At 32.9% G+C, this 72,089-nt stretch overlaps 1 protein-coding gene across 2 annotated transcripts; it reads right to left on the reverse strand.

Moving 5' to 3' along the window:
* Positions 1-4,873: 4,873 nt before the first annotated feature.
* LOC143228041 (uncharacterized) lies at positions 4,874-49,629 on the reverse strand. Of its 2 annotated transcripts, XR_013015155.1 has the most exons (4): positions 49,471-49,629; positions 45,170-45,286; positions 43,576-43,861; positions 4,874-5,880 (listed from the first exon to the last, which is right to left on the reverse strand). XR_013015155.1 is itself a non-coding variant. In XM_076459386.1 (3 exons), exons 1-3 carry the CDS (start codon positions 49,534-49,536, stop codon positions 43,727-43,729), a joined length of 318 nt encoding a protein of 105 aa, XP_076315501.1. In that variant the 5' UTR covers positions 49,537-49,629; the 3' UTR covers positions 43,528-43,726. The 2 variants fall into 2 exon arrangements, 1 of the variants encoding a protein (XP_076315501.1); XM_076459386.1 differs by lacking the exon at positions 4,874-5,880 and having other exon boundaries at positions 43,528-43,861.
* Between the last annotated feature and the right edge of the window lie 22,460 nt (positions 49,630-72,089).

Genomic DNA, 72,089 nt, shown 5'->3' on the forward strand with positions numbered 1-72,089 from the left:
TGCTTGGAAACAGGTGAATCTCGATCAGATGTTGCCAGAGCTGTGTATGTCCACCCAAGCACCATCACAAGGCTATGGAATCGTCACCAACAACATGGATCAACTCGTGACCGTCCACGATCTGGCAGACCTCGTGTGACCACGCCCGCACAAGATCGCAACATCCGGTTACGTCACCTTCGGGATAGGACCACCACTGCGACGTCTACTGCCTTAACCATACCAGGGCTGCGTAGGATTTCCGATCAGACCGTAGCAACCGTCTACGAGATTCTTTGGCCCCATGTGCAACCCATCATGGTGAACGTCAACGACGTTTTTCAACATGACAACGCCCGTCCTCACACAGCCCGACTCACCACTGTCTTCTTGAGACACCACAACATGAACATTCTTCCCTGGCCAACCAGATCACCAGATTTAAACCCCATCGAACATCTTTGGGACGAGTTGGACCGACGTCTGCGACGGCGACTAACCTCAACCGCAGACTCTATCTCGGCTTGCAGCAGCTTTGCAGGCTGAGTGGACAGCCATTCCACAGGATGTGATTCGTCATCTCATCGCTTCCATGGGCAGGAGATGCCAAGCAGTTATTGATGCTTACGGGGGGCATACTCGTTATTGAAGTTGAGTGACGTTAAACTTCACCTAGTGAGCGTGGACTTCGCCTTTGCAGACTTTGGATGTTCAGCAGTGAATGTGCAAAGTTTCACACGTGTCATAGAGAACTACCCGGAATAAACTTGTTAACAATGTGTCTCATATTTCGCCTTTTGCGTTTCTTTTTGTGAAGAGTATACTTACTTTATAAATTACATATTGATTGTCAACTACGTATTTTATCTATTAAATAATGATTTTAAACTACTTACTTTATTTATTACTGATACAATTTTAAATTACTTAATTTATTACAGAAGGAATTTTAAACTATTTACTTTGTAATAAATAAAGTCATTTTAAAATACTTTATTTATTTATTACAGAGATTTTAAACTACTTACTTTATTACAGAATGGATATTAAACTACTTATTTATTACAGAAATAATTTTAAACTAATTACTTTATTTGTTACACAATGATTTTAACTACTTTATTTATTACAAAATTAATAATTTTAAACTTCTCATTTTATTTATTATATAATGTTTTCAAACTATTTACTGTAGTTATTATGGAAAAAAATTTAAAGTATTTACTTTATTTATTACATAGAGAATTTTAAACCACATACTTTATTTATTACTTAATGATTTTAAACAACTTACTTTATATACTACATAATGATTGTAAATTACTTATTTTACTTATTGCATGATGATTTTAAACTACTTACGTTATTTATTACAGAAATAATTTTAAACCAGTTACTTTATTTTTACAATGGGATTTTAAACTACTTACTTTATTACAGAAGGGATATTCAACTACTTATTTTATTCATTGCAGAAATATTTTAGGCTAATTAATTTATTTGTTACAGGAATAATTTAAATTACTTACATTATTTATTACAGAAAAGATTTTGAACTATTTACTTTATTTATTAGGTAATGATTTCAAGGCACTTACTTAATTTATTACATAATAATTTTAAACTACTTACTTTATATATTACATAATGATTTTAAAATACATATTTTATTTATTGTATAATGATTTTGAACTATTTACATTATTTATTACCGAGGGATTTCAAACTACTTAGTTTATTTATTACAGAAATAATTTTAAACTACTTACTTTATTTATTGCAAAGGGATATTAAACTACGATTTTATTTATAACAGAAGGGATTTTAAACTATTTACTTAATTGATTACAAAGGGATTTTCAACTACTAACTTTATTTAATGAAGAGGTATTTTAAACTACTTACTTTATTTATTAGATAATGATTTTAAACTACTTACTATATTTATTACAGAAGTGATTTTAAATTATTTACTTTATTTATTAAACAGGGATTTTAAACTACTTACTTTATTTATTACAAAGGGTTTTCAAAACTTACTTTTGTAAGTTATTTATTACAGAGGTATTTGAAACTATGTACTTTAATATAAAATGGATATTAAACTACTTACTTTATTTATTACAGATATTTTTAAAGTAGTTACTTGATTTCTTACATAATGATTTTAAACTACTTACTTTATTTATTATAGAAGGGATTTTAAACAATTTGCTTTATTTATTACAAAATTAATAATTTTAAACTACTGACTTTACTTATTATGGAAAAAATTTTAAACCACTTATATTTTTTATTATATAATGATTTTAAACTACTTACTTTAATTATTAGAAAGTGATTTTAAACTACTTACTTTATTACAGAAGGATTATTAAACTACTTATTTTATTTATTACAGAAATAATTTTCAGCTAAGTACTTTATTTGTTACATAATGATTTAAAACTATTTACTTTATTTATTACCAAGGGAGATTTTAAACTACTTACTTTATTTATTACAGAGGGATTTTAAACTACTTAGTAAGACCCTGTATAGTTGTAGTAGCTTGAGTTGTTAAACAAGTTCTTTATCAACAAGCCTATTTTACAGTCTGTGAGATGTACAATAAGACCTTGTATAGTTGTAGTAGTTTGAGTTGTTAAACAAGTTCTTTATCAACAAGCCTATTTTACAGTCTGTGAGATGTGCAGTAAAACCTTGTATAGTTGTAATTGTAGGATTTGGCCATCCACTAAAAAGCAAACAGTGAAAAGTTCACTGTGTCAGAAAAAGGCAATGATCTGGTGAGTATAGCATAATATAAATCAAACCAGAAATTTAAGTTCAAAGGTGAACCTACTAAATTAATTAGAACAAGTAGACCAAAAGTGCAAAAATACACAGGTTACAAGAATAATACTTTGATTAGCAACATAAGCTACCATACCAGATTAGATTTTTCTGTATGAACAATCATACAATGATGTTGAAGAAAGAGAAGAAACACAAAATAAATACATTGAATAGCTCAACTTTCTGACACATTCATGTGAGAGGTTGCTACTTAAAATATTTCATGAACCAGAACAATGTTGATTCTGGTTGGAACAAGAAACAACTGTGTAAGAGCCTAGGTAGAACAAGACAAGGCAAGGAAACATCCAAAGAACAAAGAGAAGGCTGCATATATTGAAGTTGAAGGAGCACAGGACCAACAATGAAATGTTCAAAGTCATGCCCTCAACAGAAATTTGCCTGGAGAGATGAAAGCAATAAAAAAGTAAAAGATCCTGTGTGAGAGTAAGTTAGTGCAGGAAGTTATCCAGATGCAGCAATATCACCACAACAATACCCCAAGGAGATGCTCACAAAAAGAAAAATGACTCTATGAATAAAAACCACGAGTCTGTAGGGTCCATTGTTGGAGACACATCAGTGTTTACCCCAAACGAATGAGGGATTCTAAGAAACCCAGGGTTCCTGTAAACAAAAAAAAGTCTCTTGTATAGTAAGAGGATGAGAAGTGTAAAATCAGGTAGCCAGATATACCACTGCTCAAAAAAGATAAGATGAACTCAGTTGAGACAAGAGGAGAAAAAACTCAAAGTACCAACCACACTGAGTATCTATATGAAAGAAATGAAGGTAGAAGAGGTAAAACATCCAAAAATTCACTAACAGAAGGAAAAATTCTGAACAAGGAATAACAATCCCAGGACTATGAATATGGTAAGCAAAGGCCCACACAATGCCAAAATATATAAAAGATGCTGTTACAAGATCAAAGGAAAGAGTAAGGATCAACACAATGTGAGAAGAAAGGAGAAAGAACAGAAAACAAATGGAGGACATACCAAGAAGGATGCTTAGGAAGGCATACAGGAAAGAGGAAAATAATTTGACCCCATGAGTCCTAAGAGTAATAAACTCGAAGTATGGAGTAATAGATAGAGCAGAAAAAAATGAAAGAGGCCAAGAAAAGAAAAGAATGAATGTCTATAAATGCACTAAGAAGTGTCTCAGATACAGATGTAAAAGGTTTAATCCCCAGGCTGGCTAGATGGATAACCATAACAGGGAATAGAGAAAACGTACAGATGAAAGCATAAAAATCAAAACAACAGAGTCACAAATTTGAGGGGGATGAGGCATTTTGGTATGAGAATGGATCCTACTAGCTAAAACAAGCAGCATAAAACTAACAACAAGCAAGAATAAAAGATAAACCCAAGGTTAATGGATCAGAAAGTTAGAACATAAAGAAAACAAGAAATGCTGGCATAAAGAGATGGAAAGAAACAGACTTGAGAATGAAATCCAAATGAAAAGTAGTACTCAAAGCAAAGGAGATGAAGGTTGTAGTGTAATAGATCATTCCTGACTGAGAAGAAAGAAATAAAGGTTGTTAACTGTTAAGGTTGTTGCAGTCACTGGTCAATGTTTTGTGGTTACCACATGCTTAATGAGCCTCCTATTCTTACTTATTTGACTGTGTTTCTTTGATAGTAATACTATACTGATCCTATTAGATTCAATCTAATATATGTACAATTCAAACCCAGACTGTTTAAAATAACTGCAAATATCAGGTTTTTAAATTTACTGGTATTTTCACTTACTTTAAACTATTGCAGATTATGGTACAAAGTAAAGCAGCTGAACATTCTATATTTTAATTAACAAGGATGAAACAACTGCACAAATGATATAGTTGTTAATAATAATATTTTCTCTAGATTATGGATAGCCTCAAAATATTAAAAGTTGCAGAAAATAAACATTTAAGGGAATTGTTTAACCTTCATCATGTATACATAACAAGAGTAAAGTTAGTATTCCAAAAATAGGTCTTTTGTTTTCAACAAGACTTCTCTTTATAAGATGTTTAACATGCATAAATAACTTACTGTTTCTAAGAAGCACTTGCAAGCTGTCCACTTTTTGCTTGGATGTCTTTTCTAAAATTTTCAACTCTTCTTGCTGATTTTGTTGCACGGTATGTTGAATTTCTTCTAATTGCTGCTGAAAACATTTCTTAAGATGGTTAATTTCATCCTGATGCACTTCTTCCAACCTGGATTTTTCTACACTCCATTTAGTCTTTAAGTCTTCAATTTCTTCAGCATGAAATTTCTGAAGTTCAGATTTTTCTACTTCCCAGTGTCTTCTCATATCTTCTGCCAATCTCTGAAACTGTTCTTGGTGAGCCATCTCTACAGCAGATACATCATTCTGGAACTTACTTAATTGACTTACTTCATCTTGGTGACTGATATTCAGTGTATGTGAGACAAACTTGAGCTTCTTTTCAAAGTCTTGCTGCAAACATTTGATACTTTGTTTATTTTTCTTTTGAAAAAGATTTCTTACAGAACTAAAGCCATTTTAACGAGTTTTTGTTAAAGAAATATGTTTTTGGTAATCGTCATTTAACTGTTTACTCAAACTTTCTAGATTTTCAATTTGTTCCTTTTTTAAAGCCTGAAGTTCATCGTAATGTAATTTTTTTAAAGTTTGTTTCTCATTAGCATGCAACTGTTCCAACATTTCAGTTTTCTGCTGATATGAATATTCTATATTTTTTCTATCTTCATCTTTTTCTGTTTCAAATTGGTATTTTAAATCTTTTTCCATTACACAAATTTTAGTCTTGTATCTCTGCTCTATATCACTTTTTTCTTCCTCAAACTTTTGTTTGAGAACAAATTCCAGTTCTTTCATTTTCTGCATAAATTCTTTGCTGATATTTTAGCACTCTTCATTCATTTTGTTTTTCCAAATGTTTTCTGCATTTTTTAACTTCTATTCATTAATGATTTTATTTTGAGCAGTTTGTTTCACTAATACAGCGTTTATGAAGTCAGATGTTACTGTTTTACTTTCTTCTACATCCTGCCTGAAGGATGATGCAATTTCCTAGATAGTATCAATGATACATAATAATAAACAATATCACATGAAAAGACAGTAGTAAAGAATACAATTTTTAATATATACATCTGCACATAGCTTGATTCATGGTATTGCCTGAATTAAAAAATTACCAGCTAAAAATAATTTTTTGTATTTCCTTCATGCAGAATTTATTTGTTCACATTGGCATGCTAAAACTTTTAACAAAACATGACAGCTCATTCAAATAAGTTATAAAAAATATAGAATGTAAATTTGAATTATTTACCAAATTTTAATAGGAATACCACTTAAATTTCTTAAACACACTCTTCTAAGTGCCTTTAAATCATTTCACTGGGACATCATCCACATAAAAATAAAAGGAGTTAATGAGATTACACAGAAAATACTGATACATGTTACAACCTGGAATTTGTTCTAATCCCTCTATTATCACAAAATAGATAAAACAATGAAACTAAAACTGTTTCAGTATGATCCAATCTAGAAGTTTAATCAATTTAGTTTTAAACTAATTATTAGATGGGATACTTGTATTAGCATCTCTACTTCTGGAGTTTTTATATTTACTGAATGTTTAATCAATTTAGTTTTAAACTCATTATAAGATGGGATATTTGTATTAGCATCTCTACTTCTGGAGTTTTTCTATTTACTGAATGTTTTCTACTGATTTAAATGTGAAAATTTTCTTTTTAGTTTCCAATTGCTCTCACCACTTCTTAAAAAATGGATCAACACTGATTAAAAAGCAAAATTATTTTATCTTGACTTCAGTAACAAAACCAACTTTCCTAGTTCTTAAGTTTCGCTATTCCGATATTTTAAAAATCAAACCTCTTCATACTTGTTAAAATGTGGAGCTGCTGAGGTTATAAAGTTTGTCTCAGATGCATATACAGTACAAAAAAAAACATTAATCAACTGAGAGATTCTTGTCATACCTTGCTGCATACCTTGTCATACCTTTGCATTATCAAATAACATGGCTAAGACAGCAGTTTGTATTTGGTTTTAAATGTTTTCTGCAATTCTCTTTTTTTTTTTCACCAGAATGAATATAAATATAGTATTTCAGTTTAAAAACAACTTCTTATTCAGAATCAGTATGGTTGTCCAAGGTTACAGTAGAGATTAAAATGAGATTTTGATCTACTTAATGACAGAAACATTTACAAACTTTACTATTTGAAAGTCATATTCAGTCAGGATTTCCTTACAAATGGAGAACATTGTTTAACAATTAGAAATTGCTGACCACAGTTTTTGTTCTATAGCCTATAAGCTGTAAGACTTTTTACAATGGATCAAGCAATTAACATATGTGATTCATAACTTAGACAATTTTTTTCTAAATCTATAGATACATTTGTAGGAGTACACTCTTTATCAAAGTTTCCTCAAATAGGATGTTTACTATACAGGGTGTCCAAAAAAAATTTTTTTTTTGACAAATATAGTGTTACTGGGAATTTGTACCTACATATGCTACAAGAGTTCTTTATTCCACAACTCCAAAAAAACTTCTGGTTTGTTACAAAGAGATACCTTCCAACAGGATGGAACACCACCTCACTCTGCTTGAATTATTAAAGTTTTTAAATCAAACTTTTTTAGAGTGTTGGATTGGTAGGAGAGAACCTGGCACAGAATTACCAGAGGTTGAGAAAAGATTTCATTGCAAAATGAGGATAATTTTGTGGGCTCAATCTGTTACCTATTTATGTCCAATAGATCCACAACAAGTGGAATTTTGTTCCCAAGCCATAAGAGAGCTGTTAATCCAAAGGTCAATGGAGAGATTTGATCCTGTTTTTCTGGGATTTTATTCCCATTTATTTATTGTACTCATGAAGGTAGGAGATTGGCATTCAATCATTGATCTGTCTCTATTCAACCAATTATTAGATTATCCTCATTTTGCAATGAAATCTTTTCTCAACCTCTGGTAATTCTGTGCCAGGGTTCTGGATGACCAAGTTCAATGTAACCAATAGAATTTTCTCAGAGGTTTCTCAGGTTCATGCACAAAGGTCAGATGCTGCAGTTTAGGGCTCTACCTTTTGGTCTTGCATCAGCACCTTATGTCTTCTGCAGTGTTGTTTGAACATTTTCTCATCACCTGCATTTCTTGGGGCTGTGGCGCACTTCATAATATTCACATCTGGCTCCTTTTGGCTTCATCCCTTCAATTAGCATAACAACACTCTCAGATTCTCCTTTCAGAAGCCACAGAAGCAGGCTTCTTTATTAGACTAGAGAAATCTATTTGGTCACTGACACAATATCTCGTGCATTTGGATGTGTTTTCAGTGGATACTTAAGTCATACACAACCAACTCCTGTGGGCCTTCAAGCCATGGAAAGAGCCATCAGGAAACTTATGTTTCCTTCTCTTACTACAGAGATGGTTCTCTCACTTTTGGCAATGTGGGTATCCCTCAAGTCTATCATTCCTTTGAGATAGACACATACGAGATCCCTTCAGTAGTTACTGCACTGCCAGTGGGTCATGCATTCTGATCCTTTGGATCATCCCATGTCATTACCCAAGAGCAACATCATTGATTACAAATGGTGGTTGGATCACAACAACATTGGAGCATCCATTCCACCACCTCGTCCTAATATCCATCTGTTCATAGATGCATCTCTTCAGTAATAGGGCAGCTTATTTTCAAGGTCAGAACTTCCAGGGACAGAAGATGTGTCTACCCTCCATATAAACATTATTGAACTCCTTGCAGTACACTGGGCACTGTTTCAAAGTCTTTCTTTTTCTTGAAGGGAAAAATTGTAATGGTACATTCTGACAATTCTATGATGTGGTATCTCATATTTCTTGTTTAGGAGGCACACATTCTTGAAACTATTGTTTTCATACCTTGGATCTTCTCTACTGGTTTTTAGCTTGTCATGTTCCCAGAGTGGCAAGTTTAGTTGCAGATCAATTATCTCAACCCAATTAACTTCTTCTAACAAAACAGATGATACGTCATGAAGAAGTATCATCATTTCAGGTCTCCAACAATCGATGCATTTGTTACTCATTGAAAACATTGGCAGTAGATACATTCATTCAGGACTGAAAAGGATTACAGCTGTATGTCTTTCCCTCAAGTTGGCTATTGCCCTGGGTTCTGACAGTGATTCATTCTCCTCTCTGTCATGTTCTCTTGGTTGCACCATATTGGCCAGCTGAAGCATTATTTCTGCTTCTTCAGTATTTGCATGAATGTGTACCTCCATTGGTAATTTGGTAATTCTGGTTGATAATTTACATGAAGCTTTCTGGTGGGGGGCATAACACTTCTCTTTGATCAATGTTGGTTTTCTATATTATTCATGGATGGAAGTCTACTATCTCGTAATTCTAAAAGTGAAGTGGTTTTCCATCCTACGTACTTGGTGGAGCACAGGTTCTACATCCTCTATATAATTATTCTGATAACTGTTAAAACTAAATTGACATTGTATTCCAGGAACTGGTTCATAGACAAAGTTTCTTTCTTGCTGAAATAATAGAAAGCAAATCCACACAAAGGAACTGGCTGAATTTTCTTTCAAACTAAAGCTACAAATAGTAGTTAAGCAGGTGCACATAGCTAACATAAAAAGAACGCAATTTTTATGGAGACTAAAGTAAACTGCCATTACATACAGAATATTGTTTAGAGATAAAATTTACAGCAATTGTAGTCATTCTTTAGATATTAATAAGCAGTTTTATACATTTTTGACATAAACAAAAAAAAATCCTGAAGAAATACATATACAGGGTACCTGAAAATGAATATACCAAAAAAAGGGTTGAGTGACTTTATTGTTATTTGAGATAACAACAATTATTGAGTATAAAGATAAGAAGTAGGTTTGTAAATTTTAGTTTTAATTATTAATGGACTTCTACAAGTCTTCCATCATTCTCTATAATTAATCTACTTCTGCATTCAAATTCTGAGAAAACATTTTCCAACACAATGGTAGGGATGGATAAGATAACTTCACATATCTGATGTTTCAGTTCTTCAAGGTCTTTTGATTTGTTATGGTAGACTTTTATTTTCAAAAAACTTCAGAGATGAAAATTTAAAGGGGTTAACTTGGGTGTCCAAGAAGGCTATTTGATAGGTTCTCTCCTACCAATCCAACACTCTAAAAAAGTTTGATTTAAAAACTTTAATAATTCAAGCAGAGTGAGGTGGTGTTCCATCCTGTTGGAAGGTATCTCTTTGTAACAAACCAGAAGTTTTTTTGGAGTTGTGGAATAAAGAACTCTTGTAGCATATGTAGGTACAAATTCCCAGTAACACTATATTTGTCAAAAAAAAATTTTTTTTGGACACCCTGTATAGTAAACATCCTATTTGAGGAAACTTTGATAAAGAGTGTACTCCTACAAATGTATCTATAGATTTAGAAAAAAATTGTCTAAGTTATGAATCACATATGTTAATTGCTTGATCCATTGTAAAAAGTCTTACAGCTTATAGGCTATAGAACAAAAACTGTGGTCAGCAATTTCTAATTGTTAAACAATGTTCTCCATTTGTAAGGAAATCCTGACTGAATATGACTTTCAAATAGTAAAGTTTGTAAATGTTTCTGTCATTAAGTAGATCAAAATCTCATTTTAATCTCTACTGTAACCTTGGACAACCATACTGATTCTGAATAAGAAGTTGTTTTTAAACTGAAATACTATATTTATATTCATTCTGGTGAAAAAAAAAAAGAGAATTGCAGAAAACATTTAAAACCAAATACAAACTGCTGTCTTAGCCATGTTATTTGATAATGCAAAGGTATGACAAGGTATGCAGCAAGGTATGACAAGAATCTCTCAGTTGATTAATGTTTTTTTTTGTACTGTATATGCATCTGAGACAAACTTTATAACCTCAGCAGCTCCACATTTTAACAAGTATGAAGAGGTTTGATTTTTAAAATATCGGAATAGCGAAACTTTAGAACAAGGAAAGTTGGTTTTATTACTGAAGTCAAGATTAAATAATTTTGCTTCTCAATCAGTGTTGATCCATTTTTTAAGAAGTGGTGAGAGCAATTGGAAACTAAAAAAGAAAATTTTCACATTTAAATCAGTAGAAAACATTCAGTAAATAGAAAAACTCCAGAAGTAGAGATGCTAATACAAATATCCCATCTTATAATGAGTTTAAAACTAAATTGATTAAACATTCAGTAAATATAAAAACTCCAGAAGTAGAGATGCTAATACAAGTATCCCATCTAATAATTAGTTTAAAACTAAATTGATTAAACTTCTAGATTGGATCATACTGAAACAGTTTTAGTTTCATTGTTTTATCTATTTTGTGATAATAGAGGGATTAGAACAAATTCCAGGTTGTAACATGTATCAGTATTTTCTGTGTAATCTCATTAACTCCTTTTATTTTTATGTGGATGATGTCCCAGTGAAATGATTTAAAGGCACTTAGAAGAGTGTGTTTAAGAAATTTAAGTGGTATTCCTATTAAAATTTGGTAAATAATTCAAATTTACATTCTATATTTTTTATAACTTATTTGAATGAGCTGTCATGTTTTGTTAAAAGTTTTAGCATGCCAATGTGAACAAATAAATTCTGCATGAAGGAAATACAAAAAATTATTTTTAGCTGGTAATTTTTTAATTCAGGCAATACCATGAATCAAGCTATGTGCAGATGTATATATTAAAAATTGTATTCTTTACTACTGTCTTTTCATGTGATATTGTTTATTATTATGTATCATTGATACTATCTAGGAAATTGCATCATCCTTCAGGCAGGATGTAGAAGAAAGTAAAACAGTAACATCTGACTTCATAAACGCTGTATTAGTGAAACAAACTGCTCAAAATAAAATCATTAATGAATAGAAGTTAAAAAAATGCAGAAAACATTTGGAAAAACAAAATGAATGAAGAGTGCTAAAATATCAGCAAAGAATTTATGCAGAAAATGAAAGAACTGGAATTTGTTCTCAAACAAAAGTTTGAGGAAGAAAAAAGTGATATAGAGCAGAGATACAAGACTAAAATTTGTGTAATGGAAAAAGATTTAAAATACCAATTTGAAACAGAAAAAGATGAAGATAGAAAAAATATAGAATATTCATATCAGCAGAAAACTGAAATGTTGGAACAGTTGCATGCTAATGAGAAACAAACTTTAAAAAAATTACATTACGATGAACTTCAGGCTTTAAAAAAGGAACAAATTGAAAATCTAGAAAGTTTGAGTAAACAGTTAAATGACGATTACCAAAAACATATTTCTTTAACAAAAACTCGTTAAAATGGCTTTAGTTCTGTAAGAAATCTTTTTCAAAAGAAAAATAAACAAAGTATCAAATGTTTGCAGCAAGACTTTGAAAAGAAGCTCAAGTTTGTCTCACATACACTGAATATCAGTCACCAAGATGAAGTAAGTCAATTAAGTAAGTTCCAGAATGATGTATCTGCTGTAGAGATGGCTCACCAAGAACAGTTTCAGAGATTGGCAGAAGATATGAGAAGACACTGGGAAGTAGAAAAATCTGAACTTCAGAAATTTCATGCTGAAGAAATTGAAGACTTAAAGACTAAATGGAGTGTAGAAAAATCCAGGTTGGAAGAAGTGCATCAGGATGAAATTAACCATCTTAAGAAATGTTTTCAGCAGCAATTAGAAGAAATTCAACATACCGTGCAACAAAATCAGCAAGAAGAGTTGAAAATTTTAGAAAAGACATCCAAGCAAAAGTGGACAGCTTGCAAGTGCTTCTTAGAAACAGTAAGTTATTTATGCATGTTAAACATCTTATAAAGAGAAGTCTTGTTGAAAACAAAAGACCTATTTTGGAATACTAACTTTACTCTTGTTATGTATACATGATGAAGGTTAAACAATTCCCTTAAATGTTTATTTTCTGCAACTTTTAATATTTTGAGGCTATCCATAATCTAGAGAAAATATTATTATTAACAACTATATCATTTGTGCAGTTGTTTCATCCTTGTTAATTAAAATATAGAATGTTCAGCTGCTTTACTTTGTACCATAATCTGCAATAGTTTAAAGTAAGTGAAAATACCAGTAAATTTAAAAACCTGATATTTGCAGTTATTTTAAACAGTCTGGGTTTGAATTGTACATATATTAGATTGAATCTAATAGGATCAGTATAGTATTACTATCAAAGAAACACAGTCAAATAAGTAAGAATAGGAGGCTCATTAAGCATGTGGTAACCACAAAACATTGACCAGTGACTGCAACAACCTTAACAGTTAACAACCTTTATTTCTTTCTTCTCAGTCAGGAATGATCTATTACACTACAACCTTCATCTCCTTTGCTTTGAGTACTACTTTTCATTTGGATTTCATTCTCAAGTCTGTTTCTTTCCATCTCTTTATGCCAGCATTTCTTGTTTTCTTTATGTTCTAACTTTCTGATCCATTAACCTTGGGTTTATCTTTTATTCTTGCTTGTTGTTAGTTTTATGCTGCTTGTTTTAGCTAGTAGGATCCATTCTCATACCAAAATGCCTCATCCCCCTCAAATTTGTGACTCTGTTGTTTTGATTTTTATGCTTTCATCTGTACGTTTTCTCTATTCCCTGTTATGGTTATCCATCTAGCCAGCCTGGGGATTAAACCTTTTACATCTGTATCTGAGACACTTCTTAGTGCATTTATAGACATTCATTCTTTTCTTTTCTTGGCCTCTTTCATTTTTTTCTGCTCTATCTATTACTCCATACTTCGAGTTTATTACTCTTAGGACTCATGGGGTCAAATTATTTTCCTCTTTCCTGTATGCCTTCCTAAGCATCCTTCTTGGTATGTCCTCCATTTGTTTTCTGTTCTTTCTCCTTTCTTCTCACATTGTGTTGATCCTTACTCTTTCCTTTGATCTTGTAACAGCATCTTTTATATATTTTGGCATTGTGTGGGCCTTTGCTTACCATATTCATAGTCCTGGGATTGTTATTCCTTGTTCAGAATTTTTCCTTCTGTTAGTGAATTTTTGGATGTTTTACCTCTTCTACCTTCATTTCTTTCATATAGATACTCAGTGTGGTTGGTACTTTGAGTTTTTCTCCTCTTGTCTCAACTGAGTTCATCTTATCTTTTTTGAGCAGTGGTATATCTGGCTACCTGATTTTACACTTCTCATCCTCTTACTATACAAGAGACTTTTTTTTGTTTACAGGAACCCTGGGTTTCTTAGAATCCCTCATTCGTTTGGGGTAAACACTGATGTGTCTCCAACAATGGACCCTACAGACTCGTGGTTTTATTCATAGAGTCATTTTTCTTTTTGTGAGCATCTCCTTGGGGTATTGTTGTGGTGATATTGCTGCATCTGGATAACTTCCTGCACTAACTTACTCTCACACAGGATCTTTTACTTTTTTATTGCTTTCATCTCTCCAGGCAAATTTCTGTTGAGGGCATGACTTTGAACATTTCATTGTTGGTCCTGTGCTCCTTCAACTTCAATATATGCAGCCTTCTCTTTGTTCTTTGGATGTTTCCTTGCCTTGTCTTGTTCTACCTAGGCTCTTACACAGTTGTTTCTTGTTCCAACCAGAATCAACATTGTTCTGGTTCATGAAATATTTTAAGTAGCAACCTCTCACATGAATGTGTCAGAAAGTTGAGCTATTCAATGTATTTATTTTGTGTTTCTTCTCTTTCTTCAACATCATTGTATGATTGTTCATACAGAAAAATCTAATCTGGTATGGTAGCTTATGTTGCTAATCAAAGTATTATTCTTGTAACCTGTGTATTTTTGCACTTTTGGTCTACTTGTTCTAATTAATTTAGTAGGTTCACCTTTGAACTTAAATTTCTGGTTTGATTTATATTATGCTATACTCACCAGATCATTGCCTTTTTCTGACACAGTGAACTTTTCACTGTTTGCTTTTTAGTGGATGGCCAAATCCTACAATTACAACTATACAAGGTTTTACTGCACATCTCACAGACTGTAAAATAGGCTTGTTGATAAAGAACTTGTTTAACAACTCAAACTACTACAACTATACAAGGTCTTATTGTACATCTCACAGACTGTAAAATAGGCTTGTTGATAAAGAACTTGTTTAACAACTCAAACTACTACAACTATACAAGGTCTTATTGTACATCTCACAGACTGTAAAATAGGCTTGTTGATAAAGAACTTGTTTAACAACTCAAGCTACTACAACTATACAGGGTCTTACTAAGTAGTTTAAAATCCCTCTGTAATAAATAAAGTAAGTAGTTTAAAATCTCCCTTGGTAATAAATAAAGTAAATAGTTTTAAATCATTATGTAACAAATAAAGTACTTAGCTGAAAATTATTTCTGTAATAAATAAAATAAGTAGTTTAATAATCCTTCTGTAATAAAGTAAGTAGTTTAAAATCACTTTCTAATAATTAAAGTAAGTAGTTTAAAATCATTATATAATAAAAAATATAAGTGGTTTAAAATTTTTTCCATAATAAGTAAAGTCAGTAGTTTAAAATTATTAATTTTGTAATAAATAAAGCAAATTGTTTAAAATCCCTTCTATAATAAATAAAGTAAGTAGTTTAAAATCATTATGTAAGAAATCAAGTAACTACTTTAAAAATATCTGTAATAAATAAAGTAAGTAGTTTAATATCCATTTTATATTAAAGTACATAGTTTCAAATACCTCTGTAATAAATAACTTACAAAAGTAAGTTTTGGAAAACCCTTTTGTAATAAATAAAGTAAGTAGTTTAAAATCCCTGTTTAATAAATAAAGTAAATAATTTAAAATCACTTCTGTAATAAATATAGTAAGTAGTTTAAAATCATTATCTAATAAATAAAGTAAGTAGTTTAAAATACCTCTTCATTAAATAAAGTTAGTAGTTGAAAATCCCTTTGTAATCAATTAAGTAAATAGTTTAAAATCCCTTCTGTTATAAATAAAATACGTAGTTTAATATCCCTTTGCAATAAATAAAGTAAGTAGTTTAAAATTATTTCTGTAATAAATAAACTAAGTAGTTTGAAATCCCTCGGTAATAAATAATGTAAATAGTTCAAAATCATTATACAATAAATAAAATATGTATTTTTAAAATCATTATGTAATATATAAAGTAAGTAGTTTAAAATTATTATGTAATAAATTAAGTAAGTGCCTTGAAATCATTACCTAATAAATAAAGTAAATAGTTCAAAATCTTTTCTGTAATAAATAATGTAAGTAATTTAAATTATTCCTGTAACAAATAAATTAATTAGCCTAAAATATTTCTGCAATGAATAAAATAAGTAGTTGAATATCCCTTCTGTAATAAAGTAAGTAGTTTAAAATCCCATTGTAAAAATAAAGTAACTGGTTTAAAATTATTTCTGTAATAAATAACGTAAGTAGTTTAAAATCATCATGCAATAAGTAAAATAAGTAATTTACAATCATTATGTAGTATATAAAGTAAGTTGTTTAAAATCATTAAGTAATAAATAAAGTATGTGGTTTAAAATTCTCTATGTAATAAATAAAGTAAATACTTTAAATTTTTTTCCATAATAACTACAGTAAATAGTTTGAAAACATTATATAATAAATAAAATGAGAAGTTTAAAATTATTAATTTTGTAATAAATAAAGTAGTTAAAATCATTGTGTAACAAATAAAGTAATTAGTTTAAAATTATTTCTGTAATAAATAAGTAGTTTAATATCCATTCTGTAATAAAGTAAGTAGTTTAAAATCTCTGTAATAAATAAATAAAGTATTTTAAAATGACTTTATTTATTACAAAGTAAATAGTTTAAAATTCCTTCTGTAATAAATTAAGTAATTTAAAATTGTATCAGTAATAAATAAAGTAAGTAGTTTAAAATCATTATTTAATAGATAAAATACGTAGTTGACAATCAATATGTAATTTATAAAGTAAGTATACTCTTCACAAAAAGAAACGCAAAAGGCGAAATATGAGACACATTGTTAACAAGTTTATTCCGGGTAGTTCTCTATGACACGTGTGAAACTTTGCACATTCACTGCTGAACATCCAAAGTCTGCAAAGGCGAAGTCCACGCTCACTAGGTGAAGTTTAACGTCACTCAACTTCAATAACGAGTATGCCCCGTAAGCATCAATAACTGCTTGGCATCTCCTGCCCATGGAAGCGATGAGATGACGAATCACATCCTGTGGAATGGCTGTCCACTCAGCCTGCAAAGCTGCTGCAAGCCGAGATAGAGTCTGCGGTTGAGGTTAGTCGCCGTCGCAGACGTCGGTCCAACTCGTCCCAAAGATGTTCGATGGGGTTTAAATCTGGTGATCTGGTTGGCCAGGGAAGAATGTTCATGTTGTGGTGTCTCAAGAAGACAGTGGTGAGTCGGGCTGTGTGAGGACGGGCGTTGTCATGTTGAAAAACGTCGTTGACGTTCACCATGATGGGTTGCACATGGGGCCAAAGAATCTCGTAGACGGTTGCTACGGTCTGATCGGAAATCCTACGCAGCCCTGGTATGGTTAAGGCAGTAGACGTCGCAGTGGTGGTCCTATCCCGAAGGTGACGTAACCGGATGTTGCGATCTTGTGCGGGCGTGGTCACACGAGGTCTGCCAGATCGTGGACGGTCACGAGTTGATCCATGTTGTTGGTGACGATTCCATAGCCTTGTGATGGTGCTTGGGTGGACATACACAGCTCTGGCAACATCTGATCGAGATTCACCTGTTTCCAAGCAACCAATGGCGTTGTTGCGTTGTGCTTCAGTTAGTCTTGGGCGTGTCGGTGGCTTAACACTGAGCTATGGAAACCGAGAACCCGTCACTTTTATAGGGATTTTGCACATGTTGCACTTGCAGAACATGCACATCTCTCAAACAAATTTATTGGACACGCATGCGTTTTGGCGAAAAATCCGATGTTTTCCTTCGTTTTCAAAGTGCACAACTTTTATTGTCATTTTGGTCTGACAATCAGTGTTTTACCACGTGTAACATCACATACTCTGAGCTTGTAACGTTATTACTTATATTTCTCTTTAAAATAACAAAAATATCCCTTTTGCATCTCTTTTTTTGAAGAGTATAGTTTAAAATCATTATGGAATGAATAAAGTAAGTGGTTTAAAATTATTTCTGTAATTAATAAACTAAGCAGTTTAAACATATTTCTATAATAAATAAAGTAAACAGTTGAAAATCATTATTTAATAAATAAAGTGAGTAGTTTAAATTTATTAATTTTGTAATAAATAAATTAGTTTTAAATCCGTTTGTAATAAGTGTAGTAAATAGATTAAAATCCCTTCTAGAATAAATAAATAGTAGTTTAAAATCCCTTTATAATAAATAAAGTAAGTAGTTGAATATCTCTTCTGTAATAAATTAAGTAGTTTAAAATCTCTCTGTACTAAATAAATAAAGTAGTTTAAAATCACTTTCTAGTAATTAAAGTAAGTAGTTTAAAATCATTAAGTAATAAATAAAGTAAGTGGTTTAAAATTCTTTCTGTAATTAATAAACTAGGTAGTTTAAATATTTTTCTACAATAAATAAAGTAAACAGGTGAAAATCATTAGTTAATAAATAAAGTGAGTAGTTTAAAATTATTAATTTTGTAATAAATAAAGTAGTTTAAAATCCCTTTGTAATAAAGTAAGTAGTTTCAAATCGTAATGTAAAAAATATAGCAATTTGTTGAAAATTATTTCTGTAATAAATAAAATAAGTAGTTTAATATACCTTTTATAAAAAGTAAGTAGTTTAAAATCCATTTGTAAAAATAAAGTAGATAGTTTAAATTCTTTATGCAATAAATAAAGTAAGTAGTTTAAAATCATAATGCAATAAATAAAGTAAGTAGTTTACAATCATTATGTAATAAACAAAGTAAGTAGTTTAAAATCATTAAGTAATGAATAAAGTAGGTGGATTAAAATTCTTTATGTAATAAATAAAGTAAGTACTTTAATTTTTTTTCCGTAATAAGTAAAGTAAATAGTGTCAAATCATTATTTAATAAATAAAGTGGGAAGTTTAAAATTATTAATTTTGTAATAAATAAAGTAGTGTAAATTTGTTTTGTAATAAACAGAGTAAGTAATTTAAAATTATTATGTAACAAAAATAGTAATTAGTTTTAAAATATTTCTGTAATGAATAAAATAAGTAGTTTAATATCCGTATTGTTATAAAGTAAGAAGATTGAAATCCCTCTGTAATAAATAAATAAATAAAGTAGTTTAAAATCACTTTCAAATACTTAAAGTAAGTAGTTTAAAATCATTAAGTAATAAATAAAGTAAGTGGTTTAAAAATATTTAAGTAATAAATAAAATATGAAGTTTAATATCCCTTCTGTAATAAAGTAAGTAGATTAAAATACCTCTTAACGGTAGGCTTAACGGTAAATTGTTGTGGTGATATGTCAGTATACTTTGTTATTCATTATATTCACTGATAGGTACTCTATTTTATTTTCACATGGTAAAATAACAGTTTCTTGACATCTCTTTAATATTCTTGCTTAGATAACACTTGGGGCTTTAGGCACAACCGTTCTTGATTTTAAGCAACAGACAAACAGGAAAAACCAGCCAGCCAATCAATTTACGGTACTCTTCGTCACAAGGGTGTTGTCTGTTTTTGTTTTCAAACGAAATAACGAGATTGACTGTCACCTTTATAACTCACCTATATCTTAAAGCTCAAAGCATATTCAGTGGAATCACGTCTCAAACCCTGGCTCCTACGATACGCAACCCAATATGTTAATCACTATACCACGCCTGACACGCATTCTTTAATATTTAATTAATAGCTTCAAGTTAAATAAAAAGGCATAAAAGGGTTAATCATAGATAACCATTCATGTATAACTTATGAATAATTTTCATTATTTCTTGTGATGGTTTTATATTATTCAGAAATAATCCAAACTAATTTAACATTTTACGTACATAAACCCGTGAATATGCTTATTTTATAGATACATTTGTTTCTCGTAATTTCTGTTTTATTTTTAACTAAATAGTTTTGTATGAAACAAATAATTTTCAACAGCTACTTCCTTTGTTTTCATTTTATAAACATGTTCGGTTAAACAGTGAATTTAATTTAAATAGTTGAATCAGATACGTCAGAAAGCAGTGTAAGACTAGAGGGAAGGCAGCTAGTCATCACCACCCACCGTCAACTCTTGAGATACTCTTTTGCCAACGAATAGTGGAATTGACCGTTACATTATAACGCCCCCGCGGCTGAAAGGGCGAGCATGTTTGGTGTGAAGGAGATTCGAACCTGTACCTGCAGACTGGGAGCCGAGCGACCCTAATCACCAGACCACGGACGAAAGACATAAAAAACGAGGAAGTGAAAACAAATTAAAAATTACAGTAAATGAAATCGTTGATTTATGATCTGAGGTGTAAATGAATCATGGATATAAAAACATACGTGCACCAGACACGATAAATTATTGAAGACTTGACAAAAATATCACACAAAATTGAGAAAAAAAAGAATGTTTTTCACAATAATATTGAATGATCATAATATGTACAATTCTTAAAAACAATAGTAATAGCAAAATGAGTGGGTAATTAAGGTGGAATATATTTGCTGAGTACGAGTTACGAGGTGTATGCTTCAGTATTAGAATAAATGATTCAGTATTACATGTTAAGTATTATTCTGGTGAGATTAAAGATATATCAAAGCATAAGAAAAGCCACCATGATGTATGGGGTGTTTTAAACAGGAGTGAGGTGATAAATTACAGATCAAATATGTGTAAGGTTAGACAAAATAGCGTCTATTTATACATAACATGAAGAAACAGGAAGAGAACATATGTGAAAAGAAATGTGGAAATGATCATACAAAAATAGAGAGAACGCGAAAAAGATCAACAAAGCGGGAAAGAAATTGTTAAGACTATTTTTGAATTATTCTAAGACTGTTCTCGGGTATAATTCTAGAATACGAAACAGGTGTTTGGACGGTAGCTAGTGAAATACCAGAGAAACTACAAAGGCAGCAAATGGAAAATAAGATAAAAGATTACAAGTTCAATAGAGTTTATAAAGACATTCGAAAGTAATAGGTAAATCCATTTTATCTAAACCAGTTACATTATAAAAAATTTAATAAGGATAGCAGTATTAAAATATAATATTAAAAAACTCAAAGGAATTAAATAATGATTAAGTGAATAAGTTAAGATTTGTAGTTTATATCAAGATAATTTATAAACAATGAAAGAGTCGACTAGAAAATATGGAATAGAAAACACAGTGAGATAAGAGAAAAATAAACATTGAAGAACATATTCCAAGAAACAACTGAGTTTTTAGAAGTTTATGTGTTTTTATTACGTCGCATGAAAACTAAAGAGTAAATATTAAAAAACTCTTAATGTTTGTTGAAATTCTCCATTTTCCCTAAATCTCAAAATAAGGAAAGACGAAACCTGTAAACGTACGGCCTGGTACCAATACAGAGGTTGGATTTTTTCAATGCTTGCGTTAGCTCGTCGAGTGTTGTTGAGTTAGAATATTTCCACTTTTATTCTGTTCCTGCAAAGGTGTAGGAACAAAAACAAGCTCTTGGCTTCTGGATTAAATATTATGCATTCTTCTGTTTCTACAGACAATGATTTTCTTAATTTTGGTGCATTTTTTACTGGGAAAAATGGAGTAGCTCGTGCTTCGCGCTTCCTACGTCACTACTGTAATAATATAAATTTAAGTGTAAAAATTTATTTGCGTCGTTTAGATAGAAATTAAGGCTTGTTTCTTTTATATCATAGCCATATTGGACTACTTTCTGCTGTGCTTACCGCGGGAAATGGACCTCCTGATTTGAGTGTGTTGTAACCCTTAAACTTACCATTGTCCCATCAGAAAATGAAATGATAAAATATCTCCTTGGTAGGTTGGAGTTATTTAACAACAACAAAAAAAAACTTTTCGAATGTTTTATTGAATTAAAATAATGAACATTAAATGTGGTCTCTTAAACCACATAGTTATCACATCATGTTTAGCAGCACATAGTTATCGCATTATGTTTAGCAACCCAAATGAAAAATATCTAATAGACAACATGAGCAAATGAAATTAATTTTGTATTAACAAAAATGAAGGAAAGAAGAAAGTAAAGCTTGGATCGCTGAGCTGGCGATCCGACTTCGAATCTGTGTAATCTATGAAAAAACATCCCCCGAACTCTAAGCTGTGAATATATTATTAGTGTAACGGTAAATGAACGGTGAATAATAAGGTGCAACGATTGGTTGTTTCGTCTCTGGTCGAGTCGATATTACCAGATTTGGTACAACTTAAAATAGCCTTGCTATAACTTCATAATTATAAATACAAATTATTCACAACGACAACAAAAACGAAAGTTAACAAAAATGATATTCAATAGATCGTGTTAGCTATTTTATTAATATATTGTTCATTTCCAGGATTTTCCATGTTTGTTATTTAACAAATTGAAGCTTCAACAAAAAAACGTACATGCATTTACTTTATATGACTTACATATTGTCATTAATCTGGCACTCCATATTCAGATTTACCTTCTCAAATATCGTGGTTTTGGTGGAATTTTGTTTAAAGAATCATGCTTTTTTATTGCATATCTATATTATGCGAATTATGATAATAAACTGCATTTTTCTTGTTCTGCAAACGTTAACCGCATAATTATAAGAACAGTTTTGATTCACTCTATTCATATATAGCATTTATGTAGAAACAATAATAATTTACTTCTGCATTTTTCCACGACATTTATTGATTTACAAGAATAATTTTAAAAATGTTAGTACATCCACTTTCAACAGTTTGAGTGCAGCCCAGTAGATGGCACTCTAATATAAATTTCTGCATTTTGTCAACTCTAATGCGTTATAAGAGTTAAAGTCAAACACACTATTTGAAGTGATAAGAGTAGCCTAATGGTGAGTGGTGTTGACTAGCTACCTTCCCTCTATTATTTCAAAATTAATGACATTAGTGCAGGTAACATTGCCTGAAATTTAAGACACAAAAACTGCTAACGTGATATAATATTAAATTTTGTTTTTCACAGTTTTCATACCAGTTTTTTTGCGACAGTTCTGTGTTACATAACGACCGTAACGTAACTGATAACTATCAAACACTCTGTTCTGGCATGGCCAGATGGTCAGGGCACTCGACTTGCAATCTGCGGGACGAGGACTCGAATCCTTTCCCACGAAACATGCTCCCCCTTTCAACCGTGGGGGATTTATGATGTAACGGTCAATTCCATTATTCATTATCGGTAAAAAAAAGTTACACAACAGTTGGCGGTGGGCACTGATAACTAATTACCTTCTATCTAACCTAACTGCTAAATTAGGAACAGCTAATGCATACATCCCTCGTGCAGTTTGGCACGAAATTCCAAGAAAACCGAACCAAACGTTGTACGGTTTTCCTCCCTAATAAGGAAAATACAAATTTTCCTACTGTCTTAATTGTTATTTTCTCGGACTCTTACTAAACAGAACCTTTACCGACAAAATTAACATTTTGATAACAACTACTGAGGACACGTTCGCCATAAAATAATTAATACAAACAAAAGATTGATTGTTTTTCTCTGGGGTTTAATTGTAGCCGGAAGATACGTAAATAACAACTCTTAAGATTTAATGCAAAATCATATTTGTCATTTTTAAAATTAATTTAAATTCTTTTGTTTATCTTCTCACTCATTATTGACATAAGACTTCTTATTTATTTATAGCGTTGCTCAGCTCAACGACAGTAAAATGATAAAATATTTATTTTTACCCAGAACCAGAGATTGTTTAATCAGTCAACAGAGAGCGACACTCTTAAATTATCTGATAACCTCGTAACAATGTGAGGGTCTGATTTTTACTTGTGTAGAGCCTAATTTTAAGTTGTAGGTAAATACAATTTGGGTTTATATTGTTCGATTCTGGAATGGATTTGTTTGATTTTTTATGTATTAATTACGAAGCTTCACTGTCCTTGACGTTGTATGTATCCTGTTGGATTCTCGTTATTTAAAGGGTTAGAATGGATCGATGAGGGACTGTAACGTCAAAGGTGATTCAGCTAATGACAGAATATTTACGAGTTTTATTGAGACCCCCTTTAACTTCATCACTTATTAAAATTAAAATTTTTGATTAAAACTCAACAAAACTAAAATTAACATAGCAACATGCCTAAACAGAAAAAAAAAGAAAAAGAAATGGACAAATGTGTACGTGCTGTAGACTGACTGACACCTCTACCCACATAGTTTCACCTCCACTGTTTATTGGTACCTTTCCTTCTGATAGACAGATTCTTCCTTCACAGGTTTCTTCAGATTAATCTTGTTCAGCATCACTGACGTGACTACTAGGAGCTGCAAAATTGAACTTGAAGGCCATTCACACAGTAAAAAAGGCTTAAAATCTTATAGTTCTGTAAATAAGAAAAATACACTTTTGTTCACACTAAATCTTGTTCTGAGCACAAAATCTCAATTTAGTCCCAAGTTATTTTTAACATTTTACTAATTCCTGGACAATTAAGATTCAAGTCACCTAAACTTTGAATAGCTTTTCTTTTCCAGTTAAATATAGAATTATAAGAAAGTTAACTGTTTAACAAATTTTACTGCTATTCATTTAATGTTCCTATAAAAAAAATTACCTTTGAGAAAAAACAGAATAGTATTCAGTATAAATCTTTACAAAATTCTTAAATGGAAAAACTTGAAGTAGGCACTTCTTCACGTGCAGCAAGCAATATGTAGACTAAATTACAAACTGCAATACCCATACAGTAAGACAGTACAAACAATTCATGAGGTAAAAAAAACAGCAAAGCACAATACGAAATTATTAAAACAATATAAAAGTAATACAAAGAATGACAAACAAAAATTTAATCATAGCCAACATTTAAAGAAAATATTAAGAAAGTGAGAGATACCAGTTCAGTATTATAAGCAAAAGACCCTAGAAACATTTCAAACAAAAATATAGTAGCATTCTTACTGTTTTGTAAGAAAATATTAAAACTCCCACAATCTTAGTAAACAGGATGATTTTGTAAAGTTCATTATAAAACTATTTCTTACATCAAGAATATTGCATTAACCTATTTTGTTTTTTGAACTCAAGTTCAAATTCACTCCTCCACAATAACCAACAGTTAAACACACTCACAAGAAAGAACAGAGTTCTAAACATTAATATGGATAATACCCCATACCATTTTTAACAAATGACTTGAAGGTCACCACTTATCAAGCCTGCTCATTCTACATAAAAATACATGGCAAACCTATTTAGTAGAAATATACAATTCTGGTCAAAACAATGCTAAACAGAAGTAAAACTAACTTAAACCTAATGTTAAGAGGTTACGTATGTGCTAAAATTTTAATGTTCATTATACCTTAAATAACATGGTTTGTTTATGTCACTTCAAGTTTAAAATATGTCATGTAAGACAATATTACTATAACTGTACATTTATGTGTCAAGTTATTGTCATAACATTGTTGTAAATATCTGCTGATGTTTTACACACAATTTGTTTGTGCAGAGGTAAATGAAAATAAACAGATAACCATAATACAGTTGATTTTAAACTTTAACTATATACATGTCTGTCTTGGAATTTTATTTTTAAAGTTATGTAGTCTGAACTACGTAATCACATGCAAAATACTGTTTACAGTAGTGTACGTAGTCATTACAAGTTATGAAAAGGTATATACATGGTTGTCATGTGTACAGTAAATTAAGAATAACTACACATTGTGTATACAGTCAAATTGAAACAATTCACTTTGCACTCATCCATATACATTTTAAAACTGTGGAATATTACATACTGTTGGCTGCAACTAGGTAAGCTACATACTAATCAAATCTAACCGAATGTACACTAAACTATGCATATTATAAAAATGATAACATCTAAGCAAACGCCACTGTTATCAAATTTAATTTTCTACATGACAAAGAAAATGGATAGAAAATATAGCACAACTATCTTGCTCTTCCTGATTCAAATTTAGAAAAAAAGGTAAATAACTAATATACAACTCTTAATATTAGTACAACATTACTTAAGACAGATGTGCCAGTACAAATTTATAACGATTCTTGGATGTTTTCCATTGTTCTTTAAATCTGAGATTATTTCTCTTAGACACAAATTTATTCTAGCTTAATGTGGGCAATATAGCTTGCCTTTCATCACACTTTAATTTAAAAAAATACAACTAAACCATGCTCCAAGCATGTACAAGTTCCACATGCACTGCTGCTAGCTCTGCCTAGCAATCATATAAATCTGACCATATCCATTCCCTCTCTTTAATTGATCACTCACCAAATCAGATTACAAGTATTCAGAGAAGTAGCTTCTACATCTTACAACAATAAAGTTTTACATACACAAGGAAGTGTAAAGTACAATACAACTATTTCATGAAACTATGGATATGACTCTTTGAATGTTAACCCATTCATAGATATCTCTCTTTGTGTGACACGGAAGGGAGAGTCTGCATGATATATTTCAACTAATGATATGCTATGACTAGTCAGTAACATCTTAGTGATTAGCTTTCATTATGCTCTAAATGCCACATGTAATGTGTAGAAATTCACACACCTACATGTGGTGAATTAATACAATAGTATTATGTGGTTGAACAACCAAGTTACTGCTACAATTAAAATATGTATTTATTGCCTTTATTGTTTACATGATTTTGCTGGTATTTACCAAAACCAAGTTTTGTGTGTCTGCAGCATTGTTGCCCTTGCAAAAGATGCTATTAAAAAGCTTTCATGTCTAACGCACACCACTCTTTCATGCATGTTTTCCATAAACCATACAGTATATGAAGACAGTGCATTCACAATGCATGTTACAACAGTGCAATAGCATATATAATCTTTAAGTATTACTTCTGGTGGCTTGAATGTTATTTATTATTTTATACTAGTAATTGTATTTGTTTCATTCTACACCTTCTTAACCCTATTACTATGTGTAGGGGTCAGAGGGTGTTATCACACTTGTTGATTTACATTCAAAATTTTATTGAACCATTATTTTATGAATATATGTGAATGCATGTGGCAGCATGTAATTCAAATGTAATAGTACACAATAATTAATTAATTTAAAAATAAATATCAAAACAAATTCCTAAATATCAAATTTTGTTTGTCATGTACTATACTAAATGCTTCTTTATTTAAATTATATTTCTGATGTCCAAAGGCAAATTTTATACTTTTTAACAAATAGAAATTTAAATTACCAAATTTTGACAAGCTAGAATATAAATTAAAAAAACCTCCTTTCTTATCTATTTTCTGAAATATTACTATATTTAGAAAATCAAAAAAGTTAATCTGGCCATTTCTTTGGTTTTTGGAAATGATTGTTTACACATTCTTACTTTGTTCTATGAAATCTTTATAACCAATTAAAAGCTCAGTATTTTCCACGTGGTATTTTAGGTTTTGAAAAGTGTCCTCATGAGTAGATCCATTTTGTTGTTGTTGAAAACTCACAAGGAAAGGTAAGATGAATGATGTTTGAAAAATATTTTTAGACATAAATACACTTTAATTAATAAGAATTATTAATTACACTAGAAATCTGTGGTACTTAAATATAACCTATGATGTTCTTTATAACAATATGTGTATATAAAACATGAAAATTTTTTACATACTCCAGTTGTAAAATGTTGCAAAATGTGGAAAGTGAGTACACATTCATTAAGAAGGAAAGATCATTGTTTTTCTGTGTTTCTTTACTTAATGTTCTGTGCTCTATGAGAATTGATATTTCAAGATTTATTTGTAGACAGTAATAATAATAATATGTATATATATAAATATACGTAAAATATAATGTATTACAACTGAAACGTGATTGTATTCTACAAAATACTGGTCCTCAACAAAGTTATTTCATCGATGTCATATATATCATTCTCAGCAGTTTTCAGTTCATTTCTGTGTGCTTGTGCATCATGATGATTTAATGATTTATAAAAAGAATCTAGTTCATGATGAACATTGTAATTGTGTCTGTTGAGGTTCACACAAATGTTGGTTTTTACTGTTTTAGTTACTGATGAACTCATGATCAGAAAATTATTTTTGGTAGCAGTTTGGTCGTACATAAGTAGTTTAATATTTCACTGCATGTAGTAAGTCTGCAGCAGCCATTCCAGATGTATGATAAATTTTAATTGTTTTTCATAAATTGGTTTTGATTCATAGTTTTAACACTTCACATTTTTAATTTTTTTGCTTATTTTATTTAGTATGTTACATTTTCTGTTGTTACATACTTTTTTAAATGCAGCTAAAGTGTCTATGTAAATCAGATGCAAGTCTTATATGAATACTGATCTTTTATTTTAGGCAAACATTATATGCAGCATCTATTGTGCTGTAACACTTGTAGTTGTGTTTTTATTGTCATTTCATCCTGAAGTGAGGCCATTTTAAATCATTACAATAATTAGTACTTCCTTACTATGAAATGGGCTGTAGTACAGTGCACTAGGTTCAGAGTTAGAATTAACAGTGTGGAATATGTATTAAAGTTATTGATTTCATCTTTATCTACACATCTTCTTGTTCAATTCTCCCTGAGCCTGTTGTGGTCCTAAGAAACCTATAAGACAGTAGCTGGATGGAGACTTAGGTTTAATGTTTGATAATGATTACTTTGGTGATTGCACAATGATATTAGATTGGATTTCTTATTGTTCATGTTTGAAACAATTCCGTGCAAAACATTTATGGATTTGTATTTTGCAGCTACTTATAAATGTGTTATAGGCATTACTGTATTTGAATACCACACATTAAGGTCAATCTGAGGCTTAGTTTAATAAACTGAGCACTAGCTCAGCTAGTGTGCTTTCTAAAGAGAATAAAGCATGGCTACATGAAAATTTAATTTCAATGATTAGCCAAATGTCTCATCATCTGATTAGTGACGTGCATGAATGGATTAAGGAGATTCCCACTATCCCTATCTACTATCTAGCAAAACCACAGCCAAGGGAACTGGCTTGGAGAAATCAGCATAACCAGTCAAAGTTCACAGTTCCCCTGCACAATTTCTCAGCCTTAGCAAAGTGTATTCACAAGTAAACTTGTCTTTTTCTTGTTGTTGTTGTTATAATCTCATGAAGAAAGGGGGATGTTCAAAACTTTTTTTTAGAACAGATACAGTTTACTTAATAAAAATGATTAGTTATAATGGAATTTTGTAGTATGGATAAAATAACTTATGATTTTGTATTATTTAAAAATGATTACAAAAAAACAACAACAATTTTGTACATACTCCTTTTGGAAGTTTGAAACTAAAATGGTGAAAATACATATTCAGATAACACATGTCTACTGAATAGCTTAATATCATAACATTCATTTCAATTTCTATGACTCAATGATGAAAGCTGGATAAGAAAATTTACTTACCACAAAATTTTTCATTAAACGTTTTCTTCAAAACACTAATTTCAAATCAGGTGGTTAAGGCACTCAATTCATAACCCATGGGTTGCAGGTTTGAATCCTCATCACAACAAACATGCTGGCCCTTTCAACTGGGGTGTTAAATTTGATGGTCAATCCCACCATTCTCTGGTAAAAGAGAAGTCCAAGAGTTGGTAGTGGGTGGTGATGACTAATTGCCTTCCCTCTAGCCTTACATTGCTAAAGTAGGAAAGTCTAGCAGAGATAACCCTCGTAAAGCTTTGCTCTAGTTATAATGATTATCATGATTAGTTATAATGGAATTTTGTAGTATGGATAAAATAACTTATGATTTTGTATTATTTAAAATGATTACAAAAAACAACAACAATTTTGTACATACTCCTTTTGGAAGTTTGAAACTAAGGTGGTGAAAATACATATTCAGATAACACATGTCTACTGAATAGCTTAATATCATAACATTCATTTCAATTTCTATGACTCAATGATGAAAGCTGGATAAGAAAATTTACTTACCACAAAATTTTTCATTAAACGTTTTCTTCAAAACACTAATTTCAAATCAGGTGGTTAAGGCACTCAATTCATAACCCATGGGTTGCAGGTTTGAATCCTCATCACAACAAACATGCTGGCCCTTTCAACTGGGGGGGGGGGGTGTGTGTTAAATTTGATGGTCAATCCCACCATTCTCTGGTAAAAGAGAAGTCCAAGAGTTGGTAGTGGGTGGTGATGACTAATTGCCTTCCCTCTAGTCTTACATTGCTAAAGTAGGAAAGTCTAGCAGAGATAACCCTCGTAAAGCTTTGCTCGAAATTCAAAATAGATGAGTTTGGTTTCAAATTGTAAATTATAATTCAAATTTTAGTATTATACATTAGTTAAATAAGTGAGGTGTCTGGCCACTGTATTTTGTGTGTTACAACTTATTGTATCTCTAGGATTTTCTGCTAATAACCTACTTGAGTCTCTTATATAATTTTGCTGAACATCAGCAAATATACTGTTTGGTTAGCGATACCTGGAAAGGGCATTGCTCGAAACGTTGTATAGACAAGAGTATATGTTAATATACATATATATATCTGTAGTTAATTTATTAACGGTTTTACCTTCGACATTTTTCTTTTGTCTTTCAACAACCACTACGCATAATTTCCTACACAGTTTTATGAAACCTAATTTAGACTTAACATTCTTTAATCTAAGAATACTCTTAATCTGTTAGTCACCACCACCAAATTGTCTATATCTGTTAATGCACAAGCATATGTATGGAGGTATAAGAAAATTGTGAAAACTCAATCACTGTGTCCATAAAGTTTCAAGATGTTGTAGCTGAATGTTGAATGATGCTGTAGAATTGAACATCGCACAGCACATTAATTATAAAGAACAAGTCTACTTGTTTACGATACTTTGCCAGCTTTCAGTTGTAACCTGTAACATTTAAAGTATTATGCGACACATATAAATCGAGTTTCAGAACACACTTATTTTTCATTGTACCACCCTACTGACGAATTCTGGTATTGAATGAAAGGACTCTGGGGTTATAGACTTGTGGGAGTCAAATGGCATTTTTTACGCATCCATAGTTTACGTGATATTTATATTTACCACAACACTTTATTGAAGACATAAACCGGTTTAATTGCCCTCTGTTATACAGTCTAACCATGGGTCTATGACTACTTATAAACCAATAGAAATGGTATGATAAATAATGGACTTTCTTTCGATCTGTTCCGACTTTAACTAATAGAATGCTGAGGCGTGAAATGTACATAGAAAGACTTTAAATGGAATACAAGTCTTTTTCTCCTTCTTTTCTGGATAAAAAAAACTTGTTTGCAGCTCAAATGAGTGTAATTACAGAAATAAATATACAGGTCATGGCTCCTATTTAACAAGTGACTTGAAGTTAATCTTAGATCACGTCTATCATTCTGTTAAAACATGAAAATGAAACATAAATTAGTATATACCATTTCATTTAGCTCCACCAAGTTTACTCTATAAGCTTCACATAATTTTTCATACTGTTGTTTCTGCAACGTTAACCTGATAATTAGAGCAAAGTTGGCTTGTAAATTGCGGAATCAAAGCCGTTGCCAAACGTACTCGTTTCCCTTGGCAGTGAGGTGTTATAAAACGACAGTCAGTATCACTATTTGTTCGTAAATCAGAGTGTCAGTAATTGTGTTGTCTTCCGTGTCAAATACTTTGGCTCAAAATTCAACAACCAATCTACCAAAACCATAAAGGTATTATTCATTACAACGTAAAACTTGTTTCTGTCAGTTGGAATTCATTAATATATCCTATACTCTATCATCTTAAAATAATTCCACAATCAACTTTTCGAATTAATTAGCAACTATTTGCCTTTGACATTATGATATATTTTACTATAAAACCATAACCACACTTAAATTTGTGTTTCAGAAAGACGTTAGAAAACCATTTTTACCATTCTTCGCACTATTGAGGTTTGTTGTGTTTTAAAGGCGAGACACAAAACCAAATTTGTTATATTAATTAAATTTCTTTTTAATTATGTTAGTAATCTTAATGTATTGAAATTGTTTAAAATGGTATCCTTAGTTTATGTTTTCGTTAAGTTTTCTAATATCGCCTTGACACTGATATACGAGAGTTAAATGACAAGGTAGGAATTATTTATGTTCACGACATCTAGTGTTAATATTTGTAAACACGGAATGAGAATCGCGTTATTCAGTCTTTTTTTCTTGTTTTTTTTAGTTTCACAAAAAAATGAATTAAATACTAGATATATTTAATAGTTTTGATTTAAGGTGATGCTTAAAATTTTCTCTCATGTTGTATGTGCCGATAGAGAATACACAGGGTTTTCCCTGTGTATCACCCGTGACCCTACGAGCAAAGAAGTAGTGGGAGTGTTACTAAACAAATTTATTTTATCTAACGATGGGAGTTTGAATAAGTAAAACAAGTAAGAAGTGCTTTCTCTTTTTCTACGTAACTTTAAATAATAGAAATAAAATACAGTCTTCTTGAAAGTCAAAAAGGGTTTGTTTGTTTCTGAATTTTGCTCCAAGCTACACGAGAGCTATCTGCGCTAGCCGTCCCTAATTTAGCAGTGTAAAATTACATAAAATACAATTAGTCATTATCATTCACAGTTAACTCTTGGGCTACTTTTTACCAACAAATAGTTAAATTGAGTGTAACATAACGTCTCCATGGATGAAAGGGTGAACAAGTTTGGTGTGATGGGGATTAGAACCCGCGACCCTCAGATTATGTATCGACTGCCCTTACCACTTAGCCCTCCCTGGCCGACGTCGAGTTTTCCCCCTTAAATATAATTTTTTATCAATTGAATTTGATAAGTAAAAAACAGGAAAGTTATTGATGAGTTATAAACCTTCAAAACATTGATCTCGTAGTGGCACATGAACAAAGCACTGTTACAAAATTATATAAAGAATGGTATTACAAATAAAAACAGGAAAGTTATCAAAGAACGTAAAATTCAGAAACAATGATCACGTTGTAACACCCGAACAGGACATTGTTACCGTTATTCAACAAAAGGATGACGCGGCACACACTTTAACACAAGCACATTATTGAGGCACAAAATTCTGTTCCTCACTGCATCATTTTAAATTTGCTTGATTAGGTTACCAATCGTTGCTTTGGTTAATTTACCAACAAATTTATCAATACATATTTACTTATACACAATGAAAAGTATACCATGCCTGTGTTTTATACGATAGTGTTATAATATCTATTAGTATAGATATTTGGATATTACTATCAAATGTTAGCACTATTTCTCTATATCTATGCCCATTCTAGGTATCTCAGCCTACATATATGAAAACAACTCACTTGTATACGGCTGTATTATAGCGGGAAAAAATATATAACAGAGGAAACTACGGATCGAGTTTAGCAACATATTACGATTCAGCATTGACCTTCCAGTTATCAATCTTAAACTCTTAGCTTCTATACACATAGTCGTGCATTATGAGAAAAAAATGTAACAAATAAAATAGGTAAACTTGTTCAGTATTACAGAATGAGTACACCAGGTTCACACTAAGAACAGGGTTTTATGTTCATTTATCATCACCTTTCCGTGATGGTGACGTCGGTATTTTTAGTGGTTTTTCTTTCATTTTTTTTCACAGCGCTAAGCTACAAATTGTTTTATCTGCATTCTGTCCACTGTGGGAAACCAAACCCCGCATTTAAGTGTTGTAAGGGCGTAAACTTGCTGTTGATTCACTGGAGACTTTTTTCTTAACACGTTGTTATAAGTAACTTTTGGTTAACTTCAAGTATTGAATTCCACGTCGCAAAAAGTATATATATTTATAATACAGCTTAAATTGTTCAGTAGCATATTACAGCCATCCTAGTCCCAAGGTACATACTGACACTAGGTTACATCAAGTCTCAATTAATTGGTAACTAGACTCTAAACTATCCACAACGCTTTTTGGTACACAAAAGCAAATTTTTTCACAAAACTTTGCGCAATTATGTACAATAAAATGGAACTGGTTTACTGTGGCCAAGTTTAATTATTTTTATTTTATATTCATAAGTAGGATGTAGGCCTGACATGGTCTGGTAATTATGGCGCTCAATTCGAGATATGTGGGTTACACTGCTCGTCACTGAACATGTTCGTCCTGTCAGCGTGGAAGCATTCTAACGTTACGGTACATCTCATTATTTGGTGATAAAAAAGTAGCCCAACAGTTGACGGTGAGTAACGCTGACAAGCTGCCTTCCATTTAAACTTTCTCTAGTAAAGTAGGGACGGCTATCTGGAGAGGAGATGGGCGTTCAAGAATCACTGATGGTACATTGGCTTCTAAGGTGCCCCAACAATTGTAAGAGGTCCCAAAACTCACGCTGTAGCACGCAAAGTGTCGGATATTAACAAAAATATGTCATTTATTCTCTTATGTAACATATGCAAATTTTCTTGAAAATTGTACAGTGACAGACAAATTTTTTTTTTCCAACGCCAACCCAATAAAAAGGCTCTATCAGTCTATCTTTACTACTTAATATTACAAGGGAACTTTTATTGTATAGATTTTTTATGTAGTTGTGCCGTTGAATTCGAAATTACTTCTAAGCAGGTTTTAACAGTTTCAGCAGGTGGTTTGTAGTAACTGAATCATAAAGAAATATTTTTTAATAGTTCTCTGAAGTTTTCTTGTTCAGAAGTTATGTTAATCTACAAAAATTAAATGAAATATGAACTTATTTGCATCTTTGAAAAATTCAACATTTATATGATTACGCTCACTTGTTTTCAAACACTGTTGCATTGGATTTTATGTTTTTGCGAATATCTTATTGATTTTAGTTTATTTCACCATCGACTTGAAGGAGTGTATGGCATTTCGAGTGAATTTGTTGGTTGACGGAAAAGTACCAGGAGACGTCACTTTGAAATGTCTAATATTATTCTCTTTTGTCGTCTCAGTGTCGTAACACGTGTGTATAGTACTGTGTAGTAATACATATATATAATATTTCCGGGTTCAGTGGAAATGTTAAAATATGTTTTCATCTTATAACAACTTCGTTATTCAAGAACTAGGTGCTATTCATTCAGTAATATATCACGTTATTACAACTACAACTAGCTCTATGTCTTTACAACCTGAACCAATGTTACATCTTTGGCTCTTACGTCCTTAGAAGTTGAACATTACTTACAACTATAAGGTGCTTTTTTTATTCTGTATAACCACGACGAACCTTTACATTCAAACATATTGAACAGTAATCACACCTACAGTTTTATTTCATTAGTCCTTACAATAACAAACAATTTTTAAGTACTTAAAAGTAAAACTAGTCCGTATGGTATTACACTACAATTATAGCTTTTATCGCCTTACAATTACAACTAGACCATACATGTTTACATCTGCAACTTGCTTTTCTGCTCCAGCTCCAACTCAACCTTACGTCCTTAAATCTGGAACTAGCTTTCATCTCTCCTTAACTGCAACTAAACCTTGCGTCCTTAAAGCTACATCTAGCTTTTACACCCCTACAGTTAATCTTTACGTCGTTTCATCTTCAAATAACTTTTGCTTTCTTACAACTACTGTTGCTTGGTTTCGGCTTCTATTGATAGTGAGATATTTGACAACAATGTTTTTAGTCAATTAGTTATTTGTATTTATTAACAGGATGCACTCATTGACTTTATCTAGATCTGAAATTTTTATGTAAAACAAAAGTGAGAGAGAGAAGTCAGCGTGTCAGTTGAACTACCTGGTGTGTTTAAGTGGTGAAACTCCTTCGTGAACTCGTTCATAATCACCTCAGATTGAAACTGAATACATGTTTGTGGTCAGCCGCGCGCGTCATAGTCACCAATCAATCTTTACCAACACTTTCTTCTTTTAGACCATAAATATATACAGTTCAATGTCATTGGGTTATTCATTAAATGTGGAAGAGAGAAGTGAAAGAAAAAGTTGTTCCAGAAATTCATTACTTTCCATGTATTTAATAATAATAAAAACCTATTGTTAAGGCACTGAATTATTACTTTCGGATATACTGTGTCCAACTGGTGAAATTTAAAATTCATCGTGATTATCTACAAACCCTGAAAAAGAAACAAAGAAGTAAAAGATGTCATTTTGTTGAATACTATTTAAGAAAACCAAACACTATGTATTGTTACCACGTTTCTATAACATTGAAACTCTGTGTTTTTAGTTTATTTTGTCGTGGTTTTCCAGTGATCTGAATAGTGCAGTTACATAGCTGACAGCCATGGTTCTAATATATGTTACTATAAAGAGTCAAAACACAAATACAAAAATTACCTCACCGTCAAATTTATAAGATCTTTGGTTCTTTTGGTAAAGTTTATTTTCTATACTTTGCTATTCATGTCTTCACACAGAATGTTTACCACCCAAACTAGCAGATTATAGATATTATATATTTTATAATAAACTAAGCCTTAATTGCACACATACACACACATATATATATATATAATATAACTACATTTTTCATAAGTGAGAAATAATGCATTTTAATGTATGTACATTGAATTATCATACGGGATAGTCACTTTAAATACCTAAAAAGTGACAACAAAAACATGTCGCTCTCATTCATGACCTATGTACTATTTTACATATCTACGTAACTATAGTTGTAATGAGAGAAGAAAACCAAGCCTTAATCACAGACACACGACGGATAGTAATAAAAGGAATATCGTATCAACAGTTTCTGTATTTTTATGCACTGTTTATTGGCGAATAAATGACGTGTTTGAATGTACTGGAAACAACTTACTGATAAACTAACCGCTGATTAGTACAAAAAGAAAATAAAATTCCTGTGTGAGATAAAATGAACATAATGGGAAAATATGTTGAAGGAGTAGAGAAAATTATTTAGTTAAGTCTAGAGTTCCTTTTGTATGTTTGTAACTTTATAAAAAAATCATAAAACTGAAATAAATCTTAAACTCATGTCAATCACTATCTTGAGGTCGAATATTCATTATTGAAGAACAAAAAGCACGCTAACAGTGACTGACAGACTCCAGAAACTGTTAAACGATGCATCAAAATCCCGTGACGTCTATCACGCACAAATACATATATATAATTCAACTGCATTTTTTTAGAAATGAGAAATATTTCACTTTAAGATATGTGTATTGAATAACACTATGTAACACAACTTTTGTTCCTGGATAGTATCTGTTATTTCTTAATCACTTATGTTGTAAAAGTACAGAAAATGGTCATTATGCCCTTCATACTTTGCTTTTGTGACCTGGATAATGAAATTTAGAAATTAACCTATTTTCTATGTAAAAACGGGTAAATTTGCACATTTTCATTAAATAAGGTCTGAATAAAACAACATATAAATCAATATTTACATATATTTACACTAAAGTTATACAAAATTGTTTAGAAGTTAGTAGTTTTTCCATATATCCGAGTGTAATGTTAATCACTTTCACGTGTCAGACAAGTTTGTTTTGGAATTTCGCACAAAGCTACTCGAGGGCTATCTGTGCTAGCCGTTTCTAATTTAGCAGTGTAAGACTAGAGGGAAGGCAGCTAGTCATCACCACCCACCGCCAACTCTTGGGCTACTCTTTACCAACGAATAGTGGGATTGACCGTCACATTATACACCCCCACGGCTGGGAGGGCGAGCATGTTTAGCGCGACGCGGGCGCGAACCCGCGACCCTCGGATTACGAGTCGCACGCCTTATGCGCAAGGCCATGCCGGGCCACGTGTCAGACTCAAATATAGTCTACTGTCATGTTGTCGTTATACGCTCCTTGGTGACTGCGTTCAAAGTCCGTTATGTCTTAATGGAAGCAATCGCCTTGCTCCTCTGAGTGTGCTTCCATGTTCTCCTTGAATTTATCAAGATGAGCGTCAAGGATATGGTCTTTTAAGGACGTCCTGCAGCCAATTTTGCTGTAGTTCTTCACCACAGCCTTAACGAATTCCACATAATTTACGGCCTTGTGATTGTCCAAGAAGCTCCGAACCACTGCGACAAAGCTCCTTCAAGCTTTTTTTCCAACTGAACTTCTTGTGGAATTCTGTGCACTCCATGATCATTTTTATTTGTGGTCCAACGAGAAGTCTCGAAGGTACTTGAAGGCTGAAGACTCCTTATCAAGAGCTGTGACAAATTGTTTCATTAGACTCAATTTTATGTGGGAGTAACACCTTCTGGAGGTCCACTAGTGGCTCATACTTGACATTGTGCCTCCCTACAGAGAACTCGATCCGTTGGGACCAGTGCTTCCTGTTGTAGTGCGCTGCGGTGTCCCTGTTGTTCCAAAGGCAAAGATAACAGACAAAAACTGGGTAAAGCGTCCTTGGAGACCCATTAGAAATGCCACCACTTTGAAGTCTCCGATTGCCTCCCAGTCATATTCATCATACTTCAAGGCTTCTAGCAAGGTCTTGACGCTGTTGTATTCCTTTTTGAGGTGCACCGAATGAGCCAGGGGAAAAGACGGAAACGTATTCCCGTTATGGAGCAGCACAGCTTTGAGGCTTCTGGATAAGCTGTCAATGAAGGGGCACAACTCGTTCGGATTACAGGCAATTCCAATTGTCTCGCACAGACCGGGTACATTGAGGGAGAGCAGAGCTCATCTTGACGAGTGAAGAAGCTTCCTCTGACTTGTGACTTGCACACTTTCATTCTTGAAAATCCTTGTAGGTTCTACAACATTCTAGAAAGTTCTTGAAACTTCTTGTAAGTTCGATAAAATTCTCTATCAGCTACTCAGTACTGAATCTACCTGGAATGTTGTCGAAAATGGGTAAATTTGAAAATTTCATTACCCAGGTCACAAAAGCAAAGTTTGAAGAGAAAAATAGGTCTTTTTCATTATATGAATATATAAGGTGATAAATAACACTATGGAAACATTTTTTTTTTTTACTTTTTCTTGTTTCTTGGCAGAAAGCGTCATTTCCCACCTTATATATTCATATAATGTTCACAATCGGAGTTTCAAAAAGTGCAATATATTCCACGTTTGTAAAAAAATTAATAATTATAGTGACAATTATTACCCTTTATTCAAAAATGATTATATCTGTCTTATAACTTTGTCGCTAGAGAAGAGCGTCTGTAAATAGTTCGTGGATGTATCACAAATGAAATATTACTGACCTATGTTTCTGGTTTTCTGTGCGCGGTAAGTGATAGCGCTAACGAAAGCAAACGTCGTCTTTGCCCGGAAATGATTCGTCAAATGAATTGACTCATTCAGGAAAGGAGGTTTGACTAGATTACAGATGCGTCCCTCATTATTTTTTATTTAATTAAAGTTTTGTTTGTTTGTTTTTTAATTTCGCACAAAGCTACTCGAGGGCTATCTGTGCTAGCCGTCCCTAATTTAGAGGGAAGGCAGATAGTCATCACCACCCACCGCCAACTCCTGGACTACTCTTTTACCAACGAATAGTGGGATTGACCGTAATATTATAACGCTCCCACGGCTGAAAGGGCGAGCATGTTTGGCGCGAGGGGGATGCGAACCCACGACCCTCAGATTACGAGTCGCACGCCTTAACACGCTTGGCCATGCCGGGTCCAATTAATTAAAGTTTAAAATTTATGAGAAAAGCACATTTTACAGAAAACAAAGAAAAGAAATATGAGACATAAAACAATTTGTTTCTTTGTCTTCTGTGCTCTACTATCTATAGTATTGAATCCCGATATTTATCGTTATAATTTTTAAAACTTACCTTTAAGCCGTTGGGGACTTGAATATGTATTGTCCTCGAACAACAAAAGTATCATCTGATTCTTAGGTCAACTGTGGTGCTTAAGTTGAATGCTTAATATTCATGTTGATTTATTAGAAAGGCTTATTTTTTTGACAGCTTCGATGATATAACAGCAAAATAGTTTAATTCAAAAGTTTAGAACATTGAGTTGAAGGAGAAAGTATTAGCTTGTAAACTAGTTTCCAACAAATCCATACGTTATGTTTTTATACTAAATTAGACTCTATCCGTTGAGACAGTAGTAAGTTTTCATATTTCCAATCCTAAAATCAGGCGTTTGAGTCTTTGACCTTTGGATTAACAGCTCTCTTATGGCTTGGGAACAAAATTCCACTTGTTGTGGATCTATTGGACATAAATAGGTAACAGATTGAGCCCACAAAATTAAAAGTGCCCATGGATCCCTGGTGAAAGAACTCCAGATGTCCAGAAAGTAATTTAACCATGCTCACACTACTCCCTCACCCACAGGGTAGTCACTAAAGCCACTATAATTGGTCCACCCAAATTAGAAATCCTTGAGAGTATGAACAGATCCTAATATGGGAACAAACAGTTCTGGGAACTAAAGAAGGAGATCAGAAAACCCTACAGGCCAATACTCCCAAATTAGCACCAGAAAGGCAGGAAGCCAAAAACAATAAATAAGAATGTGAACAGGCTGTATAAATTTGGGCTTCTAATATCTCTGGAATTCCAGCAAATAACATGGGATGAAGAAAAGGAGTTTTCTGTAGTTCCCTGAAGACAGAAGATGGTAAATGAATAGTTTCTAACATGTTTGTACCAAATAAATTTCAACAACAAACTAACCAGGAAACCAAAGAAAGAACTAAAGAAGACAAACTGACTAATGTAGATGTCAGCAAAATCCACAACTTGCCCTCCAATTGCTGAGGGGAATGTTGATATGCTTCATACAAAAGTTGGAATGAGGATAAATAACTTAGGACAGTACGATAGTAAGGTAAACAGGAAGAAAATGTGATCTGTTTGAAGTGATCTCAGGATTCAATCTAAACCTTACAGGTCCAAAAGGGGTCCATCCATTGAGAATTTAAACAGATATTCTCATGAAGGTGATAGCCAAAGTATGCTGATCCAATAGATGTGGGGGTTAAGGCACAGCTATTCTATTGCATAACAGAGCAGCAAATCTCCCAGTATAAATAGCAATATCAGGAGAAGGGGGAAAAAACAAGACATCACTTGCTGTCCTTTCTGCTAATAAGGAAGGAGTAGAGTCAAATACAATAGGAGAAACCCCCAAAACCTCACAAACCCAAGTAACCGACTGACGGAAAGATGTTGGAGACAACTGATCAAAATGATCCCCTGTTACGGCTGACTTAGTAAAAGAATAAATCAGAAGAAGCAACTCTAAATTCCTGCCACTTGTTCCCTGGTTACTTGCAAAAGCCACCTCAGAACTATTCAGAGAAACACCCTCAGTCCACATATGTCTTCATCTCACAAATGATTATATCACATACAGCTTCAACTGAGTGTTGATAAACACTAGATAGCAAAGGGTGAAGGGAAGAGATCTGGTTGATCTCTGTAGTAGAAACATTAAATTGAAAATTCATACCCACTGGTAATATTTTTAAATTAATTTATGAACATAAATAAAAAATAATAGAGTGTCAACAATGTTCAAAATCATAACATAAGTAGTTAATAATCACAACACTCTTGTTGATAGAAACCTGTGATGAATGCTTTGTCAAGAAAAAATGATTACATTATCTGAATGAGGTACTTATATACAGTATCTGGAGAATTTGCATAGAGTATTCAAATTTGAGTGTGATATAAAAGACTGCACCAAGTAGTTTCAATGCTTAGATGGGAAAAAAGTGGAAACCCTGGAAATTGAGAAATAGCTACAGTTACGACAGAAAGTGTTCAGACCCTGCATCATGAGTAGTTTTTCCTTATAAGTTAAAAAAGTATCATGATTAGGATAATGAACATATAGTATATTATATATATTATACTAACACACATCTACATAAATTTTTATGTAAATTGAATGACTAATAAACTGTTTATAAACAAATAACCAAACATAGGAGGGGCAGAAAGTGTTTGTGCGTCTACTTTAATGGTCAGTTGTGTAGCCTTTCAAGTGAATTACTTGGCATAATTACTCCTCATAGTCCTCCATTATTGTTTGACAGTACAACTGGTATTTTCTTCCATTCTTCTTTACAGAAGGCCTCCAACTTTAGCAAGTTTTTCAGATGACGCTGATGAACCCTGGTCTTCAACTCATGCCAAACATTTTCAATTGGGTTAAGATCGGGTGACTGTGATGGCCACTCCAGAATGCTTATATGGTTCCTCTACAACAAGGATTGCACATATTTCGATGTGTACTCAGGGTCATTGTCGTGCTGGAAGATCCAACGACGCCAAGCCGCAAGTTCCAAGCATCATTCTTGATATAAGTGCTTAATATATCAATTTACTTTTCTTTTTTATGATTCCGTTGACGCCGTGAAGGCTGCCTATACCAGAAGAGCTAAAGGAACCCGTAGCATGATCGAGCCACCTCCATGTTTAACTGTAACGGACGATGTTCTTTAGAAGATGTCGCTCCCCTTCTTACGAAATTATAGCTAATATCATTGTGGCGAAAAGCTCGATTTTAGTCTCGTCTGACCAAAGAATATTCTTCCAATAGGTAAAGGATTTATCTATATGCTTTCTTGCATACCTCAATCATACTTCTATATGAACAGGCTTTAAATATGGACGGCATGCTTTAAACACAAAAGAGCATAACATGTTCGTAACTGTAGAGGTGCTTACTTCAACCCCAATTTCCCTTACCAGTTTCTGTATGTCATTATGTGTTAAACGAGGGTTCCTACTAACTTCTTTGAGAACCTTCCTCTTGGTTCTCTCTGGAATTTTGGTGGGGCGTACAGAACGAGGGAGGTTAGCAGTTGATCCTATAAACTTAAACTTGGCAATTATGCTTTCAACAGTAGATTTTGGCACATCAAGTTATGTAGCAATACCAGAAAGAGAAACACAAGACTTGTATTTTACAATAATTTGTTTTTTTTTTATATCACTGGACAGTTGTTTCTTGTTCGTCATGATGACCAAGCAGATAATGACGGAGACGGCTCTAAATTGCCGGAAGTACATTTTTTGCTGGCTAAATTCCAATAATTATGAACCCAGTGTCTAGTTCTGGGAATGGTACAATGTAATTTATTTGCCAAACTAAACAAAATTTTTACGGGAATATCAATTTTTTCACAGTTTCTGAACTGTATGAACACTTTCTGCTCCTCCTATTTTTGGTTATTTGTTTATAAACAGTTTATTTGTCGTTTTATTTAAATACAAATTTATGTAGATGTGTGTTAGTATAATATTTATAATATATTATACTTCTATTCACCTACTCATGATACTTTTTAAGTTATGATCAAAAACCCACTCAGGATGCAGGGGTACAAACACTTTCTGTCAAAACTGTATATTGTCAGTGAAAGTAAGTATATTTTGCTATATATTGGTATACTAGCACCATGTCTACTTAGATAAGTCCTGAACTGAAATTTAAAAAACAATTAACCTGGAATCTTTTTTTTTTTTCATTTTAGGAATGGCACATAACTATAATATATGCATCTTACACTATGATCAACTAAATATCTAAAATACATACAGTACTTAAATATGTTTCTTTATGTTAACTGATATATGAACTTTCTCAAATAATATGTTTTATGCATTGAAGTCATATTCCTCAGAATTACCATTAACTGGGTAGCCAACTTCTCTAGTTGTGGAAACTGTCTGCTTTGAGTAATGTTCTTTTCTCAACTTTAATACTTCCTGTCTTAGAGCTTCTTGGATGAGCAACTGATCACAGCCTGAAGTCTCCTTTTCTTGCTTTAACTGCGTCAATTAATTCATGAGGACTTCATTGGCCATACGTAATTGTTCATTTAGCTTGTACACCTCTTTCTGTAGATGTTCGTTTTTAACTGAATATTCATTCCTTTCTTCTTCTAATGACTTAATTTCATCTTGTAGTTCAAGCTGTGTTTGAGAGACCATATTTACATCACTACAATTAATATGTACTTAAATATTTTATCAACATCAATAATGATACTAAAAATATAGTAATATTATAAAATACAGTAATATTACAAAGCTGCTGAATGAATCAAACACACACACACATCTTTGAAGATTGAAAAATTTAATTTTAAAACTGTTTAAAAGCTACAGGATATTAAATTTACAGTTTTTTTTTAGAATTACAACTTTTCTCATTTTGAGTATGCTGCAAAAACCATAAAAAATTAACAGAATTTAAAATTTAACTTTCAGAATATAATCTTACTATCCCAGACTTAAATACATAATTGTTCATGAATATACGATTTCAACTGCCGCAAATGTATCTTGATCATATGACCAGTAACAAAATCAGGAAAGTGTAAACATAGACACTTATTGTTAACCATTTTTTCACTCATGAAAATGGTCTACTTTTGTAATATTCTCAGGTGAAATACACCACAACAAGTAAGAACCAAAGCTAGAATTGGAAAATTGGAAGAGCTGATATAAGTTAAGGTTGATACAAATGAAAAAAGGTTGGATACAGACAAATCTCATTACTACAAGAAAGGGAATGTTTCCTATGTGCCTAGTTATGCACAGGGCCAATATACCAGATAACATTAAAAAGTAATTAATAATTCATCTTCTATACTCACCACTTAGAGAAGCAGATATACCTGCACTAGCTAGCACTGACCATTTGTAACAAGTACCGAAAGGAATTAGAACCATAAATATTTGGATACAACCTTTAAAAAATCCTAAAATAAAACTTTTGGATGTTGTTTTCATGCTGTAAATCTACATAAATTACTTTCTCCATTCTATGATAATGGGATGACTTCTTATTCCTTATTGTTTCTTGCAGTCCAATCGTTGGAGTTCTCCTGTCACATATTATAATTTATCTTGGACAAGTCTCCAATTTATTATGTTATGTATGTTACATATTATGATTTCAAAAATATGCTGGAAATTTTAATTTAAAACTTAAATATTAATATGTATCAAATTTATGATACTTGCCAACAAGACATACACACAATTTTCTTTGTCAACACAAATATACATTTATATATATAAAAAAAAAAAATACAATTTAAAATAATGATGATTACAGATAGTGAATACAAATAATTATTTGATATAAAATTTTACAAACTCACAAACAATATTCAGTCTTCTATGTGGTCTGGAACTGAATATTTTATTGACAGCCTTAAACTGCTTTATATGTAAATATCAAATATATATACAGGTATAGGTAATACATACCCTTTGTTTTATGTTTTTAAACTTTTGATTATCAGACAAGTCACCACAGTCTGTTTGAGTAAATGCTGTACTTTTCTCACGTGAAGAAACAGAATCTATGATAGACACTTGAACTTCCTGAAAATAACAACAAACAAGACAGCCATAATTGTAGTTAGGTCATCTGTAAAAAAACTTAATATATTAACTGAAATGAAAACAGAAAAAATGCAAATTTCAATGTAAAAAAGAGACTGTTGGAAATAATAGCCAGTTATGAAGTTGTATAAACTATCTTGAGTTACACTTACAATTAAGATTTAATTAATCAATCAGTATAAATAGTTATTTACAACTTTCAACTGATAAGATTTTATTTCCATACAGTACTTAATAATAAGATCTTTATGAGAGTATAATTTAGGCTAATGCAGTGAGCTATGTGGAATCTTTAATAATATACTGTGTTCAAGTAGAGCTGCATTAGTATCAGAAAAATTAGATACAGAAACTTAACAATAGAAAATTCTATGAGATATTTATATTATGAAGTAGAACAGAATCTCTTAGAAACTGAGTTCATGAAAGAAAAAGACTGGGTTCAAAACAACTAAACAAACAATCTTTATTAATTCACTAACACAAACATTGCGTGTGTATACTTACCCAAGGAACAATAAACAGTCTCTTCTACAAAAATAAGTATCATCATTTTATTGAGCTTAAACTATCTACCAGACTGTTTAAACTCAATATTTCTCACTTTACAAGCAACATCAGATTCATCAAGAGGCCCATTACACCATGAGCAGAATAGGTGTGAGCTCAATACAATGGTAAGGAGAAAGATAACTTAAACAACATCAAATTACCTACCTGTATATATATATGAACACACACACACACACAGAACAAATTATAAATTCAAAAAAAATACTATCTCAAATACTGATTGAGGTGTTTAAGACTGTTAAGGGAAATTTATCCCTTTGTTGTTATTGATGACACCACTGACAATAAGATCTTCACAGTTTGTTGGCTACTAGCAACAATGGTTCCAAAGGTGTGTTATTTGTTATTTGTGGTGCTGAGTTCTGGAAGACGTGTTTCTCTGCCACCCAACATTCAGCTGTCCTTTAGGACAACCTCAACTGTCACAGGGCTTCTCTGGCTTAGAGACATAGTGATATTTTGCACAGACCAATGCACGTACACTACTTGTGGCTCATTGTTTATAGACACATTATGATAAGACACTTAAGGAAAGGGTTCTTGATACTGAAGTGCCTACCATTCATCTTTCTTGATAACAATCTTTTGGAAGCTGACTGCCATGTCTGCACCACTAGTAGCACTGGTACAAAGGTGGTGCTTAGCTAATCATTAGTGGATTCTGCAACTCTGTCCAATGAGGTGTAAGGCTCTTAGGTCTGCTTGGTCTCCAGACTTCAGAATCAGTTAGGTCCCAAATGTCCAATAAATGACCTGGCAATGCATCTTTTAGCATAGATTTTACAAGGTGGAATGTCAGGCTGGATCCACGTGTCTTTGGGTCAATATGAAAATCTAGTTCATTGCCAAAAAGAAAGTGCTGGATGTCTACTGTTATTTGCCAAACAACTATAATAGTTTTATAATACTACAAAGCTTCAGCACATTAAGGAACTGAACTTCACTGACTAGTTTAAGAACATGACAGCCAATAGTAAAAATTTGATCTTAAACAGTAAAAGAACAGATTAAAAATACAAAATTGGGTGAATACCTATTAATCAGATGGTCAGTCTAGTGTTTAGGTTGAAAAAAGTTATAACTGCCTGGTTATAACTATTACACTCCTCTCAAAAATCTATCTTTAGGGAGGAATAATCAACAGACTACTACTGTCAAGTGATACTGGTATGTAGGTTCACATGTAATCATAATCGAATCATCCATGGAACATACATGACCAGTGTTTGTGAACTTTTTCAGTCCACTGACTTCACTGTGACTTTGTTGACCAATACCTTATCAGCTGTGCTGTTCTTTGTTGTCATTCCTTTGATAATGGCAAACATGCTTAGCCTTCAGCCAAAATCCAAACTCTTTAATACCATCTACACATAAACAGTACTCAGTTCCAATAAAAAAAAAAATGAAATCAAGATTACAAAACTAGTTCCTATGCAGAAGCTGGCTCAGGTTAGGTGAAGCCAGCCAACCTATACTTCTGACCATTAGAATCCACTAATGTTCATATTGTCATTCTTTATAGATCATTTTCCATGCGCCCCACGAGTACAATGGAACGTCTATGGATTTACAACAGCAGATAGCTCAATGTGACTTTACTATAAGAAAACACACACGCATTGTTTATACACATGTGAAGACTTCAAGGCCACTTATGCTGGTGAAACTAAATGCCAACTTAAAATACCAGCATTTGAATATATCTCTATACCTATAAAAATTAGAAAAAAAGTTATAAACCTTTCCAACTCTGCTATCTACCATCAATAAAAACAGGACATCCAATTTTTCTCTCCAACTTTAAAATATTTCTGACAGCAATGTCTGAATCAGGAAGGTATCAAGTTTCATTTATTATAACTATATATGAACAGCAACATTATATCAGCAATGTATTTTGAAAGTATCTACAATATTGCCAAAGAAACAAATGGACTTATCTCAATTGGAAAGTAACTTAAATTTAGATTTATTAGTATGCGTAAGTAGTCGAAATTTCATCATTCTTTACTGATATCAGATAATCAAACCACATAATGTTTTCTTTTGATAGAATTTATAGTATTTTAGAAGGCACTTAATACTACAATCCAATATATTTTCTTACATTATAATAAACCAATTGCAAAATACGTAAAAAGAAATTATGATTATAAAGAGTTTTTTGCAGTAATTATGTCATATCTCAAAACCAATATGGCACAAGAAGGTTAAACTGCACAGGGGTATTAAGGATATTATGTGGATATAAAGGCCAAAGTTGTCATATGATGCCATTAAGAGCACCACATAATGTCTGATCAATAATAACAACTGTTATAAATGTGCTGTCCTAGCATCCAGAATGCATTGCATTAAGGTAACAATGAACATCATATTAAGTTCACAAATCTTATCTGGTATGCTGGCCACTTCCAAGAATATTGTATCTTTGAATCCGCATGATATATGTATAATTTCAGACAGTCCTACAAACAGAAGTTAACTAATGTCAGGCCCATTGAATGAGTTGGCAACTCACAAGAAGAGAAATGTGAAATTATTCTGCCTTTAACAGGTTCCTGCAAGATATGTTCCAACTAGTTACCAATAGGTGAAGAATCACCATTCTGCATGAAAACAATAGTTTCCACCATATTCTGTCGATGAAACTAACATTAGTTATGTTCATTGCACAGTACCCTGCAGCATGAAATGTACACGTTTGCAATTCACATGTTGACAGGTATTAGAAATGTTGTGATCTAGTGATCCAAAGCGATAAAACCGTATTCGATGTATTCGTTTTTGTACTTTCGCTTGATTCCTTGCTTTTGATTCAACACATTCTCCTTTGCAGCACCAGACTTACTTAAATATTTTTTTTCCATGGATAAATGAAAAGCTAATTCATACACGATAAGCAGGAAGTTCTGCAGTTGATATAAAATTCCTGCCTTCAGCATAATAACTGTAGCTTACCGCAGAATGAGAACGTGTTCCAGAAAGCAGTTTGATTGTTTAATGCATCATTTATGATGTACGAAGCGCTTGTTGCACCACAATTAAACTAACAGTCGAACTGTTGCAGTAAAGAATGAAATTTAAGTATAAACTTCTCAGTGCTTGAGTTCAATGAAAACCATCGAATGTTTTGGAAGGTTTCAGAGTGTCTCTATAGTAGCTTTTATTAACTGATGTGTTCAACTTGCTTGTAAAATTCCAAGAAAGCTGAATGTGTTTCAAAAAACACCGCGGTACACAGGTTGAGAATCACTGGTACAAAGAGGTATAATACTCGTATATACTGATGTGAACTATATTAATTAAATTTCATTATATATAAATAAGTTAAGTATCAGTTGGAATTTAAATCATCAACACAATCATCTGACAAAAATCTGACTATTAAAATAAAAACAGAATATGATACAGAAAGAGGTCTGGGAAATGTTACTATGCCTAAACAAAAATTATGTATAATAAAAATTCACTATTAATTCATACCGTTATAGTTAAAGGAAAAAAATGTATTGGTGAAACATAGTTGCCTACTTTTTTCAAATTAATATAAATCAAACATAATTATGTAAATCACACATACTTACATTACAATTTTCAACAGCACCTTTTGATTTCCGCTTCTTTAGCTGCTTCCTGACAGCACCAGCCATCTTAAGCCTAATGTCTGGAAGAGCGTAAACTTAAAACTCAATAAATCACTAAATTAAAAACACAAAAGCTTAATAAAAGTTTTTGGTTTTTCAAAAACGTGAAAAGGATGGTAAAGCTTTTGATATTAACAACAGTTTTCTGAATTTCTCGAAATTATGCTATTATAGATAATATAATAAGAGTACTTATGTTTAAATGATACTTCCAAAAAACGTCAGAATCGTTCTATTTTGCTAAGCAACCGCAATTCAGTGGTGGTGATGACTAGCTGCCTTCCCTCTAGTCTTAGACTATTTAATGTTATAGATTTCTTTTATTTTCTTTAGATGATGAATAAAGAAGAACTCAAAAAGCCCATAAATATTGGAAACAATATTTGCTAGTACCTTAAACATTGTCATCTCCAAACTCTGGGCCCAGTATGGCCAGGTGGATAAGGCACTCGACTCTTAATCTGAGGAGTCGCGGGCTCGAATCCCGATTATAATGTGACGGTCAATTCCACTATTCGTTGGTAAAAGAGTTGGCGGTGATGACTAGCTATCTTCTCTCCAGTCTTACACTGCTAAATTAGGGACACCTAGCACAGATTAGCTCGAGTAGCTTTGTTGTAAATTTGTAGAAGATTCTAGAGTAAAGAATCATCAATTGAAGATATGTGTATTTAAGTTCTAGTGACTGCCAGTGTTGCCAACTGAAATTTCTAGAATTTTGTCTAATGATTATAAAAGATAATCATCAAACTCGCTGAGAAATAGCATATATTGTTAGTTTGCAACAGTTAGTATACTATAAACCTCAGAATTGATAACTGTGATAAACGCTTATTAATCGAAGAAAACTATCAATATTTGACCAGGAACGTTCATAGATGTCGAACACTACAAACCATTTAACTTTAGACGATAGTATTTTTACGAGGACATTAGATATTTTCCGCGATTAAAAGTCAGCTTGTAAACGGCGTGAGTCCAGCAAATAATAGAGTTAGCTAGCTTACTCGTTAAGTGAACTGCATCTATATCAACTTGAAAGTTATTCTCATGCCAGATAGAGGACTTAATATTGTTTGTGTGTATAAATCTTGTTGGCAATTATTATAAATTTGATATACATTCACATTCAATTAACTTTTAAATTAAAATTAAAAGTTCCGGCTATTTGAACTTAAACTACATCGCAAAAAATAAAAAAATAAACGCCCCCCCCCAGTAATTAAACGGTATGTCTGCGGACTTAAAATGCTAAAACCGGGTTTCGATACTCGTGGTGGGCAAAGCACAGACAGCTCATTGTAGCTTTGTGCTTAATCAAAAACAACAACGCAAAATAAATCAGAGGCTCGTCAGGTATAAATTATAATACGTACGTATAATTTTGTACGTAAATATATTGAAGTGAACCAATGCCATTAACTTTTTTCAGGCTGCTTTCATTCATTTAAGAAAAAGTATAAAGACATTTAAGATTGCACATGTTGTTTTACCATTTATATTATACTTATGTAAATGTATATTGTTTCCACAATCTTTCCAAATACAGACAAATACTATAAAACGAGTTTATATAAAATTGTGTTATGATGCAATTGAAGTTAAAATATTAATAACTAAATCAAACTTCAAAGAGATTGCAATATTTACAGAAATACTATACACTATTCATGTTAATATAACACAAATAATATTCAATAAATAGATTTATGTCGGAATGAACATGAATTCGTAAAATTAAAGTATTTTGATGGCTAAAAATTATTATACCAAGATATTAAGTCTTACATTTACTAAAGAAAAACAAAGCAATTCTATAAGGATATAAGACAAAACCTTAATTTTCATTTTTTTTTAAATATCGATGCAAAAAAATAGTAATAATGGACACTTCATAAAAAATGCATAATGTCAAACAAACAAATACATTAAAATTTTAGATATAAATAACTTCACTTTTGTCATTCTGCAATTATTCATGTCGAATACATAAGCAAATACCTAATTGGATTACCGAAACGATTCACTAAGAAACACATCGACGTATATACTATAATCATACCAAATCCAGGTATTCATTAAGAAACTCATCGACATATATACCATAATCATACTAAATCCAGGTATTCACTGAGAAACACATCGACATATATACTATAATCATACCAAATCCATCGACATATTTACTATAATCATACCATATTCAGGTATTAACTAAGAAACACATCGACATATATACTATAATCATACCAAATCCAGGTATTCACTAAGAAATACATCGACATATATACCGTAATCATACCAAATCCATCGACATATTTACTATAATCGTAGCATATCCAGGTATTCACTGAGAAACAGATCGACATAAATACTATAATCATACCATATCCAGGTATTCACTAAGAAACACATCGACATAAATACTATAATCATACCAAATCCAGATATTTACTAAGAAACACATTGACATATATACCATAATCATACCAAATCCAGGTATTCACTAAGAAACACATCGACATATATACTATAATCGTACCATATCCAGGTATTCACTAAGAAATACATCGACATAAATACTATAATCATACCATATCCAGGTATTCACTAAGAAACACATCGACATAAATACTATTATCATACCATATCCAGGTATTCACTAAGAAACACATCGACATGTATACTATAATCATATATAATCATACCATATCCAGGTATTCACTAAGAAACACATCGGCATATATAGTGTAATCATACCAAATCCAATTATTAAAATCAATATTTGTTTTTGTTTCGCTTGAGACTATTCGAGGGCTATCTGCGCTTGTCGTCCCTAATTTAGTAATGTAAGAGTAGATGGAAGACAGCTCATCATCACCACCTACCGCTAATTTCTTGCGTTACTCTTTTAACAACGAATAGTGGGATTGACCGTTACGTTAAAACGCACCCACTGCTAAAAGAGTGAGCATGTTTGGTGCGACGAGGATTTTAACCCGCGACCCTTGGATTACGAGTCGAGTACTTTAACCACATGGTCATGCCGGGTGAAAGTCATGAGAAGTACTTGTAGTTACTAAGGGTAATCTGAAACAAGTAACTTTGAGATGCTTGTTTCACATGGAGGATTACTACACAAAAATATATTATTCCTGGTAGGATTTTTATTTTCTAATTAAAATACTTTTTATTGATGTTTTAAATCGAAAGTTCTAACGTTCATGATTTTTGGCTTAAAAATATTACACGTTTGCCAGTGGCGTAGCTAGGGGCGGGGCAAGGGTGTACATCTCTGCATAACAACATTGTTTATTCGCTATGAAGTGACTGCATTTTGACGATTTCATGTCAGCGTTATGATATAACGTGACCAAATCACAACCAAATTGTGGCAACACATGACGTTGCAACTCCCATATATAGAACACTGGACATTACTTGGTTAAGAGGGGAAAATATTTCATTCTGAAATTCATTTCTAATTATGTAACATCAATTTAGCGCCCACTACGACGTGGTCTGGTAAAGTCATTTTAACTCCCGTTTCAATTTTCTATTATAGCCGTTCGTTTACTCCCGAAGGACAGGGCGCTTAGGCCATGGTAGCATTGCGAAAAGTGGATCAAGTAATAGACAATTTACCGACTTTATTCGGTGAAGTATTCGTGTAATGTGCGTTCTGATTACTGATTTACAGCATATAATGTTACATTTCACAACGTTTTCACAATGTTACATAACAACGTTGATTATTCGCTATGAAGTGACTGCATTTTGACGATTTCATAACGTTTAGACAACTTAATAGAAAAATGTGACTAATTACGACGTTGTGGCAACGTTACATAGCAACGCCCATTATTCGTCAGGAAGTGACGTTGGAATCTGACGTTTTCACAGCGCTTAGACAGCGTTGTGGTATAACATGACCAAATCACAACCAAGTTGTAGCAACACATGACGTTGCAACTCCCATATATGGGACGCTGGACATTACTTGGTTAAGAGGGGAAAACATTTCATTCTGAAATTCATTCCTAATTATGTAACATCAATTTGGCGCTCTCCACCCTCGATACTGCGCCCGGGGACAGATTTACACCCTTCCACCCTACTAGCTACGCCACTGGCGAACGAGTAATTTTTTAAGCCAAAAATCATGAACGCTAGAACTTTCTATTTAAAACACCAATAAAAAGTATTTTAATTAGAAAAGAAAAATCCTACCAGGAATAATATATTTTTTGTTACTTGTTTCAGATGTGTTTTTTAGAGAATACCTAGATATGGTGTGATTATATATGTAGATTATATATGTGAGTATATATGTCGATGTAGAGTTTGTATTAGTACATAGATTAATACTTTAATTTCCATTATACTTTTATTATTTTACCAGATGTCGTTTTTGTTAAATGTTTTTTAGCGCAAAGCTACACGATTGGCAATCTATATTTTGTCCACTGCTACTGGAATGTAACCCCGGATTTCAGCGTTTCAATTTTATAAATTTACCTTGACCCTTCGAGGGACTTCTTTAACGGTAAGTTATTATTTTAAAAATGAGTTTGTATCACATACAAGTATATGTATATTATTTTGTTTTGTTAAAGTATTCAGCCAACATCTCCATGGAGAAAACAGTCTCCACTTAAGTGTTTGATGACCGTGTTTACTTGTCCTACCAATGAAAATCCACAGAATTTAAATGAACGCTATCACTAGTAGAGACCAGTGCAGTCCTTTGTTGGTTTTTATTTTTATCAGAACCACATTCAACGAATACTTGTTTGTTTTTCCACAAATCCAAACTTGTTATTTGTAAAGGTGAAGTTGAACATATCTCCTATATATTTAGTAACACTGAATTAGTTCAAGATATTCTTATTTCTTCTCATTCTATTCGGATGACAGCGGTCGATATACATTTTAGTACATACATAACAACTGATAAATGCATATGCAAAGATAGAATTGGCTGGTATGGGTATTAAAACTTTGATTAAAATAAAGTACAGAGTAACAAACTTTCTTTGTTAACCTGAAGATGACCTAAGAAGGTCAAAACGTTGTTCTGTACTTTATTTTTAATTGAAGTTTTAATATCCATACCAGCTGTCTTGAGAATAGATGTTTACTTCAAGTGGGTTTCTCGTCATCACAAACGTATTATTCCACTGGACAGTAATTTGTTCATCAGTCAGGCTACTATTCATCTGTCTCTTAATCTACCTCTCTCTCCAATGTCTAGCTGTTTGAGTTTATCAATCTATCTTTCTCTCTATATTTCCACCTTTCTGTTTCTCCATCAAAATATACATTTTCTATCTGTCTTTATGTCCTTCTGTCCACTGTCTATTTGTCTATCTTTCTCTCCATCTAGCTATCTTTAGCCAGTCTATCAATCTATCTCTCAGTCCGTCTATCAGTCTATCCAACTTTCCGTCTGTCTTTCTATTTATCTATCTAAAGAAGTCGTAATAGAATATTTATTTGAAGATATTCAAAATCTAGGTATTTCGCCAGATAATGTCAGCCTCATAATCCTTCATGGAACTGATTAAAACAGCTATGGCCATTAAGAATCATCTGTCTGCTTTAACTCCAAAATAAACTTCTTATTTTTAACAAACCACCCGTTACGAGCTGTGGAGTTATAAGACAGTGTTGTGTTAAGAGTTTGGAAAGATGGTCGGTCATGCTCGTACGTTCCTGCGTCAACGTAATATCCGGAGTTTAAACATGTTAAAAGTTTCAGGTGACAAGTGTACATTGAACTTAAACATGACTGTAATACCGAATAATATCTTAAGCCAATTGAATTATTTTTTACAGATGGTGTTATTATGTAACTAATTTAAATAATGAAGACATGATACAAGGTTGTTCTCGTTCTTATCGTTATTTGTGTTTATATACCAAGAAAAGTCAGGCTTCGTTGACCTCTTCCTCCTTTCTTTGCATTGGTATTAGCAACTGTCAAGCGTATTTATAAATGTTACACAAGGGCCAGAGTAACCCACACTTACTTACGCCCCTATCAGGGCAATGTCCATGCACTATCTAAATATACACTTCTTGTAGTTGTTTTTGTTTTGTTTGTTTTAAATTTTGCGTAAAACTAAACGAGTGCTTTCTTCGCTAGTTGTGCCCTAATTCAGCAGTAAAAGGCTAGAGGAAACGTAGCTAGGTTTTACCACCCACCGCCAACTCTTGGACTACTCTTCTATCAACGAACAGTAGGATTGACTGTCACACAACGCCCCTATGGCTTAAATGATTTGTTTCTTTAAATTTCGCGCAAAGCCACACGAGGAATATCTGTGCTAGCTGCCCCTAATGTAGCAGTGTAAGACTAGAGGGAAGGAAGTTAGTGATATACCACTCACCGCCAACTCTTAGGTTACTCTTTTACCAACGAAAAGCAGTACTGACCATCACATAACGCTTCTATGGCTTAAAGGATTAGCATGTTTGGTGGGACGTGAATTCAAACCCACGACCTTCAGACTAACGATTGTATCTTTGAAGTTTTATAAATTTCACCCAATATATATCTCTTAATGTTCCTTTAAGGTTTACATAAATAACTGCTGGCTGTCAACCAATAGCAACAAATAAGTCACATGGAATAGATGGGATGGCGTTTAAGTGGTCAGCAACTATTTGGTTTAAGGTTGGTAGTTCCCTGTTCGAAGTTTTTAATAAATCTTTGGACATCGTTGAATGTTAAGAGGTAAAAGAAACAGTATTAAAATCAATACAGAAAAATGAAGAATTAGTTTTGTTACGAAAATGGCGGCCAGCATAATTTATTTGTACGGATTATAAAGTATTTAGTAAAGTCATAACAAACAGAATCATGTTATGTATGATGTAATAAATCTCCCAAATCAAAACAACGAATGTTTAGTTATTGTAAAGTTAGATCTTGAAAAATAATTCTATAACATAAGTCATACTTATTTAAGAAAACCACTGAAAACACACACTAATTTTGGATGGAAAATTATAAGAGGAGTTGACGCAATGTCCACAAATATCACACTTCACGTAGTTCACGAGTTTGTTAAACTTCATTCATTACCTTCGAGGCCCGGCATGGCCAGGTGGGTTAAAGCGTTCGACTCGTAATCTGAGGGTCGCGAGTTCGAATCCCCGTCGCTCCAAACATGCTCGCACTTTCAGCCGTGGGGGGCGTTATAATATTTCAGTCAATCCTTCCCTCTAGCCTTACACTGCTAAATTAGGGACGGCTAGCGCAGATAGCTCTCGAATAGCTTTGCGCGAAATTCAAAACAAACAAACAAACAAACAAACCGTTACCTTCGAGAAGAGTGTACGACACCGACATCCAATAAGAAGATTATTATTTGTTTCTCTCAGAGAAAAGCAAAATTAGGATATGTGCTGTGTCAATCGCGGAGAATCGAATCTCGGATTTAGGTGTTGTAAGTCTTTGAACCTGGCAGTGTCTAGAATTGGATAGAAAACATTTTCTTTATGATTTAAAGAGATTTAGTTTCAATTTTTTTTTCATTATCAAAGACATTTAACCTTCTTAAGGTAACTATATAATATATATTAGAGATTAATGAAGTAAAAAAAATATATTCAGTATATCAAAGGCCAATGAACTAAAATATCTTGGTTAATGGTCTGAAAGAAAAAAAAGTGTATAAAAATAAACTAAATACAGTGTGTGTTATGTTATAGCAAAGTCATATTGGAATATCTGTGGTGACTGTGATTACAATAATATTTAAACATATTGTTATTCATCTTGGATTAACCAATAGCAGTAAAGTATAACCAACAACGGACAAGGTTATATATCTATTATAGAATGGCCAGTGACGAAACAGGACACTAAAACCTTACAGGCCAAATTTATAAAAAGAAAAGTAAATAACGTTTCGAAAGACTGATGCTTTAAATTAACATAAAACAATGCACAAACGTTAACATAAAGCACAAGGAAAACAATACCCACAAGTTACTATAAAACATAAGGAAAACAATGTACATGATGTACTATCTTCCCAATTGTGGTTACAGCGAATAAATGTGAGTGAATTGAATAGTGACAATAATAAGACATATTGGTTTGTTTGTTTTGAATGTTGCGCAAAGCTACACAAGGGCTATCTGTCTCTTTAATTTAGCAGTGTGAGACCAGAGGGAAGGCAGCTATTTATCATCACCTACTGGCAATCCTTGAGCTACTCTTTTACCAACAAATAGTGGGATTGACCGTCACACTATAATGCCCCATGGCTGAAAGAACAAGCATGCTCGGTGTGATGGGGATTCGAACTCGTGACCTTGAGATTAAGAATTGAGCTCCCTAACCACCTGGCCATACTAGACCAAGACAAAGGATATATGTATTTTGCTGTGTTGCTTTCTTTGTTTCTTGTTGAGCACAAACCTACAGAATGGGTTTTCTCCTGTCAGCCCACCGTGCTTAATTCTTATTGATGCACGATCCTCAGCATAATAAGCACTCGGACTTGCCGCTGAGTGTGTGTGGACGGGTAGAGGAAGAGGACGGGAGTCAATAATGGTCATCTATAATAGGTTAATGTCAAATATCTTTCTTTCTATTGCTGTACCTAATGTTTCTTGTGTGTCAAACTTGTAAGAAACTGGCTTGATGTTTTTCTAAAGAACGTTTTAACGAAGTATTTATTCATCTATCTCAACAATTTCCACTAAACCCGATTAACACAATATAATTTTATAATATTTCTCCACTTTGTGAAAACGAAATTTTTTCTACCTATAACACAAAAAAATTCAGTTTTAAGAAGAACTCCTTCTTTTGTCGCAGAGTTATCACAGCAATCACTCATATTCCTTCAAACAAGATACATCAATTTATTCGGAACAACTGCAATTGGTGAATAAACATACTTCTCTTTCCAACCATGTAAGATTCGACATTCTATTGGTCAGAAGGAAATTGGATGGGTACTGCCGAACTTCTTGTTTACGGATTAATCCATTGAAATTGGTTAGAACACTTATTACACTATTAACGTTAGAAATATTTATAAGAAGTAATATCAGATTTCAAAGCAGGTTCTCTCATCGACATCAGATTACGTATGGAAAGGATACGGATAAACACAGGCTCTTATGAAACACTTAGTTCCCTGATGTTCCGCACAAGAGATTAAGATACGAGATTGTTAGATGAAAAAAAACGTTCACGTTGGAACTTAATAATCAAAAGTTATATTTCCAGAAATAGAAGTTTGTGTATCCTTAGTTGTATCAGTGAAAAAGAAAAAAACGGGGTTAAAACATCCTTTATGATAACTCTGGGTAAGGACAATTTGGGGAATGGTAGCTAATAATTTATGTGGTTGATAGACTCAAGGCTGGGAATGTCAGTTACTAAAGCATACACAAAATTAGTTGGACGCGGTATTCCACGTGTGTTTAAGGTGCCGTTAGTTAGCATATTCTAATTCCAAATGTTCCACAAATTATAAGTGAGCAAATATATAATTTCCAAATGATTTAATTGATTCCAATGCTAATTACAAATGTCTTTTTCGTTTTTATTTACGTATATATTCTATAAATCATTTAAGTTTCTTGAATATTGTTCTTCTTATATTCTCCCTGTTGATTCGATTAATGTTTTATGTTGTCATTTTTTGATATGATTATTTTGAGTTTCATACTTTCTCCTGGGTTGTTCGCGTGTTCTCACTGTTCCTATGATTATTTTGAGCTACATAGTTTGGTTTGGTTTGTTTTGAATTTCGCGCAAAGCTTCACAAGGGCTATCTGTGCTACCCGTCCTTAATTTAACAGTGTAAGACTAGATGGAAGGCAGCTAGTCATCACCACCCACCGCCAACTCTTGGGCTACCCGGCCACAACGTATGAGCTATCTGAAAATGAAAAGTGTAACTTAACATAATCATAGCAGCAGCGAAAGTATAAGACCAATCTAGGAAAGAACTATGTAACTCAGGCCCGACATGGCCAGGTGGTTAAGACACTCGAATCGTAATCTGAGAATCGTGTGTTCGAATCCCCGTCACACCAAACATACTCACCCTTTCAATCGTGGGGGGCGATATAATGCTGTGATCAATCACATTATTTGTGGGTAAAAGAGTAGCCCAAGAGTTAGCGGTGAGTGATGACGACTAGCTACCTTCCCTCTAGTCTTACACTGCTAAATTATGGACGGCTAGCACAGATATTCCTCGTGGAGCTTTGCGCTAAATTCAAACAAATCTTACTTTTCATTATTATTATTACCAGAATAAGAAATTGCACCTAAACATGATAATATTTTTAAAGAGAAAATCAACATTTCTTTGAAATTTAAGCGATACATAGATTTCTATTGCATTTGTTTGTTTTATAGCAAAGCCATAATGAGCTGCTATTTGCTTTGTCCATTGCGGTGAATCGACATCCGGGTTTTAGTGTTCTAAGTCCGTAGACTTATCGCTGTCCTGCCACTATAAAATATAAGAAAAAATGGCGGAGCCAGGTTCGGAAAAAATAAAGACTGATACATAACACAGGCCTGTGATGTTTTTATTTTCTTGAAATTTTTTGCAGGTCGACAGCACTTCCTGTACGCTGAATTCGAAAATTTTATCCATTTTTCTCCATCACGTACAAAATTTTCACAAAATGTTATATGTATTTTTACATAAGTGAATCACTTTACTGAAATCTTATTACATTTTGTTAGGCTTAAAATATTGACAACCACTGGCTATAGATTTCTCGACACCAATAGCGACTTGAGAGTCTCATCGATCGTTCCAGAACTCACGAGAGACACACCACTAGTATTCAAATGGTCAAAGGCCACGTGACGTGCCATTTCTGGATAGTATTTATTTATGCGTGCATTTTGACATTATTGTTTTTTCTTTTCAGTATTACGTATTCGTTGCTACGGCAACAAGAGATTGTTAAATGATCGAAACATATCTTGTTGTACTTGTGGTAAATTTGTTGTAACGAAACAAAGGCAAAACATTACATATTTCCTTAAAAAAGCGTATTGCATGTATTTTGGAATAAAACTTGGGAACCAAAACAAATCTTGGGCTCCACACAAAGTTTGTGCAAATTTTTGTCGAAGAGTTGTGACAACGCACTAAATGTTACGAAAAGAAAGACCATAACACGTGGTTCTAAGACTAAAAGACGTAGATTTCACAAAAAATCAGGATGAATGTTTTTTGGTTCTGAATTTCGCGCAGAGCTGCCCGAGGGCTATCTGTGCTAGCCGTCCCTAATTTAGCAGTGAAAGACTAGAGGATAGGTAGCTAGCCATCACCACCCACCGTCAACTCTTGGGCTACTCTTTTACCAACGAATAGTGGGATTTATCGTCACATTACAACACCCTCATGGCTGAAATAGTCAGCATGTTTCTTGTGACGGGGGGTTCGAACCTGTGACCTTCGGTTTACGAGAATGCATATTTGTCTTCAGTTTGCTTGTATTTTTGTTGACAAAAATAAGTATTTAAAAACTCGAAACACTATGTATATTAATTAATTTTTCATCATTATCTTTTATTTTGTCGTTATAAATTTGTGAGATTACACCCTTGTGCAAATTAATTGAAACAAGACGGAAAATTACGATTTTTTTCAATTTTTTTGCGTTTTATTTCTGAGAATCCAAAAATTACTCACAAATTAATACATGATATGACCGCCTTTATTTTTCAGAAGATCATTAATCCGCTTTGGCATCGAGTCCACGAGTTGACTGCAATCTTTACTAATTTTTGGATCGCGGTACCACACCTCAATTATGGCCTTAATTAGCTTATCTTTCGTAGTATAGTCTTTTCTCTGAAGTATTTCTTTACAAATCGCCCAAAGATTTTCAATAGGATTTAAGTCCTGAGAGTTTCCAGGCCAGTCCAGCACCTTTCTTCGCGTTGTACTCATAAAATTTCTCACAAGTTTCGATGTGTGGCACGGAGCCAGATTCTGCTGAAAAATGCCAGATCCATCTGGAAATCTTTTTTTTTCAATTCTGAAACGACTCTTCTCTGCAAAACTTTGATGTACTGTTGTCCGCACATCATACATAATAGCTGTAAAAGCTCCAAAACATCTTACGAACTGATTGATGTGAGATTCTCGAAGTTTCCTCACCTGAAAATCTGCGAACATGCAGACTTCTTTGACCCTGTATGAAGAAATGAGCCTCGTCACTGAATAACACCTTCCTCCATTGTTCATGCGTCCAGTACTTGTATTTCAGACCCCATTGATACCGTTTTCTCTTCATTGGGTTGGTAAGAAGTTGGTTTTTGACTGGTCTCCTTGCCCTTCTAACGCAATTTCGAATGAGGTAATATTCCTCAAAATTTCGTGATATATCACAAAAATAGATCGACCGTATCACAAAACACAGCTAATGACGCCGTCTGTGTGAAAAAATGACCATTAAAGGAAATCAGCGGGTCCAGCGAGCCTACACCGGCCGCCATGCTGAAAATATTGTAAAATGACCATTTGTTTCAATTAATTTGCACAAGGGTTTAAGTACAATCCTATTCAGTGGGCTGTCTGCGTTTTGCCCACGGCGGGAATACAGTTCAGAATCGATCCTTTTGTAATGAAATCCAGCTATCATTACATACTTCAAAGAGTACACATAAAACGTATTAACACTAAATAGTATTAGTAAAATTGAAACACTAGTGTGAATAACAGTAATAAGATCTTTTTTAACGAAGCTCATCAACTGCTATATACCAAAAATAATGAGAGGTCAAATATTTCTCAAAACGCCATTTGTATGTCAAGCCTGATACTGTATGTAGTTTATGTGATTTTTATCAAAACAACAAAGTAAGCTGCTCCATTGTGATTGAAGCAACAATACTTTTATCAGGCCTGGCATGGCGTGATTGTTAAGACGTTCGACTCGTAATCTGAGGGTCACGGGTTGTAATCCTCGTTCTTCCCAACATGCTCACCTTTTCACCCTTGGGAGCGTTATAATATGACGGTCAATCCCACTATTCTTTAGTAAAAGTATAGCCCAAGAGTTGTCGGTGGGTGGTGATGACTAGCTGCCTTCCCTCTACTCTTACACAGCTAAATTAGGGTCGGCTATCACAGATACCTCTCATGTTGCTTTGCCTTAAATTTATAAAACCAACAAACAATACCTTTGTCACTATTGCTAATCAAGCTTTATCACTGAGCATCAGTTCATGAAGTCACTCAAACAAGAATATTTTATGCTCATAGTAACAGCGATATTTTACTTAGAAACAGAAAAGAAAGTTAAATATAAGGCGTACAGTGAAACCAAGAATAATTATCTATAGCTATTTTATGTGAATTAATGTACATTTGCATTAGTTTACTGCTTGCTTCAGGTTCTACAGTAGACCACGAAATTGAGCATGGTTCTACTATAACACTAGTCTGTTCAAAAGACGTCCATAATAAAGAAGAAGGACAACTAATAAATTGGTACACACCTCTTAATGAAGTTGTGACAAGTAGGGAGAGAATACGAAGGAAAGATGGCGGCGAATTAGTGTTGACTGACGTGCAATTCGATGTGGAAACGGTGAAGGTGATTATAAACATAATGTCACAGGTAAATTAAAAGTTTTTGGTTTTAGATCTTATTTACGTTTATTAAACGTTACTAATTTAATAGCAATAACACTTAAATCGAAATCACCCATCTCGCTTTTATATGTACTTCAGCCGTAACCTTTGATATTTTACCCACCATGTGTATTGATTAAAAAATAATTTATTTTGCCTATGTATACGTAAGATGATGAATATGATAACAATAGTATCACTTTTAAAATTTTATATTTATTTTTGTAAACAACCAAGCCGGATGTTCATACACAAAACAGTTCGGAAAGCATCTGAAATATAGTTTAACTGGCAGTATCGATTATTAATCTAACCATATGTTTGCGATATTTTTCTTTAACCGCATTTGAATGTGTTGGTTAGAGTTATTGTAAAATGTGATTCTTCTGTTTTAGCAGTTAACAATGTTAAAAGTAAAGATGATGCTCTTCGTCAAATCAACTTCACGAATATAATGTGTTCATTAAAATGTCTAAACCTAAGAATGTGAGGTATCTCACTTGTACATACCACGTTCGATCTATCTTTAGTTTGTATAATGTGGTTCCAGATTGTTAATACAATTGCCGTACGACTCTTGTTTACAGAATTAGCTCTACATTTATATTTACGTATAAAAATTAGATATTTTCATTTCAAACTTAGAGTTTTTCTATAAACGGTGGTTTTTTAATGCTATAAAGAATTGATGGAGAGTCAGACGTTAATGAAGTTAAATATTTAACCTTAAAATCAGATTTGTTTGCAGCTATTTAACCCATTTTTTTCTTAATTTGCTCACAACCGATTTTAAATTAGTGATATGTGAAAATCGTATTTTAGATCTAACATATTATTTAATCCCAGAATCCATCAGTTGGACTTGACAGAAACAAGGGAATTTTTTATGAATTTACAATACGAAATATTCAAGAAACGAAATATCCTCGCCAATTATATTTATCACATGATAAAAGAAATTTCCGTCTTCAATAAATACCAGATCTACCTTATTGTCTTTATGTCCAACCAAAACTATTATCATCAGTTTTAAAGGATTCTGGCATACCTTAGAATATGTCTGGTACTAGCTTCTCTTTGTTTTAGAATTTCGTGCAAAGCTACACGATAGCTATCCGCTATCCGTCCCTAATTTAGCAGTGTAAGAATAGAGGGAAGGCAGCTAGTCATCACCACCCACCGCCAACTCCTGGAATACTGGGATTAACTGTAACATTATAACGCCCCACAACTGAAAGGGCGAACATGTTTTGTGCGACGGGGATTCGAACTCGCGAATTACGAGTCCAGCGCCTTAACCCTACTAGCCGGGCCTACTAGCTTCTAATGTTCATGTTTTGTGATATATATTATATAGAATGTTACATTCTCTCTCTGAATACAGTGGTAAGTCTATGGATTTACAACTCTAAAATCAGGGGCTCCATTCCACTCGGTGTAATCAGCATATAACCCGAAGCGGCTTTCCTATAAGAAAACACACACACACGTATACAGTATTGTGTAGAAGTGATAAGTTTATTTGTTTAGAATTAATCAGAAAGTCACCGAATAGGATATTTGGGTTATCCCCACCCAAAGTATTGAAACACGGTTAATCATTTACATGTTATAATTTAGAAGTGTCATCTTCAAATTATAATACACACAACAATATTCAATAAAAGTTATAAATTTAGGTATAAAAGTATTTTACTTTGTATCGGTTTAAAGTGGTTTTACTCATGTATTAGAAGGAATTATTAGGTTTATTGTCTAATGATGTTGGATTTTATAGTATTTTGTTGTTGATTTTTTCTTGGGTTATTCACAGGGTGATTATCACGTTGTTGACTGAGGTTCTCTATTTAATCGTCCCCTCAAATCTCCTTCCTAGTCGCTCTGTAACCTAAAAACGTTGAATTGTATATGAATTTCGTAATAAAAAGTTTTAAATTACCCATTTCAGAATGTCTCCTAAATTTATTAGCTTCAAGTGCGTTTCTCAACAACATAAATGCACGAAGTTGACTGCTTGCAATCGTGTTAAAAATACTCACAATATAAATCCATGTGAGCAGTGTCATTTTTATATAAAAGTGAGGCTTCATTTCTAAATAATCTAAAGTGAACGATTTATTACTTTCAAAAGAACATAAAACAGATTATCTCAATTTTCACGAGAGGACTTGTCCATGCGGAAATGTGGTATGAGCATTGGTAAACATATCTACCCGTAATTCCTATAAATATTACCATAAATGCTACACATTCTAAAGACAAACCATAGGAACATTTGTACGTCCATATACTGGTCCAATTAATCACGACTCCAGTCTCATGAGTGACATTGCCAAATCCAACATGCTAAGTGGGTCGATACAATCTTTAAATATGTTTATATTGACACCGATAGGATACTCTTGGAATATTCATTTTATTCCATGAACTGATGCTAGAGATGACCTGCAAGGGATATTTCAGGGAAGTGATGAAGAAGAACTCGTGATCTAATCGGTATTATATCAGTGCCAGGTTGTTCATGAAATTCATAGTAATCATACTCTTCAATTTATAGGGATAAATAAGCCACACCAAAACAGTTTTGAATATGCAAACTGGCAACTAATGTGACAATCAATGCGATATGAAGTCGCAGTACAACATAATTTATCGGAACTTCTTTATGACATAGTTTAGCATTTCGTAGGTATCCTGATATAATTTTTCTTGTTTGTAAGACACCTCAAAATCATATACTGACACATTTTACCAGCGTAGTATCCCCAAAAGAGTCTGTGTTTTCATAACTGATATTAGTATAAATAGTGACACCAGTTTTACATTAAACTTTGCCAAATAAAAATTTTGAAAGGAAAATATCAAAGTAAATGAAACGTACCTCAAGGTATAACATTATTGATAAAGAGAAAAACTGTGTGTGCTTTCATAAAATTCCAAGTTTCTGTGATTAGTTTAATGAGTTGACTCAGTTACTAAGTATATAAAAAAATAAAAGCCTGCAGTAAAGAAACCGTTTTGAAGAACGCGTTTTCTTTTTCGCACAAATCTCGCACTGCGAAAAATCTTATATTCCTATCGGTGACAGTAAATGAGCTAAAAAAGATTTAACTTTCCGTTATTTTCTCCACTGTATGTTACAGTAGAAAACCTCGCTTGAACTCGAGGATACCGAAGAGATGCTGACAGGTGTTGTAAATATGTATTACCCACAGTAACATTAATACTTTCCATTAAACACAAAAAGATATAAAACTTTTAATGACATAGAGTTTTGACACTATAAATTTGTTTTTGATAATAAACTCGTTGACAGGACTATAAAAATTAACACTGAGTAAATAAATGCCAAGCTATGTACTTTTAACGGTTTTAGGTCCATGTCCTCCTGGTCACTTTGACAATGGATTCCAAACTAAATGCCTGCCGTGCCCAGGAGGGACTTATATGGCACATTTTGCTTCTAACGCCTGTATACCTTGTCCTGGAGATTAAATTACTGATGAGGAAGGAGCCGATACTGAAGATCTTTGTAGAAGTAATGGAGTTAAACGGTTTAAGGTTTTCTTTTATTGTTTCTTTAAAATTTAAAAATGTTCCTTTTTGTTAAAACACATTGTAAAAGTAAGACACTTCTTCATATCTTCCATGGTTTATAGTGTATAGAAAAGCTTTCTCAGGACGTGGCAACAGTTGTTGTAACGATTTAGTATGTTAATATTTCTTATATTTACATAAAAACATATATATGACAGAGTGGTATTGTTTTGGTAAAATATTTAACAATTCCATATATATATATTTACTTTTACGTCTTATTTCCTCTCTTCTTTGAATGATAACATCACGTAGACATTCTATGTACCTAATATTATAACTAAAGTAAAAGTTCTTATTGAAACACAAATAAACAGAGATAAAGTGTTTTTGAACTTTTGTTTAGAATTAAGCACAAAGCTACACAATAGGTTATCTGTACCCTGCCCATCACGGGTATCGAAACCCGGTTTTTTGTATGTAAGTCCGCAGATATACCACTGTGCCATTGGGGGCTGTTAAGATCCTATTGAAATTTCAAATATATCTTAAAGTGTCTACTTGGTGATTCTAGTACACAGTGAGGTATTAATCAATAGTTTATTTAACATTATGTTGTATGAGAGTAATAATAATTTTATACAAATCCTTCATTACTGGTAGGGCGCTCGGCTCCTAACCTGTAGGTCAAGGGATCGAACCCCGCCACACCAAACATGCTCGCTCTTTCAGTGATAGTGTTAGAAAGTGACGGCCAATCCCTCTATTCCTTTGTAATAGAGTAGCCCACATGTTGGCTTTGAGCGGTCATAACTAGTTGCCTTCTCTCTGTTCTTACACTGCTAAATTAGGGATGACTAGCGCATATAGACCTCGTGTAGCTTTGCTTGAAATTGAAAAAACAAACAAACAAACTTTACTACTAGTGTATTATGGGTTTCTAGTAAGAAGAAAAATAGTGGTAAAAGTTAGGGATTTTAATATAACGGTCAATCCCCTTACACGGTTTTAAGATGGACTCAAACATTCAGACAAATAGTATTGAATAATTGTGTTCCCTTTAATGTATGATTTCAAAATTAGGAACAGCAAGTGCTAGAAACCATCTTGTAGCTTTCCGCGAAATTGAACAACAAACAAACATATTGGTATCTCTACCACACTCCAGTGTGCTTTACGTCATTACTAAGAAGACCTAAAGATATTTTATTAAAACGCTATGTTTACCAAAACAGCTACCCGCTTGTACAGCAGTACGTCTACGGATTTACAGCGCTAAAATCAGGGGTTAGTTACCTCGGTGGGCTCAGCAGATAGCTCGATGTGGCTGTGTTAGAAGAAAATATACACACACTCTCAAATCTTTACTTCAGTGTATACTGCAGGCAGTATTTTGTTTTTGAAATAACAGAAAAGTAAACACGAACTATCTGTGTTTTGCCCACCACGGGTATCGAAACTCAATTTCTAGTGGTGTGAGTCCATAAGCACACCGTTGTGCCGTTGGGGGATCACAACAAACAAGCAAACAAAATTATTAATAAAAAATAGGCTTCTTCTTAAATTTGTGGTCCTTTGCATTGATTTGATTAACTATTCTCAGATATAAAAGATTACGGACTCTTGTTGATTCTGTTGTTGTTTTGAATTAAGCATAAAGCTACACAATGGGCTATTTGTTCTCTGCCCACCACGGGTATCGAAACTCGGTTTGTAGCGTTATAAGTCCGCAGACGTACCGCTGAGCCACTGGGGGGCTTTGTTGATTCTACAACCTCCATGAATATCTTATATTCTGCGTTTAGTTGCGGGAATGCTTTGATGCTTTGAGTCAATCTGATGTTAAAATTACCCAAAGACATTATCCTTCCATCTGAATGATCTTTTTACAGGTTCCATCCTCTTATAAGGCTTTAAATACTAAGTGCTCTCATGACCTCGTCCCCTTAGAAATGTTACGTTTCTGAGTGCAATTCCGACAAATTTCATTTTTATGCAAAGCATTAATTACTTATGTTTCTTTTTCCCCATAATTTCAATTACGTAAACAGAAACAAGTGTTGTTTATTTCAAACTAATGTTTAAACATTTGTTTTTATATTTGTTAGTGAATTTAGCAAAAAAAATACTTGAATGATATCTGCGCTAGCTGTCCCTAATTTTGAATTGATAGATTAGAGGGAAGGCTGTTAGTCAGCCACGACTACTCTTTTACCAACCAAAAGTGGATTTGGTCGTAACATTATAATTTCCCCATGGCTGAATGGTCAAGGTTGTTTGATGACGGGATTCAAATCTTTGGGCTTCAGATTGCGAGTCAAGTGCCCAAACCTTCAGACTTTTCCAGACTTTGTATAAAGAAAATAAATAATTTTCTCCACCCAGTCCATACCTATTAGTCCCTAATAGTGAACTGGAATTACGTCACGATAACAGCCATAAAGTTAGTAACTGTTTTGTTGCAAGTATAAAACAAAGACATAGATCAAGAGAGACTCTGTTTAATTTTATGTTAATGCAAAAACTCTACCGAACATAAAAGCACAACAAAGCTGCGAATAAAAGAATGTACACATGCAACTTAGGCATCTTCGTACCTAACTTCTATCCTTATACAAAAAGTAAAATAGTACACTTGCGCAATTACTCGAGATCCATCTGTCGGTCTGCAGTAATTATACGGACTTACAAAGCAAAAATCCAAGGTTCAATTCCTCTTAGTGGAAAGAGTGTATATAACTCATTGTGTTCCTCTGCACGACAACAACTCCACTAACTTCGTGACTCACGGTAATAATAATACTTCTTCCTAGTTAATTCTTTTAATTTTGACTCCCACAAAGAGTCAACTGATTAATTCCACCTACATAGATTTTGTCTGTGAATACGGGTTGTAAAAGATTCAAGCTACTACAAATAGTTATAAACACAATTTTAAACATAATCATCATACTTACCACTGGAACTAGTCATGCTTGAGAAATGATATTTTGATCAATAAATACACCTCTTTACAAATATATCATATATATCCACAAAGCTATAAACAGTGACTGTCTTTACTCATGTAACGTTGATCGTTTCGATATATTTGGTCAATTATCCAACATGATGCAGAGGAATATTAGTGTTTGGTAGTTAATACACTAAGAACATCAGACCAGATGTGAAGTGACAACACGCCAGCTTAATCTGTGTTTGAGTCATAGTAGTCTACCACATATACTTATTCTATGTCTTAGTCATAGCTGTCTACCACGTCAACTTATTCTGTTTCAGTTACAGCTGTTTAAAAGGTCAGCTTGCTCTATGTTTCAGTTATAGCTAGTTAAAACGTCAGCTTACTCTGTGTTTCAGTTACAGCTGTTTACTACGTCAGCTTACTCTGTTTCAATTCTAGATGTACGTAATGACGACAAAATATTATAAGACATTTGAACCTCCTCCTGATGCCATCAAAACAAACAACCAGTGGCATGTTCTAAGTACTACTTGGTAACATTAATATGCATACAATGGCATGTTCTAACCGTCGCCATACTGTAGTCACATTACACATTTGTTCTACATGTCAGTTATGACTCGCCTAACTAAAGACACTAACATGTATTTTCGACTAAAACTAATATGATCATGGCAAGAATTTTATAGTAAAATTATATTCCTTAAGTTATTTTCATGTCTTATGGCTAAAACTGTATTTTTTTTTCTGAGATGTAGTTGTGTTATTTGAGCAAATACAATAACTTTGTCTACTAGTGTCAAAGCTTTGAGGCTTCATAAGCCTATGAAAGGTGACGAAAGTTCTGTTTAAGTGCAATGTTTTAATCACATACCTCATAATTGATTTATTTCGGAATTCATCACAGAAGATGTAAACAACAAAAAATTGATTTTAAATGTAATTTTCATTCTTATTTTTATCTTATTAAAGTTCTAATTTGAAAGAATGCGAAAAATGAACAAACACAATCTTTAAAGGTCGTTATGAATTAAATATTTTAGTGCACTAAATAACACGCAGTGCTCGTAACTACCTGGCAATGGAATATTTCTCTAGTTGCTTCAGAAAAGAATTTCAGAATTAAACTGAGCCTAAATTACAAAAACACTAAACCTAAACGGAAAAACAAGCCGAGCTGAAATTATAAAAACAAACTAAGCCTTAAATACGAAAACAAGTCAAAAACAAGAGAAGATCAGTTACTAGGCATAAAAAAGATGAAAAATAAGAAAGTAACATATATTCGCATATGCAATTTATAGAAAACTTACAATCTTTATTATCTTTACTGCTAGATTATTCAACATTATCTGAACTGCTACACCTTCATACACCGGATACAGCGACCTTATCTACCACTAAAGGAATCGATCCACTGCACGGGATGAGGTTAGTTATGTATTAGTTTTTATGTTCAGCTTTGGAAACAACGGATAACACACAATTTGGCAACTAATTAAAAATTCTATTTTTTGTTTCATTCAAAGAGTATTTAAACATTTGACCGAATATAAAGGATCTGTTGATTTTTCTGACTTGTTTGTGTCTGTTTGTTTTGTATAGGTGTAATGGTCTGACAAATCAAGTTGGAACTCCACGTCCCTCAACGTACATCTTTTCTTCTTTCAATCTCAGTGACCTCTGGTGGGTCTTCAACTATTATCTCATTCTTCCTCTTCCGCTGACTCTTCAACCTCAGGGACTTTTGGACTCTCATTTGGACTCTGTGATCTAACAGTGTTGTTGTTGTTATTGTTGTATTTATTTCTTCTGTTAAATTATTGTAAACACTAATAAAACATTCCTTAAGAAAATTCAGTGGGTTTCTCGCACCTTTTTCTCCAGTGAAAATTAATCACACACTGCTAGAATGTCATGTTTAATATGGTAAGCTTCATGGGATATCAAGCTATTGTTGAGACGATTAGTTTAATATAAAGACACAACGATCCAAAATATTTCAAAACACTGGTTGTAAATAAAATACATATCTCCAAAAGAAGTTATCATTTTCAACACAGAATAAATCATATTTCGTCTGTTAGAAAAGGCCCGGCATAGCCAAGCGCGTTAAGGCGTGCGACTCGTAATCTGAGGGTCGCGGGTTCGCATTCCCGTCGCGCCAAACATGCTTGCACTTTCAGCCGTGGGGTCAATGTGACGGTCAATCCCACTATTCGTTGGTAAAGAGTAGTCCAAGAGTTGGCGGTGGGTGGTGATGACTAGTTGCCTTCCCTCTAGTTTTACACTGCTAAATTAGGGACGGCTAGCACAGATAGTCCTCAAGTAGCTTTGTGCGAAATTCAAAACCAAAAACCAAATCTGTTAGTAAATAACTGCAAGTATAAAAATGGCGCTTATTTTTAATTTTTGAT

The sequence above is a fragment of the Tachypleus tridentatus genome, chromosome 10, assembly GCF_004210375.1.
Source record: "Tachypleus tridentatus isolate NWPU-2018 chromosome 10, ASM421037v1, whole genome shotgun sequence".
Classification (NCBI taxonomy): domain Eukaryota; kingdom Metazoa; phylum Arthropoda; class Merostomata; order Xiphosura; family Limulidae; genus Tachypleus; species Tachypleus tridentatus.

Bases quoted from the DNA above. Each gene is read 5' to 3' on its own strand.
- LOC143228041 (XM_076459386.1), bottom strand. From the start codon at position 49,536: ATGGCTGGTGCTGTCAGGAAGCAGCTAAAGAAGCGGAAATCAAAAGGT. The intron at 45,287-49,470 runs GTAAGTATGTGT...TGTTATTTTCAG, and splicing joins GTGCTGTTGAAAATTGTAAT to GAAGTTCAAGTGTCTATCAT. The intron at 43,862-45,169 runs GTATGTATTACC...TCTCAAACACAG, and splicing joins TTAAAAACATAAAACAAAGG to CTTGAACTACAAGATGAAAT.